General features: G+C 40.1%; 1 protein-coding gene and 1 long non-coding RNA gene across 10 annotated transcripts; one reads left to right on the top strand and one right to left on the bottom strand.

Moving 5' to 3' along the window:
• Positions 1 to 34,411: 34,411 nt before the first annotated feature.
• On the bottom strand, positions 34,412 to 43,675 carry LOC142172811 (uncharacterized). The gene is made up of 2 exons (XR_012701783.1): positions 43,220 to 43,675; positions 34,412 to 35,185 (listed from the first exon to the last, which is right to left on the bottom strand). It is a non-coding gene; the product is annotated as an uncharacterized LOC142172811 (long non-coding RNA).
• An 8,401-nt stretch (positions 43,676 to 52,076) lies between these two features.
• Positions 52,077 to 58,509, top strand: LOC107775161 (replication protein A 70 kDa DNA-binding subunit B). 9 transcript variants are annotated; one of them, XM_016594852.2, is made up of 8 exons: positions 52,085 to 52,530; positions 52,848 to 52,920; positions 54,037 to 54,189; positions 55,433 to 55,709; positions 55,826 to 55,916; positions 57,054 to 57,178; positions 57,258 to 57,336; positions 58,255 to 58,509. In XM_016594852.2, the coding sequence occupies exons 2-8, from the start codon at positions 52,861 to 52,863 to the stop codon at positions 58,370 to 58,372; spliced, it is 903 nt and encodes a 300-aa protein (XP_016450338.1). In that variant the 5' UTR covers positions 52,085 to 52,530; positions 52,848 to 52,860; the 3' UTR covers positions 58,373 to 58,509. The 9 variants fall into 9 exon arrangements, with proteins under 9 accessions (XP_016450343.1, XP_016450341.1, XP_016450338.1 ...); XM_016594851.2 differs by having other exon boundaries at positions 52,094 to 52,329; positions 55,433 to 55,727; XM_016594850.2 differs by having other exon boundaries at positions 52,094 to 52,530; positions 55,433 to 55,727.
• Positions 58,510 to 72,089: the final 13,580 nt, after the last annotated feature.

Raw genomic sequence — 72,089 nt, 5'->3', positions numbered from 1 at the left:
GTTCACTTCCTCTTCCTGAGTCTGTGCGGTTAGAACAAGTGAGAAATAACTTCAAAATTTTCCACCAGCTGTCCAATTGCACAAAACGGGGTCTGGCTAACACATCAAAATGTCATAAGTCAGAAAAGAACAACAAGCGCATTGAGCTGGTAATAATCAACATGCTTTGGGATCCTTGTGAAATACAAAGGCTTGGTACATATCAATTCATGAACAATACAACAAGATGGAGGGTGTTAGGTGAACGAATCAAAGGTATTTTCGGTGAAACACAAAGGTTTGGTACATATCAATTCATGGACAATGCAACAGATGGAGGGTGTTAGGCGAATAGATTAAAGGTATTTTCTGTGATAAGATTGACAGAGAAAGTGGTTAACCAGTGACAAGCAAGGTCTTCCAAGCAGAAATCAAAGTTGTCGTGGCAAGTGAAGGAGCAATAGACCTTAAGGCCAAGGCTAGTGGTTTAAGCAAGAAAGAACAACATACGTACTGAGTGGGTGGCAATTGGCGCACTTTGGGATTCATGTGAGACACAAAGGTTTGGTAAATGTCAGTTCATGAGCAATGCAACAGATAGAGGGTATTGGGTCTGAACAGAGAAGAGGTATTTTCTGTGATAAGGATGACAGAGAAAGTGGTTAGCAAGGTCTTTGAGTGGAAATCAAAGTTATCATGGCAAGTGAAGGAGCAATAGACCTCAAGGCCAATGCTAGTGGGTTAAGTCAGGAAAGAACATCATGCACATTGAGTGGACTGTAATTGACGTGCTTTGGGATTCATGTAAAACACAAAGGTTGGTAAATGTCAGTTCATGAGCAATGCAACAGATAAAGGGAATTGGGTCTGAACGGAGAAGGGGTATTTTCTATGATAAGGATGACAGAGAAAGTGGTTAGTCCATAAGCAAGCAAGGTCCTCGAGCGGAAATCAGTTATCATGGGAAGTGAAGGAGCAATCACCCTCAAAGTCAAGTCCACAAACTAACCACCATATTTTAAACTGACGAGATTTTTCTTTGATTTGAAACAGGGGCAGGAAATTTCGTTTGTTTCGAAGAAACCCACCGCAAGGAAAGGCAAGCACCAGACAGGTTTGACCGTAAACTCTTAGGACCCACCTGGATAATAGGATTTAACTTGAAGTTTTCAGGACCCTCCTGGAAAATGGGACCTAGTTTAAAAATTGAAACAATTATATGTAGCAAAATCTAGCATAAATGTACCCCAAGGAATATAAGTTAGTTTCAAAGTTTGCATGTTTGAGATATGATTACATTAGGAGTTTTCAGGACCCTCCTGAATAATGGGACCTAGCTTTAAGATTTCCATTGGATAACAAGGTTTAGCATAAGTTATGTTGTAGGGTAATATAATTTAGCCAAAAAATTTGTCACTCTTAAGATAAGACTTGATTTTTGATTGTCAGGACCCTCATGGATAATGAGAGTAGTTTAAGACCTTCTTAGATAACAAGATTTAGCGGAAGTCATGCCTTTAAAAGATATAGCTTAGATTTAAAATTGTCGTTTAGTTAAGAGTTGCCAGGACCCCCCTGGATAATGGGACCTAGCTGTCAAATTCTTAGTAATATGATTCAGGTTAACACTCACATATGTGCCCAGCTACCAAACTGGGGCAGAAAATATTCTTTGTTTTGTCTATTTTTTGTTGAAATCAGGTACCCACTTGGAGAATAAGGAGAAGCAAATTCAAGTATAGCAGTCAGGAGCCCACCTGGAGAACAAGGAATACATTCAAGTCAGTAGTCAGGAGCCCGCTTGGAGAGCAGAGAATACATTCCAAGTCAGCAGTCAGGAGCCCGCCTGGAGAGCAGGGAATACATTCAAGTCTAGCAGTCAGGAGCTCGTCTAGAGAGCAGGGAATACATTCAAGTCAGCAGTCAGGAGTCCGCCTGGAGAACAGGGAATACATTTCAAGTTCAGCAGTCAGGAGCCCTCCTGAAGAGCAGGGAATGCATTTCAAGTCAGCAATCAGGAGCCCGCCTGGAGAACAAGGGAGTACAATTCAAGTTTTAGCTTTCAAGTTCTTATTGATATTTGGTAATATTATCCGTTTTACACTTACATGTGTGCCCAGATACCCAAACGGGGGCAGAAAAGTTTCTTTGTTTTGTCTATTTTGTTGAAGTCAGGAGCCCGCCTGGAGAGCAGGGAATACATTTCAAGTTCAGCAGTCAGGAGCCCGCTTAGAGAGCAGGGAATACATTCAAGTTTAGCAATCAGGAGCCCACTTGGAAAGCATGGGAATATAATTCAAGCTCAGCAGTCAGGAGCCCACCTAGAGAGCAGGGAGTACATTCGAGTTCAGCAGTCAGGAGCCTGACTGAAGAGCAGGGAATACATTTCAAGTTAGCAGTCAGAAGCCTGCCTGAAGAGCAGGGAATACATTTCAAGTCAGCAGTCAGGAGCCTGCCTGAAGAGCAGGGAATACATTTCAAGTCAGCAATCAGGAGCCCACTTGGAGAACAAGGGAGTATAACTCAAGTTTTAGCTTTCAAGTTCTTATTGATATTTGGTAATATGGTTCGTTTTACACTTACATATGTGTCCAGATACCCAAACTAGGGCAGAAAAATTTTCTTTGTTTTGTCTATTTTATTGAAGTCAGGCGCCCACCTGGAGAGCAAGGGAATACAATTCAAGTTCATGCAATCAGGCGTACACCTGGAGAGCAAGGGAATACGTTTAAGTTCAACAGTTAGGAGCCCATCTGGAGAGCAGAGAAATACAGTTCAACTTCAGCAGTCAAGCATCCACTTGGAGAAAAGGAAAGCATCTCAAAGTACAATTCGAGTTCAGCAATCAGGTATCCACCTCGAGAAAGGGAAAGCAACTCAAATTACAATTCAACTCAGCAACAAAAGGAGCTTGCGGCAAAAATGCGAGTCAACAGTCCGAGGGGATCAACAGAAGCTAGTCACAATAAAGAAAAAGGAGAAGGGCAAGAAGTTAATCCAAATGTAGAAATTGATGGAGGATGTGAACTGCTTAAGACATGATGGAAGTCACAAGCACTACAGGTTTGGTCTTGATCCAAAAAGCTGAAGAAGAACGAGCTAGCACCTGCAGCTAACAAGCGCCAAGGTTCAAATCTAAAGTCTGCATGAAGAACCATTCAAGACTCAAGATCAAGCTTCAGAAGACTTATAGATAGGAATCTTGTAACTCGTAGTTGAAAGGCCTAGTTAGTCTTTTTCATTTGATTTTTGATGTAATAACAGGAACCGCGGACCGGAACCTCGGCGGAATGGCACCTCGACTGGCTCTCCACCTCGGTACTCCATCATCTCACTCACCTCTAAACTACACGTGGCCTGATTCCTTTATAACCAAGGATATGTAGGCAGATCAGATACCAGGGCTCGGTCACATTCCCCTTTTCTTAGTTTTAGTCCCTCCAAATAAGGGTCGGGTCAAAAAACCTGTCTAGTCATTCTTTATCTGAAAACTCTTCGCGTTTCCAGTCAAAGAGGGGCAGCTGTAGATATGTGATTTTTGACCCTCCCCAAGATTTTTATATTTTATCGTAAAATATTTAATTTAGGCCTAATATAGCTATTTCAACTCATTTTTACTCTTTTACCTTATTTTATTACAAGAAAATAAAAATTACAAAAAATATTTTAGTATGTACCTTTCAAAAAAAAATACAAAAATAGAACCATATTTTCATCTTTATATAATTTTGAAAATAAGAAAATATATAATAGTTTCATGTTAGCTTTTGCATGGGGTAGTATTTTTATTTTACTTTAAAATGAGTCAATTAAGGTGTTGGATCATAATTTTAAGAGTTTTAGAACCCAATTCTTGGCCCAATTAGGATTAGTCCATTAAGCCTAGGGACCCTTCTAGACTCTTCTTTGGAACAAAAACAAATAAAGAAGACCCTAAGGACTTAACACAAAAGACCTAGGGACTAATGGGCAAAATACACAAAAATACACCTAAACCTAAACTCTACCTATAAATTAATGCTTAAAAAATCAAAAAAAGTGGAAAGGGGAATGCTAAAAAGAACTGGAAAAAGGCTGCGCCAAAAGGAACGACCCCCCCATCTCCGTCTTCTCCAAACGACCCCCGGCATTGCATCAGCTTCTTCAACATTAGAAGCACCAGGTGACCCCTTTTTCGACCTAACCTTGAAGCCTAAGACACTAAAAAATCAAGTAGCTGAACAACAGGACCCCTCCCCCTTCGGATCGTCTTCTTCGACCCCCTCGTTTGTTCATTTTCTTCAGCAACAAGGACCGAAAAATAGAGACCCATTTGGTTGTTCTACTTCTTCAACCTATAGAGAACTATAATGCCTGGACCTAGACAGAATCAGTCAAGCTTCATCACCTTTAGCCGTGCTTCATCACCTTCAACCGTCTCCCTGGAAAAAAACCAAGCATCTACATCTTCCTTAAGCAACGACCACGTACAGGACCTAGCGGAAAACGGATAAGACGAAGACGAAAATAGGGATACAACTTCACCCCTCCAAATCCCTTTCGCTCATTCGTCTTTTCCGCCTCACCTCTGTCTCCGACAAGCCCCGCAGGAAGCCGGTTAGTTTGCCATCTGTCGTTCGAGTCTGTCGATTCCAATCGAGGTTCCGCTCGTCGTTCTTTATTCGTTTCCGGGTCTGTTCGTGTCCAACTGAGCCAATCTTTTGTAAGTTATTCGAATATAACTGTTACATCTACTTCTTTCATTGTTGTCTATGTCATTTTTAGACCTTGCATCAGGTGTATGATATTATAACGATTGGTTAGGCTGCCTGTTTGTTGAAAATGAGAGTCATGGATGATTGTTGCATTTTGAAATTTCAAAGGATACCTTGTCTTCATAATACGTATTTGAACTCTTTGAAAGTAAAAGGCTTGAAATAATAAAGACTTACTACTTAATTCAAAGGCGTCACCTGTCACCCGTTTTTTTTAAAAGTAATTGTGCTTATGCCAGTAACTAGGAGAATTTTGTATTATCGTTGGATATTCAAGGCTGGAAGCTAGTGAGTTTTGGAGTGTCATTGATTAATTTGGTGATATGATCCCGTTGTTTGTGTAGTTATTTTTCATAGTTTCAAATTTGCTCATTTAGTTATCTATTCATATGCTTGCTCGAATTGGTTATAGTTGAACATGATTTTGTCACGGTACGGAAATTGGGTTGCTAATCATGAACTGAACTACATCAAATTAGATAAAAGGGCTCGGGTGCGCATTTATGTGACCCAAATCCAAATCTCAACAATGTTAAAATATGTCAAAGACCACGGGTGCATTTATGTGATGTGGTTCAAGATGTGTTTTAATAATGTTGTCATCTTCCTAAAAATGAATAAAAGCGGTTAAGGTTGAAAATGCACATAGGTTTGAACATGTACTAAAATCAGATAATTAAGCTGAATATAACAGTTGAGCGACCGTGCTAAAACCACAGAACTCGGGAATGCCTAACACCTTCTCCCGGGTTAACAGAATTCCTTACTCAGATTTCTGGTTCGCGGACTGTAATACAGAATCAATCTTTTCCTCGATTCGGGATTTGAACTGGTGACTTGGGACACCGTAAATTATCCCAAGTGACGACTCTGAATTTTTAATAAATAATTCCGTTTCGATTGTCACTTTAAGTTGGAAAAAAAACTCCCTCATATACCCTTACGAGGGTATAGGTCAAAAGGAGGTGTGCCATCAATCTCTAAAATATGGAATATCATAAGATTTCAAATCAAATACGCGACTTAACATTCGTACGGGACAAACCAAGTCTCAATCCCCAATGGTGCACGACTCTAGGTATGCATTTTTGTTATAGACATTATGGGTATGTCGGGGCCCTGTTCTGGCTATGTTGCAGCACTTATGTTCCTTTAGAGGCTCATAGACAGGTGTCGACTCATGTATAGTTTGGTATGCCTTATATAGTCTTCATGGTAGCGTGGTATATCATACCTTATATATAGTTTCTTGATTGTCTGGTCATCCCATATTATATATGTTCATGCCATCAGTTTTTATTGCTGGTTGTCCATGATCCAGGTCTACCATTTATATTGATCTCGTCAGCCCTAAAAGATAATAATGAAGGTTAGATGAAATGTACGTTGGTGCTCGGCAAGTGTGGTCGGGTGCTAGTCATGGCCCTCCAGTTTGGGTCGTGACAAACTTGGTATCAGAGCAAGTCTGTCCTAGGGGTTGTCTATGAGCCGTGTCTAGTAGAGTCTTGATTATGGATGTGTAGCGCGCCACATTTATAATCAGGAGGCTACATGACATCTAGGGTTGTTACCTTCTTCCTGAATCTAGATCGTGCGTAGAGTTGAGTCGTAAGTGTTTGTCTCTAATATTCACCTTGTTTTCTTTCAGCGATGCCTTCGACTAGGAAGCAAACAATTAGTAGACGGCTTGATACAACTGCGGGAGAGGGTACCAGTCAGGTTCCCCAAGCCAGAGCAGGTCAAAGTGAGGCTTAGAGTGAGATGTCGTCTCATACCTCATCTACCCCGTCTCCTCCAGAGGATATTAGGAGACACCCAGCACCTCTAGTTCTTCTGTCTGGCACTACAGACCAGGATATGCGGAGTGCTTTGCAGTTATTGACTAGCTTGGTAGCTGCTCAGGCTCAGAGGCAGAATACAGGTGCTGTTGAGAAACCAGTTAGTACGAGAGTTCGTGATTTTATTAATTTAGACCCTCTAGTGTTTACCGGATCAGACCCCAAGGAGGACCCACAGACTTTTATTGACCAGGTTTATCGTATACTTCAGGTTATGCATGTTAGTGATACAGAGGCAGTAGAGTTGGCTTCTTATCGGTTACGGGATTTAGCGGTTCTCTGGTATGATAGTTGGGAGAGATCCAGGGGTCCGAACCCTCCTCCAGCTGTGTGGAAGGAATTTTCTTAGGCCTTTCTTCGTCACTACTTGCCAGTTGAGATACGACGAGCTAGAGCTGATAAGTTCTTGAACCTTAGACAAGGTAATATGAGTGTGCGAGAGTACAGTATGCAGTTTGATTCTTTGGCAAGGTATGCTCCCCATATGGTGGCCGAGATGAGTTATAGGGTGCATTTGTTCGTGAATAGTTTGGGACCGCATCTGATAAATGAGTGTACGACAGCCTCCTTGGTGGAGGGAATGGATATTTCCCGCATTCAATATTATGCCCAGACCCTAGAGGATTGTAAGCGCCAGCAGAGGGCAGTTAGGGAGCAGGATAGGGGCCAGCATAAGAGGGCGAGATTTGCAGGGTATTCTGATGACTTCAGAGGCAGCGTCAGGCCACAGTTTTTGAGGAGTTCAGCGCCACCTGTAGCTAGTGATCCTCCACAGTTTCAGAGGCCTCGATATGATCGATCCTATTCTAGTCCAGGTCAGAGTTCGCGGGCATCTGGCTCGCAACATCACAGGGATACTAGTCAGATGATACCCACAACACCAGATTGTGATCATTGCGGCAAAGCCCACTTTGGACTGTGCCGTCGAGGTTCTGATGCATGTTATTCTTGCGGACAGCCTGGTCATATGATGCGGGATTGTCCTAACAGGGAAGGTGATGGTATGGCTCAGCCGATTGGATCTGTGTCTGCTTCTTCCTCATCAGTTCGACCTCCAGCACAGGGTTTCCAGCAGTCGACAGGTCATGGTAGAGGTAGAGGTACAGTGCCGCGTTTGAGGGGTGGTCAAAATCGAACCTATGCTCTAGTAGGTCGACAGGATCTCGAGTCGTCTCCAGATGTTGTTACAGGTATTTTATCTATGTTTTCTTATGATGTATATGCGCTGATTGATCCGGGATCTACATTATCATATGTTACACCCTTTGTGGCTAATAAGTTTGGCATTGAACCTGAATTGATAAGTAAACCCCTTGCGGTATCTACTCCGATAGGAGATTCTGTGATTGCTAGAAGGGTATATAGAGGTTGCACTGTGATGATTTGTAGTCATCAAACCTCGGCAAATTTATTTGAGTTAGAAATGGTTGATTTTGATGTGATAATGGGAATGGACTGGTTGGCCTCATGCTATGCAAATGTTGACTGTCGTACGAAGATGGTTAGGTTCCAATTTCCGGGTGAACCCATCATTGAATGGAAAGGGAACATTGCTACGCCGAAAAGTAGGTTTATTTCCTATCTTAAGGCAAGGAAAATGATCTCAAAAGGTTACATTTATCATTTCATTCGCGTTAGGGATGCGGAGGCGAAACCGCCTACTTTACAATCAATCCCCGTGGTTAACAAATTTCCAGATGTTTTCCCAGATGAACTCCCAGGCCTTCCTCCTGAAAGGGAGATTGAGTTTAGCATTGATGTGTTGCCTGACACTCAACCGATCTCTATCCCTCCATAAAAATGGCCCCGGTAGAGTTGCGAGAGTTGAAGGTGCAGTTGAAGGACTTGCTGGATAAGGGCTTCATTAGGCCTAGCACTTCACCTTGGGGTGCGCCAGTCCTATTCGTGCGGAAGAAAGATGAGTCGTTACGGATGTGTATCGACTATCGACAGTTGAATAAGTCTACTATAAAGAACAAGTATCCACTTCCAAGAATTGATGACCTGTTTGACCAACTCCAGGGTGCCAAGTATTTCTCCAAGATTGATTTACGTTCAGGGTATCATCAGGTGAGGGTTAAGGAGAAGGATATTCCAAAGACGGCCTTCCGGACAAGATATGGGCACTTTGAGTTCTTGGTGATGTCGTTCGGGCTAACAAATGTCTCAACAGCTTTTATGGATCTCATGAATACTATATTCAGGCCCTATCTTGATGTGTTCGTGATTGTATTCATTAATGACATTCTAGTGTATTCTCGTTCGGAGGCGGAACATGCGGGCCACATGCGGATAGTATTACAGACGCTTCAGGATCGTAAGTTATATGCTAAGCTCTCCAAAAGTGAATTTTGGCTGAACTCAATAGCGTTCCTTGGCCATGTGATATCTGACGAGGGTATTAGTGTCGACACTCAGAAGATCGATGCAGTAAAGAATTGGCTGAGACCTACAATACCATCAGAAGTCCGTAGCTTCCTGGGGCTAGCAGGATATTATAGGCGGTTTATAGAAGAGTTTTCCTCTATATCATCACCATTGACTAAGTTAACACAGAAAGCTACCAAATTCCAGTGGTCTGACACTTGTGAACGTAGTTTTGAGGAACTGAAAAATCGATTGACATCCGCACCAGTGCTCACTCTCTCCGAAGGAATAGAAGGTTATGTGGTATATTATGATGCCTTAGGTATAGGTTTGGGGTGCGTATTGATGCAGCGTGGGAAGGTGATTGCTTATGCATCAAGACAATTGAAGAAGCATGAAAAGAATTATCCAACCCATGATTTGGAATTGGCTGCAGTAATATATGCTTTGAAGATATGGCAGCACTACTTATACGTCATCCACGTTGACATCTACACAGATCACAAGAGTTTACAATACATCTTCAAGCAGAAAGAGTTGAATTTGAGGTAGCGTAGGTGGCTTGAATTACTGAAAGACTACGACGTCGAGATATTGTATCATCCCGGTAAAGCCAATATTGTGGCAGATGCTCTCAGCCGTAAATCAATGGGAAGCTTAGTACATATTGAGGCAGGTAGATGGGGGTTGACTAAAGAGCTTCATCAGCTAGCCAATATGAGAATCAGATTGTTAGACTCTGATGACAGAGGTGTTACTGTACAGAATACATCAGAATCATCTTTGGTAGACGAGGTAAAAGCACGGAAATATGAAGATCCTATCTTAGTACGATTAAGAGAGAGCATTCAGCAGTGTAAAAGTATGGCTTTTGAGATCGGAAGAGATGGGGCACTGAGATACCAGTGCCGATTATGTGTGCCTAATGTGGCAGGGTTGCGAGAGAAGATTATGAATGAGATTCATCAATCCCGATATTCCATCCATCCCGGCTCGACAAAGATGTATCATGATGTCAAGGAGCAGTATTGGTGGGATAACATGAAGAAGACTATTGCAGAATTTGTAGCCTAGTGTCCCAATTGTCAACAAGTAAAGATAGAACATCAGAAACCCGATGGATTGCTTCAGAATATAGAGATTCCGACCTGGAAATGGGAGGTGATTAATATGGACTTCATTATTGGATTACCTCGCTCTTATCATAAGTTTGACTCCATTTGGGTGATAATTGACCGACTTACAAAATGTGCCCATTTTCTGCCAGTGAAGACAACTTACACGGCTGAAGATTATGCGAAGTTGTATATCAAGGAGATTGTTAGGCTTTATGGTGTGCCGGTATCTATTATATCAGACCGAGGAGCTCAATTTACAGCTAACTTTTGGAGGTCTTTTCAGAAGGGTTTAGGCACACAAGTGAATCTCAGTACTGCATTTCATCTGCAGACTGACGGACAGGCTGAACGTACCATTCAGACACTGGAAGATATGCTACGAGCATGTGTTCTAGATTTTAAGGGGAATTGGGATGATCATCTTCCACTCATAGAATTCACCTACAATAATAGCTACCATTCCAGTATTAAAATGGCCCCATACGAGGTACTATACGGGAGAAGATGTAGATCACCAGTTGGATGGTTCGAAGTCGGTGAAATAGAATTATATGGGCCAGATTTGATTCACCAAGCTATTGAGAAGGTGAAAATGATACAGGAGTGATTGAGGACGGCACAAAGCAGGCAAAAATCTTATTCCGATGTCCGACGTCGTGATCTGGAGTTTGAGGTTGGTGATTGGGTTTTCCTGAGGATCTCACCAATGAAGGGTATTATGCGTTTTGGGAAGAAAAGTAAGCTGAGTCCAAGGTATATCGGGCCATATAAAATTCTTCGATGGATTGGACAGGTTGCTTATGAGTTAGAATTGCCATCCGAATTGGAATTTGTCCACCCGGTATTCCATGTATCTATGTTGAGGAAATGTATTGGAGACCCTTCTTGAGTCGTCCCTATCAAAGATTTACAAGTTACAGAGGACATATAATATGAAGAAGTGCCAGTGGCGATATTAGATCGACAAGTCCGTAAGCTGAGAACAAAAGATGTAGCTTCCGTCAAAGTATTGTGGAGGAACAAAAATATGGAAGAAATGACATGGGAAGCAGAAGAGGAGATGAAGTCTAAATACCCTTACCTATTCCAGAATGAAGATAACAAGGATGTTTGTGGAAGACATGATACATTGGAAGGTGAAATGACTCTATGAGGTTAGCAATAATTTAAGAATACTCCTCCTTAATATAAAATGGTGATATGTAGATAATGTAAATATGCATAATGCTTTGTGTAGCCTTGTGAAGCCATATGTTGGGCTTAATTGCTTGCAAGTTTTGCTAGTGACCATTTTATAGGGGAAAATTGATCGGAAATTTCCATTGGAATCCACGATGATTTAAACTCCCCATGAACCCTTACATTCGAGGACGAATGTTCCTAAGGGGGGAGGGTGTTACAACCCATATCCACATGTGTTAGTTCATGCCATATATTAGTTAACATAAATCCAAGAAGGAATTATCTTTGAGATGATAAGAAGTCAATCCTATTGGTCTTAAGTGATACAAGAGTGTATAAGGGTGATTAACAAGTATTAGAAGTTAAATGAATCAAGGATGTTGTAACTCGTATTTTTAGGTAAATCTAGTGGTGCTTAATACACTCAAGAGGCCATGTATTAAGGTATTTTAATCATATAATATTTGTATCATAAGTCTTGAAGTCAAACAAGTTATGAAACAAAAGTCGACAAAAGTTGTCGCAACTTAGGTTCATAATTTTACTTAAACATTAGGTCAAATGTTTCTAATATTTTCTCCTAACTTACAAGGAATTACGGGGTTATCTACCAACTAAATTAAATATCTATGAGTCTAGTTTCCAACTCATTAAACCGTTCATCGATACGATCTCGGAGTAGAGAGATATTCGCATTTTCGCGAGCCTGCGCCAAGCACCTCTCTATGGGGCCCACTAAGGCGGTTTAAGATATTTGGACCTATATAGGATGCCTCCAACCCGTTTTAAGTCATTTATTCTCACTAGTTTCAGACCTTATAACCATAGGAACATCCTCTCAAGGTTCTCTCAAGATTCAAGACCCAAAAAAAGGGCAAACAACACAAATCAAGTGTCGGGAATTCCGTGGCGCTAGTAAGTCTCTTGTTCTTCTTGTTGTTGCTCATTTTTGTGTCGTTCCAGCTCGTGTGGGAGGTTGTTTTAAAGGGTTTATGTTCTGTAAATACTCTCTCATGTTCTTAATATCAATCCTAAGTGATTTCAAGCCTTCTAAAGTGATTCTAGTGCCGAAAAACACTAATTGATCGCTAGTTTCGCTTTTTTGTTGTTGTGGCAGCATTGGAGGGATATTTCATGGAAATTTAAGGTCAAATTGGAGTTCTTATTTCTGTATAAAGTTAATTAAACTCTTACTCTATATGTATTTAAGATTATCCAAGTTGCGGCTAAGCCATTGAAGCTAGAACTTGTGAAATATATATCGAAAGGCTTGGTAGTAATGTTATTGTTTTATGGACTGTATTGCGTTGCTGTTGGGCTGCGTATTTTACTACTGTTTTGTTGAGTTTTGGAGGAGGAATGGTATGGAGAAACACCATATATATGTAGGGTTGTGGGATGATAGTTATTCGTAACATTTCCGGGTCGTTTGACACGACTACGGTGGTCGTCGTATGTATGGAGTGATTAGGCTGTGCGTGGACTATTTTGGGAGGCTCAATATGTTTATTATTGATGTTGTTTGGGCTGTTTGGTGACTGTTTTGAATGGTGTGAAGTCATATATATAGGGGAGGTGTTGTCCGTTTCATCGTAAAATAGGTTGTGGTCGATACATAATAGTTATGATGCTTAAATGATAACGATAATATCGTTTCTCTTATTGTAGACTAAGGTGTTTTGACAATTGCATAGATTGAGATTAGGGCAGTATATACAAGGTATGTGAGGCTATCCTTTTCCTTCTTTTGCACGACTCCGATTGTACATAATGTAATGAACGAGCTTCCAAGATACTCTACTCTTAGAAGCTAGCAGTACTTACATTGTTTTCCCTCTTATGGAACGATTGATGTTAATGTTGCTTCTCTTATTCTTATGTTATCAATGTTGTTGGTACTTCCTGATTCTTATAAGGTTCATAGTGAAGAGTTAGTCCTAATAATGTGTACAGAGGATACCGACCTTACGTCACTCCGAAAGGTTTAGAATGTGATTCCATGAGTCGAGCATGCATTATATATATGTATCTATTTTACTCTACCGAGCCACGCTATAGTTGGTCGGGTACGACACCTATTGTGCAACCACTGATCAGTTGGGTTTTACCGAGCTCCACGTGGCCGGGTACGATTCTACCGAGCCTTATGATGGTCGGGTACATTTTTTACCGAGCCTATTATGGCCGGGTACGATATGATGATGATGATGCCCACAAAAGCGAATGTTTTAAAGGTTTATGTATTTATACATATGTATCATGCATTTCATGTCAGTAGCCCTCAGAGGTACTAAGATGTTACAGGTTTTATATTCTCTATCCTTGCTTACATTACTGATCGTATTTATGGTTCCCTGCCTTACATACTCAGTGCTTTATTCGTACTGACGTCCTTTTTTTTGTGGATGTTGCATGTCGTGCTACAGGTCCTGATAGACAGGCAGGTGCAGCTCCCCCACCACAGTAGGTTGTCCAGTTCAGCGGTGATTGGCGAGATCCCTTCTCCCGACTTGCCTTGGTCTTGGTATGCATTTTTGTTATAGAAATTATGGGTATGTCGGGGCCCTGTTCTGGCTATGTTGCAGCACTTATGTTCCTTTAGAGGCTCATAGACAGGTGTCGACTCATGTATAGTTTTGTATGCCTTGTCGGCTAGTTTTTGTTGTATAGTCTTTTATGGTAGCGTGGTAGCTCATACCTTATATATGGTTTCTTGATTGTCTAGTCATCCCATATTATATATGTTCATGCCATCAGTTTTTATTGCTGGTTGTCCATGATCCAGGTCTACCATTTATATTGATCTCGTCAGCCCTAAAAGATAATAATGAAGGTTAGATGAAATGTACGTTGGTGCTCGGCAAGTGTGGTCGGGTGCTAGTCATGGCCCTCCAGTTTGGGTCGTGACAAAAATCCTCGTTTACTCACGAGTGTGCCCATATCAAATTTGTCAAAATCCGATCTCAATTGCCCATTCAAATCCCCAAAAGAAATCTCAAACTTTTCTTCCATTTTCCCCCAATTTTCACTCTAATTTCTCAAATTAAATGATGAAATTCAAGACCAAATCATGAAATTAAAACAAATATGAGTGAAGAATACTTACCCCAATAGCTCCACTGAAAATCTCCTCAGATTCCACCTTCTCCCGAGCTCTCTAATGGTTTTTATGAAATTGGACTTAAACCCCCTCGATTTAAAAATATAAACTATCTGCCCAAACATTTCTTCATCGCGAACGCGGCATAGCCCTCGCGTTCGCTAAGCACACTGCCTCACTGACGGGAATCACTTCTACGTGAACGTGATGCACAACACACTCAACACCTCGCGATCGCGACCCCAACTACGCGAACGCGTAGAACAAATGTACTAAGGACCCAGCTATCCTTCTTCCTCTATGCGAACGCGACTTGAACCTCGCGAACGCGATGACCAAAGACCTCACACCTTCACGATCGCGGAACTCCACAGCCTCGCACCTTAAACCTTCGCGAACGCGGGACATGCATCGCGAACGCGAAGGTCAAAAACCTGCAACACCAACAGCAGAAATTCTGCAATTTTTTTTTACAACATGAAATGGTCCGATTGACCACCCTAAACTCACCCAAGGCCCTCGGGACCTCAACCAAATATTCCAAAATATCCCATTACATCATTCAAACTTGTTCCAACATTCGGAACGCTCAAAACAATATTAAAACACCAAAATCACATCGGATTCAAGCCTAAGAATCTCAAAAACTTCCAAATTATGCTTTTGATCAAAAACCCAACCAAACCACGTCCGAATGACCTGAAATTTTGCACACATGTCACAAATGACAAAATGAATCTACTGCAACTTCCAAAATTCCATTCTGACCCCTATATCAAAATTTCGCCAATCAACCGGAAAATGCCAAAATCTCAATTTCGCCAATTCAAGCCTAAACCTTCCACGGACTTCCAAAATGCATTCCGATCACGCTCCTAAGTCCCAAATCACCTAACGGTGCTAACCAAATCATAAAAATACCGATCCGAGATCATGTACTAACAAGTCAAAACTTGATCAAACCTTTGAAATTTCAAGCTTCAAATTGAGAACTGTTCTTCCAAATTCATTCCGATTACACTGAAAACCAGAACCAACGATTTACATAAGTCATAATACATCACACGGGGCAAGTCATGCCCAAGAACTGGCAAGCAAAGTGCAAAAGCTCAAAACGACCGGTCGGGTAATTACATCCTCCCCCACTTAAATATGCGTTCGTCCCCGAACGTGCCTAGAGTTGTTCCAAAAGCCAACCAATCGCTGAATAACCTTACCATGCATATACCCAGGGGTGATCCAACGTCACCCTATCTCATATAGGTCCGATAACACAATATAACTGAAATTTCACAATCCATTATAGCCCATAAACCTTAGAACCACATTTCCACCACTGAAATCATCCACAATATCAAAATCTCACATCTATACTCTGAATAGGCCCGAACAAGCTGTAATAACCCATACCTACAACCATCAGGTGCAATTACATGACATACCACATAACTCAAACACTTGCAGTGATAACTTCTAATCACAGTAGCTGCACACAACAACCGAATATCGATAGAAAACCTCTTATCAACTAAAGTCTCATTTCAACACTTTCATATACTGCCAATGATAAATAAAACACGCAGTAAGCCATAACCATTTCTCATATTAACTATTCATGAAACCATTTCTCCTTTGGCAAAGACCATAGCAAATTTCTGAGCCGAACCTCGATATTATCCTTCCAATATGCAGAAATTGAATCCGTTTGTACTCATCTAGATCCCGACGATCTCGTCTAATCCAACATAACTACTCTGGTGACATTGACACATCAATACAGACTAAATACACGATTTGTGCAATTCGTGCACCAATAAGCCACAATCCAAACTTACTCAAATCATGAAAATGATTCAAATGCATGAAATAGTTGTACCGCAAGTTCACTAGTAAAACCACAACGCAAGGCTGAGAACCCGTCTTACATCATAGAAACAGAACACACAAATCTAACCCGCAGGATCATACCTCCACATAGCTTCGCTCTAATGCCGACCTCATCCAAACACTTGTCCACGTGAAAACACCTTAAGTTACTATGCTCAAAATTGACAACCGTGCACAATATGATGTCTAAAACCAAAGCAATCATCGTAACCACCGCGAGGAAATTACATAACACCACACAACTCGAAAGGACATAACTGATACGCTATCCACCGAGCAATACCCAGTGCTCTTCCCGCTCGAATTCCATTGAGAGGCCCTAATAATACGGCACCATATGTGCCTATAATCAACAAATCCTAGCGGCTTGCAACACGGAAAGGTAACTCATAAATCCCCCTGATTACTAATAGCTCAATAACAACCGGATCAATATATCCCTCACCAATAGCAACTCGAAGTCAACAAAGCCGTCTCGATGCCAAACATATATCCATATAGGTCTACCAATGAACCATACATCAACTCTAGTTACCTACAACAGATAGATAATCCTCCGAAGGTTCACAATGACTGAATCATAGCGCATACTATCATCTAACTAACCTACCCACATCTTTGTCGTCCACAACCACGAGTTAACCTATATGTGAGAACTTCCAACCTCCAAGTTCATAAAACGCACGAATTACCATACTTGATCCCAATTTCGTCGCTCGAATATACAACACACCTCTATACTCGATCATCCCATGAGAGGTACACCTATAATTCTTCTACGCCACTGACAAACTCGAATATTATCAGTCAATCAGACAAGATAGTCCTGTTATACCAATAAAGCATCCATAACTCAAACACATCGCCCTTTCTAAAATATACACCCTCATCAAGCCACACCGATCAGTGATCTCATTTATGTAGTCACCTAAAGATGCCTATGCTATCTAATAATTTATGACCTTTCTTTCAAAACTGAACCGTGACTTACACATGCAAATCTCAACCCCACACAACATACCGCATATATTATACCACCCAAATGAAAATTATGGGAACTTCGCAATCCACTCCGAGCTACAAGCAACTACTTACTCAACCAGCCAAGAACTTTTCTATTCGCTCCCATCTGGGAGAAGATCATTATACATCCCATGCTCCTCATGCCAATAGGAAAAATATACCTCTCTAACTGTGGTGAAAACCATCTAGAACTCTCCGAGTTTCATTTGCACAACACTAAACCGTTAGGACTGAATCTTTCTAACTTAACCGAGTTATGCAGGTCACTAGAACCCAAAAGAATTGCCACAAAACACTTGTAGAAACTTATTACCTCGTAATCATCCCAAAGGACTAATCATATCTTTACCATGCCGATCCTGCCTACTGCCAAGCTATCTTGTTGATCCTAGTTCATTATACTCTATCTTCAAATTGATGCTTCTCCTTGCCGTAACACCACAATTCCTCAACCCAGACTCACCACATGAGGCCCAAGCGTAAAACCACCCCATCCTACGGTCCATAAGCCGCTGAATACTCTTTAGTTATTCCCAACAGCACCATGTTCAAAATGCTTACCATGAAGAGACTTTCTACGAATCCAAAGCCATTACCTTCACCTTACTGATATTGATATATAGAATCCCATAATTAATATAGAAATACCATAAGTCTTGACATCTTCCAACGAAAACTCAGTTTCTAGACACATATACAACTTGAAAATACCCAACTGTTACATGTAAAATCTTGAACACATTAGAACCATTCTCAAAAGTCATTCACTCTACTCAAACTACAATTAGCCTGATCAAACAAACATAACCACCCGTGCCTCGAAAGCACTCCGACACCACAGAGTGTAACCTCATCCTAGAACAACCAAGCAACTTCCTGCTCTATGCACCGAGCATCCATTACCAACAACAACTCAAGACATTCTGTGATTCTCATACACCTATAAAGCATAACATAACCTTTGTCAAAATTTTCCTTTACTCGAGCCATCCTCGGTCTAAATCTCCGTAAGCCATAATTGATTCACCAGTACGCCTCACACTGGAACCAACATAGCACATAACTATGCAATCAACTCATCAATAGCAGACTCCCCCACTTAGCTCGAATCCATAGACCAAAACATACACAATAACTCATAACACATATACTTTATTGCTTGCATAATGACATAGTGAGATTAAACTCAATCCTTCATAAGCTCGTGGAACACAGATCATCTGGTACTTTATATCTTTTGCAAATCTTGCATTCACTCTCGTAGTAGTCAAGCCTACTCTCTTGAGCAAAACAAATTCAAATCGTAAAACATATATTTCCCTGGTAACAGAGATCTTCCAATAAATGACACAAGGAATTACGCAAACTTCAGAACAATCCGCAGGAGATAACCCCACCTGCTTTACCTCAAACTTACATTTCTATATACCTTCCACCGTCATAAACTTTACACAGTCACTTAGTCTTCCTGAGTCTGAACTCATACCGCAACATGAAATTTACTTCACTCCCAACTAGGAAACATGAAAAGATTCTTCATACGCCCATAACTCGAGGATATACCTTAAATCGAGATGAAAATCAAGTACATAATAGTTCTTCTATCCTCCAGCAGACCCTTCTTGTCGCTTCCAAATTATATGGATATATCTCGCAGCCATAACATACTCATTACATAACCATTCAGCCATCACTTCTACTAATAGCGCACTACCGAATGTATAAGTTCAAAAACACTTGCTCATACAATCAACACCTCAGTGCTCAAGCTATAGGCAAAAATCTAGCCTCGAGTCCTCCAGACTTGCCCAACATCAACACACAGAGATCACATCTCGCCCCTCGATTAGGAAATCACAAGCCATCGATGCACATCTGATACTAAGCGTTTATGCGTGCATACGAACACGTGGAAGGAATTCCAAGAGTTACTTTTCAAGCTAAATCAAGGACGCACGATAAGAATTCAAGAATGTGAAGATTTTCCTAAAGGTTTTGTAGCCTCCTGAGGATAAGTACAGACGTCTCCGTACCGATCCGCGAGGCTCTACTAAACCTGCTCATGACTCGTGAGACCTATGTAACCTGGCTCTGATACCAACTTGTCACGACCCCAAACCGGACCCGATCGTGATGGTGCCTCTCGTATAGATAAGGTCAGCCGACATAATTCCCAAATTCAGTTTTAACAGTTTAATAAGTCAATCTAAGTCATTTATAAGGATGAACCCCCAACAAGTATAGATTTAGCGAAATAAAACAAGTGCGAAAGTAAATACAACCCGACATCGGGGTGTCACTAGTCATAAGTATCTACCAAGGTCTGAATACAACAAGAGTTTAAAAATGTACTAAATACAATAATGAAAATAAGAGGAAGGAAAGTAGTGCTGCGAACGTCGTGCAACCACTTTGCCAACTCCGATGACTCCGCCTCTGAACAATCAACACCCGCTACCGGGTTCCGAAATACCTGAAACTACACACGAGGTGCAAGGAGTAATGTAAGTACTCCAACCTAGTAAGTAATAAGTGTAAATAAAGATTGAGTAGTAGGAAACAATGAATCCACATTTATGATAAACTCAATAAGGATAACAGGCTTTCAAATCAGAATACGAGTCAATTGTCTCATTTAAAATCTAGCTTTTGGAAAAAATCATTTGAAAATGCTTTCCAACAGTTTCAGTAGGGGTGAAATACCATTTATAATAAAAGAGATGAAAACCATAATCTGCCCCTCGGGCAAAACATAGTTCGTATACAGCCCCTCGGGCAAAATAGAAATTTATACCCATTTCATAACTTAAAAACTTCAGTTTGAATGAAAATTGTTTAAAGCGTTTGCTCAACATTTTCAATAGAGGCTCGATCTAAAGATGAGTGAAAGCAGTAATTAAATCAACATATTCGATAAAAACTCACTTTAAGGAGGAGTGAAAAACAGTAAGTTCATAAACAGGCCCCTCAGGCAAAGCACCACTCATGTACATGTAAATCTATAGCCCCTCGGGCAAGCCCCTCAGTCGCTCGAGACTCAACTCTCATCAATCAGCGCTCACACTCAGCACTCACACTTAATAAGTACCATATAGTAACCGCTGCAGCATGCAGCTCGATCCATATATATAGTTGACTGCGCTCACTAGAGGTGTGTAGACTCCGGAGGAGCTCCTACAGCCCAAGCGTTATATCGCTGCGGCATGCAGCCTGATCCATATACATACATACATAAATACATATATATACAGATTTAAACAATAAACAAGTAAAACATGACTGAGAATATACTTTCAAAACAAATAGAGTGAGGAAAAATAGTGAAAATGCCCCTAAGGGTCTCAACAGGTCGGCACAAGGCCCCAAACATGGCATACAACCCAAAATATAATATCAATCTCTAAAATATGGAATATCATAAGATTTCAAATCAAATACGCGACTTAACAGTCGTACGGGACGGACCAAGTCACAATCCCCAATGGTGCACGACTCCACGCTTATCATCTAGCGTGTGCGTCACCTCAAGTAGCACAACGATGTGAAATACGGGGTTTCAAACCCTCAAGACAGCATTTACAATCATTACTTACCTCGATCCGGTCCAAACTCTAGCCCCCGATGCCTTTGCCCTCACGAATCAACCTCCGGATGCTCCAAATCTAGCCACAATCAGTACATAACTATTAAAATATGTTAAGGGAATAAAGCCAACTCGAAAATATCCAATTTACATTAAAAATTCTAAAATTGCTCAAACCCGACCCCCGGGCCCACGTCTCGGAATCCGATAAAAATTACATCAATAAAATCCTCGTTTACTCACGAGTCTACCCATATCAAATTAGTCAAAATCCGATCTCAATTGCCCATTCAAATCCCCAAAAGAAATCTCAAACATTGTTTCCATTTTCCCCCAATTTTCACTCTAATTTCTCAAATTAAATGATGAAATTCAAGACCAAATCATGGAATTAAACCAAATATGAGTGAAGAATACTTACCCCAATATCTCCACCGAAAATCTCCTCAAATTTCACCTTCTCCCGAGCTCTCCAATGGTTTTTATGAAATTAGACTTAAACCCTCGATTTATAAAAATATAAACTGTCTGCCTAGACATTTCTTCATCGCGAACGCGGCATAGCGCTTGCGTTCGTGGAGTACACTGCTTCACTGATTGGAATCTCTTCTATGCGAACGCGCGAAAGTTCTCGCAAACACGAGGCACAACACACTCAACACCTCGCGATCGCGACCCCAACTACGCGAACGCGTAGAACAAATATAATGAGGACCCAGCTATCCTTCTTCCTCTATGCGAACGTGACCTGAACCTCGCGAACGCGATGACCAAAGACCTCACACTTCGCGATCGCAGAACCATCTTCGCGAACGCGAAGGCCAACTCCACAACCTTGTATCTTAACCCTTCACGAATGCAGGACATTCATCGCGAACGCGAAGATCAAAAACCTACAATACCAACAACAGAAATTCTGCAAAATTTTACAACATGAAATGGTCCGATTGATCACCCTAAACTCACCCGAGGCCCTCGAACCTCAACCAAACATGCCAACATATCTCATAACATCATTCAAACTTGTTCCAACCTTAGGAATGCTCAAAATAACATTAAAACACCAAAATCACATCGGATTCAAGCCTAAGAATTTCAAAAACTTCCAAATTACGCTTTTGATAAACAAAACCGAACCAAACCACGTCCGAATGACCTAAAATTTTGTGCACTCGTCACAAATGACACAATGAAGCTACTGCAACTTCCGGAATTTCATTTCGACCCCTATATCAAAATCTCACCTATCAACCAGAAAACGCCAAAATCTCAATTTCGCCAATTCAAGCCTAAACCTTCCACAAACTTCCAAAATACATTCCGATCATGCTCCTAAGTCCCAAATAACCTAATGGAGCTAACCAAATCATAAAAATTTCGATCCAATATCATATACTAACAAGTCAAAACTTGGTCAAACCTTTCAAATTTCAAGCTTCAAACTGAGAACTGTTCTTCCAAATTCATTCTGATTACCCTGAAAACCAGAACCAACAATTTATATAAGTTATAATACATCACACGGGACAAGTCATGCCCGAGAACTGCAAAAACTCAAAACGACCGGTTGGGTCGTTACACTATTCCACTTTCTACAAATTAATGATAAATAAAGAAACTTAGAAAAGAATCATTCAAGCCAGAGGTGCATGTTATCTTCAGTCCTCACTACCACGAAACACTCCAATAGGTTATAATTTATCTTGATAGCATTTGATTCAAACTTTAATTTATCCATTATATGTCTGATAGATCTAATTGCATGCTTCTATTGGGTAAATTAATTTATATTAAATGATTGCATGATAGCATGACACACGGAATCAGAGGCAGACGGAAGATGAATCGAGTGAAAATCAAGACCGAGGACAACAACTTTGGTTGGTATAGGATAGATCCTGAAGGGAACGCAGTCAACGGAGGCAAACGAATGCTTGTCACCATATGTTATTTAATAAATAATATTCCTCAGTATTAAATAGGCAGCCATTGCATATAATTTTGGCATTCATGGTTTTCCATTACATATTTATCAATGATCCCAATTATTATCATTTAAAAGGAGCTTGATCCTAGGATCTTGTTTCCTAGGTATAGATATAAATAGAGACTTCAACAACCACTGTGAGGGACATGAAATCCCTGGCAAAACTTATGCAATACTTTATTTTCGAGCTAAAGAATACAACTTTAATTTATGTGTGATTGATGATGTGACGACCCGGCCAGTCGTCTCATGAGTTACCACTCCGTTTTCCCTATTTCTGCTTCTTATTGCTTTGTTTATCGGTTTTACATGTGATCGGATTGGTTGGCTCGGGTTCAAAAAGGTTTTGAGAAGGTTTGAGACACTTAGTCTCTTTTGAGGAAGCTAAAGTTGGAAAAGTCAACCGAATATTGACTTATGTGTTAGAGGGGTCGAATGTGAGTTTCAATGATTCAGATAGCTTCGGAAAATAATTTGGGACTTAAGAGCGTGATCGGAATGTATTTTGGAGGTCCGGAGTAGATTTAGGCTTGAATTAGCGAAATTGGATTTTTGGCGTTTTCCGGTTAATAGGTGAGATTTTGATATAGGGGTCGGAATGGAACTCCGGGAGTTGCAGTAGTTCCGTTGGGTCATTTGGGATGCGCGTGCAAAATTTCAGGTCATTCGGACGTGGTTTGGTATACTTTTTGATAAAAAATGTAATTCAGAAGGTTTTGGAAACTTAGGCTTGAATCCGATGTGTTTTGGTTGATTCGAAGTCGTTTGAGGTGTTTTGAAGATTGGTACAAGTTTGAATAGTGGTATATGATATGTTGGTGCTTTTGGTTGAGGTCCTGGGGGCCTCAGGGTGATTACGGATGGTTGACAGAAAAAATGGAAGTTTGAATGGCAGTTGAAGTTGGAATCTACTGTCATAACCGCATCTGCGGTTGGGAGGCCGCAGGTGCGACCGCCACAGATGTGTAAAAGAGTCACAGAAGCGGAAGATGGTGAAGTTGGCAGGAACCGCATAAGCGGTAGAAGAACATCGCAGGTGCGGGTTAGGCATCGCAGATGCAGAGTCTGAGTGGTTTAAATGAAAACCGCAGAATCGGTTCAAGGACCGAAAATACGGTACCGCAGAAGCGGGACTTTGGCTGCAGATGCGAAATTCCTGGGCCAGAAGGTATAAATTATTTCCTTCGTGATTTTTGAGCTATTCCACTATTTCTAAGTTGGTTTTCGGAGCTTTAAGGCGATTTGAAGGAGGATTTCATTGAGGTAAGGATTTTGGACCTAAAACTCGTTTCTATGGTATTATTGCACGGATTAGAGCTGTAATTAATGGAATTAAGGGCTAAAAATTGGGAATTAGGACTTGAGATTAAGAGACCTTAAAAAGGAAATTTAAGGGGTTATTTGGACTACGATTTCAGTGTTCTTGGTATGTATGAACTCATGGGAGGATAAGGATTCCGTTGATGTGAATTGTATCGAATTTTGAGATGTGGGCCCGGGGTCGGGTTTGGCCAATTTCGGAATTTTAAGTATAATTTGATTAATTTCGCATGGGCTTCATCCCTTTAGCCTATTCTAATGTTATGATTCTGATTTTGGGTAGATTCGGCTCGAGTTGAGGCCGAGGCAAGAGGAAAAGGCATCGTAGAGTAGTATTTTCATCCGATTTGAGGTAAGTAACCATTGTAAATCTGGAACTAAGGGTACAAATCTCCATATTTCAAATTGTTTTGATAAATAAGGTGACGCACATGCTAGGTGACAAGCGTATGGGCGTGCACCGGTAGGGATTGTGACTTGGTCCATCCCGTAGCGACTATTAAGCTGCGTATTTTATTTGAAAACTTATAATATTCCGTATTTTAGATGTTCACACTGTATTATGGGTTGTATCCCATGTTTGGGGCCTTGTGCCGAACTATTGAGACCCTTAGAGGTATTTTTATTGTTTTTCCTCACTCTATTTGTATGAAAGCATATCCTCAGTCATGTTTTACCTATTTATTGTTTAAAACTGGTTTTATCACGGTACTTCTTAAAATGTGAGAACTGTTCGGACTGAGTTCCCTGATTTCTAATGTTATGCCTGAGTGGCTGTGAGGTTAATGACTGAAAGAGGTTGAGGACCTAATGGTGAGGATATATATATATATATATATATATATATATATATATATATATATATATATATATTATATATATATATATATATATATATATATATTATGGATCGGGTTGCACGCCGCAGCGATATACATATGGATCGGGCAGCACGCCACAATGATATATATTGGATCGGGCTGCGTGCCGCAGCGATATGACGCTTGGGCTGTAGGAGCCCCTCCGGAGTCTATACACCCCCAGTGAGCGTAGTCGACTATAAACTATGGATCGGGCTGCACGCCACAATGGTTACTATGATTATTACTATTATGAGATATTATTGAGCCTGAGTGCTGAGAGTGAATATTGAGTGACGAGAGCTGAGTCACGAGTGACTGAGAGGCTGTCCGAGAGGCCATATTCTGAGTGATACCTTGCCCGAGGGGCCCATTTATGATACTTTCACTAATTTCACTCTTCTTTTAAAATAAGCCTCTGTTGAAAAATTGCTAAGTAAATGATTTCAAGTATTCCAATTGAAACTGAAGATTTTATGACGAGACTGGTTTTTAAACTGTGGAGTTTGATCTGTTATTCTGATGTGTACTCCTTTATATGATTTTAACTGCTCGTCTACTTACTGAGTTGGCGTATTCATGTTACTCCTTGCACCTTGTGTGTAGATCTAGGTGCCCGAGCGGCAGAGTGAGGGTCCTCAGCATTATCAGAGTTTGCCGGAGACTGCAAGGTAGTTGCATGGCATCCGCAACCCTGCTTTCCTCCTTCCTATCTTGTTCTTTTCTGCATTTTAGACTTATGATGTATTAGACAGTCGATTGTATATTTAGAGGCTCTAGACTCGTGACACCAGATGTTTGGGCTGTGTTGGTTTACTGTTTTATTTATTTCTGCACATTTTTAGCTATTTTATACATTTCTTATGAAAACTGAGGTTTAAACCTGTGTTAGAAAATGGTTTTATAAAAGAAATTCGCTGTGATTATATTTGGGTTGGCTTGCCTAGTGATGTGATAGACGCCATCACGACCGGGTATTTGGGGTCGTGACAAGTTGGTATTAGAGTCTAGGTTACATAGGTCTCGCGAGTCATGAGCTGGTTTAGTAGAGTTTCGTGGATTGGTACGGAGACGTCTGTACTTATCCTCGGGAGGCTACAGAATCTTTAGGAAATACTTCATATTCTTGAAATTCTTGTCGTGCGAATCTGTTGATCCTAGTACTAAGCTTTTGTTATCCCATTCTCTCACAGATGGTGAGGACACGTGCTACCGGCCAGGATGGATGACCACCAGTACCACTGGCTGGGGCCACTAGAGGCCGAGGATACGGTTGAGGTCATGGCAGGGGAAGGGGTGTAGCTCGCACAGCAGCTAGGGCAGCACCTGCAGATCCACCAGCTACCCCGGTTCAGGATCAGGTCCCAATTGTAGACGCTACAGTAGCACCAGCTCAGGCACCAACTGTGCCTATTGTGATTCCAGGTCTTTAGGAGGCTTTAGCTCAGATTTTATTAGTGTGTAACGGTTTGGCTCAGGCTGTCTCAGTTACTACGGCCGCAGCTACTTCTCAGGCCGGAGGAGGTACCCAGACTCCCATTGCTCGCACACCTGAGCAGGTTGTGTAGGGACTTCAGACACCGGGGGCACCTCCAACCCAGTCGGTTGCACCAGTTCAGGAGTATGTGGTACCAGTTATGCCGGGCAATGAGCAACGTCGATTAGAGAGGTTGGCTTCAACCTCCGGCTTTCAGTGGTGCAGAGGGACAGGATGCCCAGGGTTTCTTGGATAAGTACTAGAGGATGCTTCGTACAACGGGTATTCTAGAGACCAGTGGTGTAGAATTTACTACATTTTAGTTTTTTGGAGCTACCTTTACTTGGTGGGAGGCTTATAAGAGGCGTAGGCCTGTTGGTGCAGCGCCCCTTACCTAGCAGTAGTTCTCTGTTCTCTTTCTGGAGAAGTATGTGCCATAGTCTCACCGAGAAGAGCTGCATAGGCAGTTCGAGCAGTTACGTCAGGGAGAGATGACTATGACAAAGTATGAGATACAGTTCTCTGAGTTAGCTCGTCATGTGGTGTGGTTGGTTCCCACAGATCGCAAGAGGATCAAGAGGTTTGTTGATGGCCTCACATACTAGCTTCGGATTCTCATGACTAGGGAGCGGGTGTCATGTGCTACTTTTGAGGAGGTTGTTGACATCGCACGTGAGATTGAGTCGGTTCATCGTCGGGAGCAAGAGGAGAGGGAGGCCAAGAGGCCTCGGCAATCTGGTAGCTTTAGTAGTGCTCCTTCGAGGGGTTAGTTTTAGCACGGCAGGGGCCGTCTATACAGGCAGGCTCAGTCAGCTCACCCAGGTTATCGTGGGGCATCATCGGGTCATGGTTCTCACAATTCTCATCAGGTCCATTCATCACTCAGTGCCCTTCTAGCCCAGCGTTTGTCCCGTGCTCCATTAGTTCAGGGTTCTTCCATGCCAGGTCCTTCTACTAGTCATTCCGGTGCCAGGGTTCCCTTCAGTCCCCATCTCCAGCACCGGGGAGTTGTTACGAGTGTGGAGAGTTTGGGCATATGAGGAGACAATGTCCTCGTCTTCTTGATGGTCCATCTCAGTAGAGGAGTCAGCCATCGACTTCAACTCTAGTTACTTCACCACATGCCCAGTCAGCTAGGGGTGGGGGCAGTCAACTAGGGGTCGCCCTAGAGGGGAGGTCGATCAGGTGGTAGTCAAGCTTGTTTCTATGCCCTCCCAGGTAGACTAGATATTGCTGCTTCAGATGCCGTGATTTCAGGTATTGTTTCAGTTTGCCACAGAGATGCCTCTGTATCATTTGATACTGGTTCCACCTTTTCTTATGTGTCATCATACTTTGCCCATTATTTAGATATGCCATGTGAGTCTCTTATTTCACCTGTTCATGTATCTACTCCGGTGGGCGATACTATTGTTGTAAACCGTGTGTACCGGTCGTGTGTGGTGACTATTAGGGGTCTGAAGACCTGAGTGGATTTTTATTATTATGTATGGTGGATTTAGATGTTATTTTGGGCATAAATTGGCTATCTCCGTGTCGTGTTATTCTGGACTGTCATGCCAAGAAAATCACATTGGCTATACCGGGTGCGCCACGGATTTAGTGGCAAGGTTTGACTGATTATGTTCCTAGTAGAGTGATCTCATTCTTGAAGGCCCAACGTATGGTTGGGAAGAGTTGCCTTTAGTATCTAGCCTTTGTGAGGTATGTCGGTGTAGAGGCTCCCAATATTGATTCTGTTCCAATTATGAGGGATTTTCCCGATGTGTTTCCTGCAGACTTCTCGGGAATGCCACCAGATAGGGTTATTGATATTGGTATTGACCTGGTGCTGGCACTCAGCCCATTTCTATTCTGCTGTATCGTATGGCACTAGCAGAGTTGAATGAGTTAAAGGAGCAGCTTCAGGAACTCATTGATATGGGTTCATTCGGCCTAGTATGTCACCTTGGGGTGCGCCGGTTCTATTTGTGAAGAAGAAGAAGGATGACACTATGAGGATGTGCATTGATTATAGGCAATTAAACAAAGTCACAATTAAGAACAAATATCCCTTGCCTTGTATTGATGATTTATTCGACCAGCTTCAGGGAGCGAGAATGTTATCCAAGATTGATCTCCGTTCAGGTTATCACCAGTTAAATATCAGGGACTCGGATATTCTTAAGACAGCTTTCACGACTCGATATGGTCATTATGAGTTCTTGGTGATGTCTTTTGGGTTGACCAATGCCCCAGCAGCATTTATGCATCTGATGAACATCGTGTTCCGGCCTTATCTCGACTCATTTGTCATAGTCTTCATTGATGATATTCTGGTGTATTCGCGCAGTCAGGAGGAGCACGCAGAGTTGTGTTGCAGAGATTGAGGGAGGAGAAGCTTTATGCAAAATTCTCCAAGTGTGAGTTTTGGCTCAGTTCAGTTGCTTTATTGGGGCACGTGGTGTCCAGCGAGGGTATTCAGGTTGATCCAAAGAAGATTGAGTCGATTCAGAGTTGGCCCAGACTGTTCTCAACCACAGAGATTTGCAGCTTTCTTAGTTTGGCTTATTATCGTCGGTTTGTTCGGGGATTTTTATCTATCACATCGCCCTTGACCAAGTTGACTCAAAAGGGTGCTTCATTTGAATGGTCAGATGAGTGTGAGGAGAGCTTTCAGAAGCTTAAGACAGCCTTGACCACAGCTCCAGTGTTAGTTTTGCCATCAGCTTCAGGTTCATATACCATGTATTGTGATGCTTCGAGAGTTGGTATTGGGTGTGTATTGATGTAGGAGGGTAGATTTATTGCTTATGCTTCTCTTCAGTTGAAGCCCATGAGAAGAACTACCCCGTTCATGATTTGGAGTTGGCTGCTGTTGCGACCAAAACACTCACGCAAGTGCACGCGATCGACAAGTAATATAGTAGTAAGTAGAGTATCGTTCCCACGAGGAATTGTGATCAACTTATCGACTGATGTAGACTCAAACAACTATCAATTCAAGCTAAATTATCACAAAATATATAAAGAACCAATTTATAATTTACTTAATAATTAAACAACAATTCACCACAAAATTATTACACCAATTTATATGTTTATAACAATTTGGATAAATATATTCCCGGGTCATGGACTTGCTAGAGATCATGCTACTATTTTAGCTTAAGATTGATTTATTGAATTATCCGGGTTATTGATTATAGGGTTAATAATATTCATAAGAATCTTTCGAGTTCTTATGCATCTATTCAAGTTAAGTTAATACCTATATGTCTATGGTATTAATATTAACTCAAATGCATTTACAAATCCTATTTCTCAACCAAGCAAGGCAATTAAGTATAGTTCTATCTTAATTGCGAATCTTTCACTCGATGACCAGGATCCGGATCTTGCTCTATTTGATTCTATAAGCAATCAAGAATTTCCTTTTTCAAGTTTAACTCAAGATCCGTAAATAATATTTCACTGTTAGCTACGCAGTAAAATAACTAGAAGCAGAATCAAATAAACAACCCATAACGATAGATTCAAGATCTTCAATCTAAGCTTCAAACAACGAGATCATATAACATCCATGACCCAAGAATACTAGAGTTTTTAGCTACTCATAATCATACAAAAATCAACAATAAAAGTCTTAAACATAATATAAACAAACAAATAGAAGAAAGTTTAGAAGAACTCTTTGAATCCTTGCTCCAAGATGTTGTTCTTCTTCTCCTTTCTTAGCTCCAAGATAAGCTCCTCAAAAAGTTCCTCTCTCTAAAACTCTTTCTCTAAAATCTGATCTTCTATCAATAATGGAGCTTTTGCTTTATGTATATTGAGTGGGATTAATAAGGAATTCCAATTTTACCCCTAAATAATGTTTTTCCGGGTTGGTAGGGCGCGAACTATTGCACGAACTACATAGTTCGCGCACTACTTCGCGCAGTATTCTGCCTCTGTTCCTTATACGCGCGAACTACCGCACGAACTTTGTAGTTCGCGCGTTTTGCACCCTGTTCCGTTTCGAATTGGGAAAAACGTAAAACATGAAAGTTGTAGCCCTTTGAGTTAGCTTTCCAACCATATATTTTGAAGCCCAAATGGATTCCTGAGAAAAACGTTATGTGTATTTGACTAGACAGTGTGCAGTATGCCTGCTCGATTCTTCGTTTGCTCTAACTATCATCCGTTGACCCCCAAACGCGATCCCGGCTTAATTCCTTGAGCTTTTACACAGATTTCAAAGCTCCAAATCACTTGAATTCATTCCATAACATCTATATAGCTCGGAATCACTCCTACAAGGCATAAAATACACAGTTAGTGCAAGACACTAGCGATTAAAGCGCAAACTCAACTAAAGTGCAGTAAATTAGAGTGTAATAATCGACTAAAATATGCAATTATAGCCTATCATCAACACCCCACACTTAAACCATTGCTCGTCCTCGAGCAATCAAAAATTTACTCTATCTATGAGAATCCTTCACTCAACCATTTCCCTTAAAGCATTACACCTAGAACAATGTACATATATTACGCCTAGCAGTGAACAATCCTAGCCTCAAAGTCAACTCTCAAGTGCCATGCAATATTTACACTTCCTCATAGTACTCTACACAGAAATCAAGACTTGCTTCTCTGTCACGATTCTTATGCCCTCACAATTACATCAACAAAGACTGAGTTCAATCCCCCACATTCAATTCATATATTCATATATATCAAGGAAATCACTCACTCTCATAAAAGAAGTCACATGCATGCAATTGGTACCATAAGCTTGCCCTTAATGTAAATCTCTACTAATGTAGGCTAGCTCAATCTAAAATCAATTAGGACTTTTTCATGATTGTAATGTGGGCTAAGGGACGGGTAGGATGTATTTAGGAATAGTGACTCAACCCCTAAGCACTTTAACACATCACACGAGCAATTTTCAGCATAAATTCTTCAACCCACTTCTCATTTATACACAATATCATCCCAAAAATACGCCCTTCTTCTTTAAGCACTCTATTAATTCATTCCCACTAGCTAGAGCAAAACACAATGTAATTTTTCTTGTCACTCAATTTCTGCTAGTGGTGTATTCGTTTACAACATAAGTGCCCCTTTCATCCTTTTATTGGTTCCACTCAAAAGCCACCCCACACTTATTTCCTTCTTACTTCTTTTAGCTCTTCTCTCATAATTAACGTGCTTTAAGAGGTAAAAGGATCAAGAAAATGTCAATTAAGAACAAAAGGGTATAGACTTGTAATGCGGGTGCCAAACAAAAGTCTAAAGGCTCAAAAGGGTTAACTAGAGACAAATTTTATTTGTGATAAGCAATTAAGCTCAAAAAAGGTCAAAGAAAGCCTAACATAATTTTTCAAACCAAGCATCACCTCAAATTTCGCTTCAACTCACATACCGGGCAAGTTCTAGACACAAGTACAATACATGGACTACACAAATACTCACCACACATGGCATATGACTCATTCCAGATCAGCTCATCAAGACACTCCATTACGAGCATTCAATTCAGTACAAACATACAAATTAAGGCACTTTCAGTGAGATTCAACAATTAAGACTAAGCGCGTTACACTCTAGGGTCTATTGTGTTCAGGTGTGTCAACGCTATGGGTTCACTTTTCTATAGCTTATAACTCCTTATTTTAGTCTACCTATCAAAAAAAAGGAAAACAGAAATTAAAAACTACATATGCCCGGTTCAAGATAAACCCTTGGAAAAGAACCGCGGCTTAAAGAAAAACCAAGGGGGAATTGCTACACTACCCTAAAAAATAAAAAAAAAATAAAAAAAATCTTTTTTTTTTTCGTTTTCTTTAGACTCACTTCCCTCAAGAATATTCGTCTAAAAGATCCGTCGTAGGGAAAAGTCTAATTTTTCTACCATTTTTTTTCACATAAAAAAAATAATCTTCTAAAATACTACACAACTACGAAGAAAAGAAATAAGAAGCTAAAATACTAAAAAGCTAATTATCAAAAGGAATTCTCCCACCCCACACTTAAAAGAGTGCAACCCCAATGCACAAATAAAGCAAAAATAACAAGGGTGGACAAGAAACTCCCTGAAAGGCCAAAGACCGAAGCACTGGCAACTCACGCCTCACGGGGTACTCAGACTTCTCCCAAGGATGGTCCTTGTGCGGTTACCTCACACTAGTTCCAACCAGCTGCCTCGCATTTGCACACTTTCAGTGGCTTTTCTTCTATGCCCATAATCCTACAACAAAGGCTACAAAGGTAGAAAACTAAAATAAACAAAAATAAATAAAAATAAAAAAAAACAGTAAAGCTGGGTTGCCTCCCAACAAGCGCCTTATTTTACGTCGCGGCACGACGTGAATCACTTTTTTGCCTCCACCTTGAACTTATAAATTGAGCCCCCAACAAGGCATCAAGTTTGTCGCTATGCTTCTTTGGTGGGGCTACAAAGATAACCAGGCCAAGTAATAAATTTTTCACTCGACACTTCTCGGCCTTTGGATGAGGAATGTAATTTTTGCTTTTTGGCACAATAAATTCAAGAATATAGACACTTTCATCCTCACTCTTTGACTTCCCCATAGGGTCAGATGGCTCGATTACTATCTTACTATCTAAACACAATGTGGAAAAATGATTGGAATGAGGTCTAATGCGCCAAAACTCATGAATTTTACTACTATTTACATCCCCATTTATACAAACACTCAATTTTTCTAAAGTAGTGTTATCTACTCCCTCACATGACTCTAGAGCACTCTTCTTAATATTGGCATCCTCAAGAAAAATAGGGTCTAGTGATTGGTATTCTCGTTTTAGCTCCTCAATTTGGTCTAGAAGGTTTTTTTTAGCTTCACATAACTCATTATTAAATTGTTGGGCGTTACACGCATCAACCTTTGCACTCAAATCTGCATCTAAGTTATGCACAACCAAGCCAAAATTATCACTTTTTTGTGCAAGCTCATCTCTCTCCTTAGACCAATCTTTCATCACCGTTGTTAGTAAACAACGTCGTTTCGCAGAATCCACTAATTGAGAATATCCATCCCAATACCAACCCTTACTCCCATATTCAAATTCAGATGTACAAGAGGTGAGGTCATGACTAGCCCAAAAATACGGGCCATAAACCTTACCTCTGTATATTTCATCTTCAGATGTCATCCTGAGAGAACTAGAAACATACTAAGAGAAAAATCAAATAGTTATAAAAATAATATATTTACAAAAAGAAAAGAAAATAAACTTGTAAAGATAATCATAAAAGTCTAACCCAGAAGAATAGTTAATGTCTAATTCCCCGGCAGCGGCGCCAAAAACTTGTTGCGACCAAAACACTCGCGCAAGTGCACGCGATCGACAAGTAATATAGTAGTAAGTAGAGTATCGTTCCCACGAGGAATTGTGATCAACTTATCGACTGATGTAGACTCAAACAACTATCAATTCAAGCTAAATTATCACAAAATATATAAAGAACCAATTTATAATTTACTTAATAATTAAACAACAATTCACCACAAAATTATTACACCAATTTATATGTTTATAACAATTTGGATAAATATATTCCCGGGTCATGGACTTGCTAGAGATCATGCTACTATTTTAGCTTAAGATTGATTTATTGAATTATCCGGGTTATTGATTATAGGGTTAATAATATTCATAAGAATCTTTCGAGTTCTTATGCATCTATTCAAGTTAAGTTAATACCTATATGTCTATGGTATTAATATTAACTCAAATGCATTTACAAATCCTATTTCTCAACCAAGCAAGGCAATTAAGTATAGTTCTATCTTAATTGCGAATCTTTCACCCGATGACCAGGATCCAGATCTTGCTCTATTTGATTCTATATGCAATCAAGAATTTCCTTTTTCAAGTTTAACTCAAGATCCGTAAATAATATTTCACTGTTAGCTACGCAGTAAAATAATTAGAAGTAGAATCAAATAAACAACCCATAACGATAGATTCAAGATCTTCAATCTAAGCTTCAAACAACAAGATCATCTAACATCCATGACCCAAGAATACTAGAGTTTTTAGCTACTCATAATCATACAAAAATCAACAATAAAAGTCTTAAACATAATATAAACAAACAAATAGAAGAAAGTTTAGAAGAACTCTTTGAATCCTTGCTCCAAGATGTTGTTCTTCTTCTCCTTTCTTAGCTCCAAGATGAAGCTCCTCAAAAAGTTCCTCTCTCTAAAACTCTTTCTCTAAAATTTGATCTTCTATCAATAATGGAGCTTTTGCTTTATGTATATTGAGTGGGATTAATAAGGAATTCCAATTTTAGTTTTTCCGGGTTGGTAGCGCGCGAACTATTGCGCGAACTACATAGTTCGCGCACTACTTCGCGCAGTATTCTGCCTCTGTTCCTTATACGCGCGAACTACCGCGCGAACTTTGTAGTTCGCGCGTTTTCACCCTGTTCCGTTTCGCATTGGGAAAAACGTAAAACATGAAAGTTGTAGCCCTTTGAGTTAGCGTTCCAACCATATATTGTGAATCCCAAATGGATTCCTGAGCAAAATGTTATGTGTATTTTACTAGACAGTGCGCAGTATGCCTGCTCGATTCTTCGTTTGCTCTAACTATCATCCGTTGACCCCCAAACGCGATCCCGACTTAATTTCTTGAGCTTTTACACAGATTTCAAAGCTCCAAATCACTTGAATTCATTCCATAACATCTATATAGCTCGAAATCACTCCTACAAAGCATAAAATACACAGTTAGTGCAAGACACTAGCGATTAAAGCGCAAACTCAACTAAAGTGCAGTAAATTAGAGTGTAATAATCGACTAAAATACGCAATTATAGCCTATCATCAGCTGCCATTGTTCATGTGTTAAGATTTGGATGCATTATTTGTATGGTGTGTCGTGTGAGGTGTTTACTGATCACCGTAGCCTCAAACATTTGTTCAAACAGAAGGATCTCAATTTGAGGCACGAAGATGGTTGGAGTTGCTAAAGGATTATGATATTAATATTTTGTACCATCCGGGAAGGACAATGTGGTGGCCGATGCTTTGAGCCGGAAGGCGGTGAGCATGGGGAGTTTGGCATATATTCCAGTTGGGGAGAGACCTCTTGCAGTTGAGGTTCAGGCCTTGGCCAATTGGTTCGTGAGATTAGATATTTCGGAGCCCGTCAGGTATTGGCTTGCGTGATTTCTCGGTCTTCCATATATGATCGCATCAGAGAGCACTCGTATGATGATCCTCATTTGCTTATCCTCAAGGACAGGGTTCAGTACGATGATGTCAGGGATGTGACTATTGGTGATGATTGGGTGTTGAGGATGCAGGGACGGATATGTGTGCCCAATGTGGATGGGCTTCGGGAGTTGATTCTGGAGGAGGCCCATAGCTCGCGGTATTCCATTCATCCGGGTGCCGCGAAGATGCATCAGGATTTGAGACAGAATTATTTGTGGAGGAGAATGAAGAAAGACATTGTGGGATTTGTGGCTCGGTGTCTCAATTGTCAGCAGGTGAAATATGAGCATCAGAGACCGGGTGGCCTGCTTCAGCGGATGGATATTCCAGAGTGGAAGTGGCAGCGGATCACCATGGACTTTGTAGTTGGTCTCCCACGGACTTTGAAGAAGTTCGATGCTATTTGGGTGATTGTGGATCGGTTGACCAAGTCCGCGCACTTCATTTCTGTGTGTACTACCTATTCTTCAGAGCGGTTGACAGAGATCTATATCCGGGAGATTGTTCATTTGCATGGTGTCCCAGTTTCCATCATTTCAGATAGGGGCACTCAGTTTACTTTGTAGTTTTGGAGGTTTGTGCAGCGAGAGTTGGGTACTTAGGTTGAGTTGAGCACAACTTTTCAGCCTCAGACGGACGGGCAATCCGAGCGCATTATTCAGATATTGAAGGACATGTTGCGTGCTTGTGTCATCGATTTTGGAGGGTCGTGGGATCAGTTTCTACCGCTTGTAGAGTTTGCTTATAACAACAGCTACCAGTCGAGTATTTAGATGGCTCCGTATGAGGCTTTATATGAGAGGCGGTGTAGATCTCCAGTGGGTTGGTTTGAGCCGGGTGAGGCTAGGTTATTGGGTACAAAATTGGTGCAGGATGCTTTAGACAAGGTGAAGGTGATTCAGGAGAGACTTCGTGCAGTGCAGTCGAGACAGAAGAGTTATGCTGACAGGAAGGTTCGGGATGTGTCCTACATGGTTGGCGAGAAGGTTCTGTTGAAGGTTTCACCCATGAAGGGTGTTATGAGATTTGGGAAGAAAGGGAAATTGAGTCCTCGGTTCATTGGGCCTTTTGAGGTGCTTCAGAGGATTGGGGAGATGGCTTATAAGCTTGCTTTGCCACCCAGCTTATCGAGTGTGCATTCGGTATTTCATGTTTTTATACTCCAGAAGTATATTGGGGATCCATCTCATATTTTGGATTTTAACACGGTTCAGTTGGATGGTGATTTGACTTATGATGTGGAGCCAACATCTATTTTGGAGCGTCACGTTCGAAAATTGAGATCATATAGCTTCATTGAAAGTGCAGTTAAGAGGTCAGCCCGTGGAGGAGGCTACCTGGGAGACGTAGCGGGAGATGCAGAGCAGATATCCTCACCTATTTAAGGCTTAGGTATGTTTCTTGACTCGTTCGAGGACGAATGTTTGTTTAAGAGGGGGAGGATGTGACAAACCGGCCAGTTGTCTCATGAGTTACCCCTCCGTTTTCCCCATTTCTGCTTCTTATTACTTTGTTTATCGGTTCTATATATGATCGGGTTGGTTAGCTCAGGTTCGGAAAGGTTTTGATAAGGTTTGAGACACTTAGTCTCTTTTGAGGAAATTTAAGTTGGAAAAGTCAACCGGATGTTGTCTTGTGTGTTAGAGGGCTCGAGTGTGAGTTCTGATGGTTCGGATAGCTTCGGGAAGTGATTTCGGACTTAGGAGTGTGATCAGAATGTGTTTTGGAGGTCTGGAGTAGATTTAGGCTTAAATTTGCGGAATTGGCTTTTTGGCATTTTCCGGTTGATAGGTGAGATTTTGATATAGGGGTTGGAATGGAATTCCGGGAGTTGCAGTAGTTCCGTTGGGTCATTTGGGATATGCATGCAAAATTTTAGGTCATTCAGATGTGGTTTGGTATACTTTTTTATCAAAAGCGTTATTCAGAAGGTTTTGAAAACTTAGGCTTGAATCTGATGTGTTTTGGTTGATTCGAAGTCGTTTGAGGTGTTTTGAAGATTGGTACAAGTTTGAGTAGTGGAATATGATATGTTGGTGCTTTTGGTTGAGGTCCAGGGGGCCTCGGGGTGATTTCGGATGGTTGATGGAAAGAATGGAAGTTTTAATGGCAGTAGAAGTTGGAATCTACTATCATAACCGCATCTGCAGTTGGAGGGACGCAGGTGCGACCCCCACAGATGCGGAAAAGAGTCACAAAAGTGGAAGATGGTGAAGTTGGCAGGAACCGTAGAAGCGGTAGAAGAACCGCAACTGCGATGGCGCAAGTGCGGGTGAGACATCGTAGATGCGGAGTCTGAATGGTTTAAGTGAAAACCGCAGAAGCAGTTCAAGGACCGCAAATGCGGTACCGCAGAAGCAGGATTTTGGCCGCAGAGGCGAAATCCCTGGGCCAGAAGGTATCAATTATTTCCTTCGCGATTTTTGAGCTATTCCACCATTTCTAAATCGCTTTTTGGATCTTTTTGGACGATTTGAAGGAGGATTACAAGGGGGTTTCATTGAGGTAAGGATTTTGGACCTAAAACTCGTTTCTATGGTATTATTGCACGGATTAGAGCTGTAATTAATGGAATTAAGGGCAAAAAATTGGGAATTCGGACTTGAGATTAAGAGACCTTAAAATGGGAATTAAAGGGGTCATTTGGACTTCGATTTTAATGTTCTTGGTATGTATGAACTCGTGGGAGGATAAGGATTCTGTTGATGTAAATTGTATCAAATTTCAAGATGTGGGCTCGGGGGTCGGGTTTGTCCAATTTCGGGATTTTTGGTATAATTTGATTAATTTTGCATGGGCTTCGTCCCTTTAGCCTATTCTAATGTTGTGATTCTGATTTTGGGTAGATTCGGCTCGAGTTGAGGCTGCGGTGAGAGGAAAAAGAATCGCGGAGTAGTATTTTCATCCGGTTTGAGGTAAGTAATCATTATAAATCTGGAACTAAGGGTACAAACCCCGGTATTTCGAATTGTTTTGATAAATGAGGTGACGCACATGCTAGGTGACGAGCGTGTAGGCGTGCACGGTTGGGATTGTGACTTGGTCCGTCTCGTAGCAACTACTAAGCCGTGTATTTGATTTGAAATCTTATAATATTCTGTATTTTAGACATTCACATTGTATTATGGGTTGTATGCCATGTTTGGGGCCTTGTGCCGACCTGTTGAGACCCTTAGGGGCATTTTGATTGTTTTTCCTCACTCTATTTGTTTGAAAGCATATCCTTAGTCATGTTTTACCTGTTTATTGTTTAAAACTAGTTTTATCACTGTACTTCTTAAAATATGAGAACTGTTCGAACTGAGTTCCCTAATTTCTATTGTTATGCCCGAGTGGCTGTGAGGTAAATGACTGAGAGAGGTTGAGGACCTAATGGTGAAGATATATATATATATATATATATATATATATATATATATATATATATATATATATATATATTATGGATCGGGCTACACGCTGCAGCGATACTTATATGGATCGGGGGTTGCACTCCGCAGCGATATATATATTGGATCGGGTTGCGCGCCGCAGAGATATGACGTTTTGGCTGTAGGAGCTCCTCCGGAGTCTGTACACCCCTAGTGAGCGTAGTCGACTATAAACTATGAATCGAGCTGCACGCCGCAACAGTTACTATGATTATTACTATTATGAGATATTATTGATCCTGAGTGCTGAGAGTGGTACTGAGTGACGAGAGCTGAGTCACGAGTGACTGAGAGGCTGCTCGAGAGGCCATATTATGAGTGATACCTTGCCCGAGGGGCCCATTTATGATATTTTCACTGATTTAACTCTTCTTTTAAATAAGCCTATGTTGAAAAATTGCTAAGTAAATGATTTCAAGTATTCCAATTGAAACTGAAGATTTTATGACGAGACTGGTTTTTAAACTGTGGAGTTTGATCTATTATTCTACTGTTTACTCCTTTATATGATTTTAACTACTCGTCACTGCTTTCAGACCTTATTTACTTCAGTTACTTACTGAGCTGGCATACTCATGTTACTCTCTGCACCTTGTGTGCAGATCCAGGTACCCGAACGGCAGAGTTAGGGTCCTCAGCATTATCAGAGTTTGCTGGAGACTGCAAGGTAGTTGCATGACGTTCGCAGCCCTGCTTTCCTCCTTCCTATCTTGTTCTTTTCTGCATTTTAAACTTATGATGTATTAGGCAGTCGGTTGTATATTTAGAGGCTCTAGACCCGTGACACCAGATGTTTGGGCTGTGTTGGTTTACTGTTTTATTGATTTCCGCACATTTTTAGCTGTTTTATACATTTCTTATGAAAACTGAGGTTTAAACCTGTGTTAGAAACTAGTTTTATAAAAGAGATTCGATGTAATTATGTTTGGGTTGGCTTGCCTAGTAATGTGATAGGCACATTTCATGATCGGGTATTTGGGGTCATGACAGATGATAGGCTATAATTATATATTTTTAGTCAATTATTACACTCTAATTTACAGCACTTTAGTTGAGTTTGTGCTTTAATCGCTAGTGTCTTGCACTAATTGTGTGTTTTATGTCTTGTAGGAGAGATTACGAGCTATGTAGATATTATGGAATGAATTCAAGTGATTTGGAGCTTTGAAGCCTGAGTAAAAGCCCAAGGAATTAAGCCAAAATCGTATTCAGGGATCAACGGATGATAGTTAGAACGAACGAAGAATCGAGTAGGCATATTGTGCACTTTCTAGTAAAATGGACATAAAGTTTTTCTTAGAACTCCATTTGGTCTCCACAATACATGGTTGGAAAGTTAACTCATAGCGCTACAACTTTATATTTTACATTTTTCCAAACCACTAATAGAATAGGGTGAAAAGTGCACGTCAAGAGCGTGGCCGCGCTCGTCAGGCAGAATCAAAGTGGATATACGTGGTCTGAGCACGGTCCAAGCGCGGCCGCGCACGTCCTATCCGAAAAATGTGTCCTTTTTCGCATAGGAGAAGGTGTAATTGTTTGGTCCCAACCCTACTTGGTATATATACATGGAAAAACAGTATTTTGAGAGGTTGGACAGATTTGAGACACAGATTCGACCTAAAGAGGCAAGGACACAATAGGAGCAAGGCGGGGAATTCTTCTACGAGTTTTTCCTTCCTCTTCCTATTTTTCATTGCTGGTTATGACTTATAGTATTGTAGTTTTACATACTATTATGAATAGCAAATTTGTTATCTAGGGTTTTGATGGAACCTTTTGCATGATAAATTCTTGTTATGTTTTTATATAATTGAGCCATAGTATTTTCTCTATTTGTTCAACTATATTATTCTTGTGGTTGATTGAAGGGCCCTCAATTAGCTGTACGTATTTAGTATGTATTAATCGGGAGAGAGTGCATATTTAGGTAGTTGTTGAACAACGTCACTTCCGATGTATGTGAGAAATCAATAACCAAGGGATTAAAGGTGGGATTAGGGATAACGAAAACTTGAGTGCGATCTAAGTGAGTTGTAATTAAAGCCAACTAGCGTAACTCGGGAGAGTATGTCTAGTAAATTATCGTAATTACTCAGGAGAGAATTACAACACGTAGAGCAGTCATGATTGGTAGAGAATACTTAGACGAAATTATAGAAGACATAGCGGGAAGGATTCCGACAATTGGAAAAATCATAACTCTAGACCTCCTTAATATTTTCTCCAACGTGTAGTATCTTTAGTGTTAATTTATTATTTTAATTTGTTAGTTAGTTAGTTAAACACAAGAATCTTAATATCTATAAGTTAGGAATTGTTCAAGCTTGTATTCTTGGTGATAGTGAACAATTGTATCTAAGCCTTAGTTCTCTGTGGGATTCGACTCCGGACTTGTAAACCGGATTTTATTTGCAATGACCGCTTTACCCTTTTTATAAGGCATAGTTGGGAGTGATCAAATTTTGGCATTGTTACCGGGGAACTAACAATGTAGCTGTAGGTGTACAGATTTCTAGGTTGCAAGTTTGAACTGTTATGTTTGTTTTCGTGTATTTGATTATTTATTTATTTTTAGTTTTTTTTTTTATTTTTGATCTGAGAGACATGGAATCTTGGAATTATGAGAGTTTTGATGTTGATAATTCTACTTTTGATCCTTGTTATGCATATTTTGGAGGAAACCACGCAAGGCAAAATTATCAAATTATTCCCGAGAGCGAGTTATGTGCACCAACTCAATTTTATGTGTGGAATGTGTGTGATATGTGTCACACCTCTTTTTCCTACCCCGAAAGAGATATAGGGAAGTTTTTTCAATTAAAGTGACAATAATCGAAACGGGATTATTTATATCAAATTCAGAGTCGCCACTTGGAATATTTATGGTATCTCAAGTCACCGGTATATTTTAAATCTCAAATCGAGGAAGGTTTGACTCTTATTTATGGTCCGCAAACACAGAAGACCGGGTAAGAAATTTTGTTAACGGGGGAGAAGGTGTGGGGCACTCTCGAATTCCGTGGTTTTAGCACGGTCACTCAACTATAAATAATTGGCCTAATTATCTTATTTAATACATGTTTTAAAACCTATTGTGCATTTCTAACTTTTTAACCGCTTTTAATTATTTACGGAATTTGTTTGAACAAGTCGCGATATCGTGTACTCGTTTGTTTTTGTACACATTGCGAATCGCGTCACGGGAACCGTACCCATGATCTACAACATATGTATCTTATTATTATTTGAAGTTATGATCGAGTCACGTGAAACTCACACTCGAATGGATTTACGTATCGTGATCATGCCACGTGAACCGTACTCATAGCCATGATGATTTAAAATTAATCGCGCCTAAAGCAAGCTACGATGTTTCTGATTATTTCTTTCTAAATTTGAGATTATTGGGAATTTAGGACTTAAGGAATTTTTATTTGTAGGAAAGAACATGTAAAGTTCCCGTTAACAATTGCTAGACACTAGTTAATACATTCAATGAACACATGATGAATTCTTGTTGCGATTCTATTTCCAGCAGATGAAACACATAGAGGCGAGCTTTTGCTATTTCTTAACGATTTTAAAAGAATCCGGTCTTTGCAATTGAAGCTGTAGCAATACTGTAATTCACACAAAAAGAAAAGCTTAACCAAAGTGCAATCTCTATAGCTAACTTACAAATTTTTAGCCGTGGGTATTTGCATTTACCTAGTATTTGTTAAGCATTTATGTTTGTCGAAAAGGGCAAATTGTAGATTCTGAAATCTATTTGATTACGGAAATAGGTACCAGAAGAAGATAATAATGTCACATGTTGAAGCAATGATTAGAAGCCCATAGCACTTCAATTACGACGTCAAAAAACATGAATAAGAAGATTAGCCATAGCAAGAGAGGAAATTGGTTGCAGCACCTCGCGCTGTCCAACAAAATGCCCAATAAAAATGGTAAAAAAATACAAGTAACTACCATGTATTATTCCACAACAAACTTATCACAAATTCAGAATATCGCAAACTCATGCAAATTTATCACTGAAATATCATATGGACGAAATCAAGAAATAAAAAGGATAAGGCAGGAATGGACCTTGTGAGCAAATCATTTCCATTAAACAGAAGCTAAAATTTGTACAGCAACCATGGATGAATTGCAAAAGACAATCACCAACGGAATTTGAACCCAAAATGAAAACCGCGCAACGGCCTCGACGAACCCCGACCCCAAATCGATGAGATAACACTCAAGACGACAAGCTTAACTTCCACTTCACACTTCCTTCAAGCAATTTCGGACCCCAATTTCACAATAATTTGTTTGTCTATGGATATATGGAAGCAGCGAAAAGGAAAAACTTTATGTTGCCTTAAGCTTTGGCCAAAATGAGACCCCCTGTACCTAATTCCTTTGTGTGCGTGTGTGTTCGTTCTCTGTTTTTGAGTATAGGAGACGATGGTCTCCTCTTCTTTTGGAATCTCGCCGTTTTTTCTGTAGTCTTGGGTCTAGACTTGATTTAGGAATTAGGTATTCTTTTTAAGGGGTAGGGATTTGGTTACGTCTTAGGTCAAATGGGAAATTGGTACAGGCTCAATATTTTGAGCTATTCGAAATTGGGTCTTTTTTAGTTAAGACCAAACAAAATTAGCCTCAAATTTCATACTTTTTTTTCTAAAACAAGACCAAAAATACTACACCATTTACTAATTAATCCTACTCAAGTAAAATAATTATTAAAATAAAAGTAACCGTTAAAACAAACCTATTTTTGGTATTTTTCAAATATCATACTAAAAGATAAAAAATGAAAAAATCATTATAAAATAATATTCTTGAAAACAAAGTGGAGCTATTTTTTTTGTATTTTTGAATTTTATGTAAGGTAGATAAATTAGAAGTAACTAGATAAAATATTAACTAACTAAATAAAAGAAAATATTTTTTTATAATTTTTATTTTTTGTGATAAAAATAAAGTAAAAGAGTCAACACTATTTAGAATAGCGATACTAAACCTAAACTAAATATTTTACGCTAAAATGTGTAAAATCTTGGGGAGGGTCAAAAATTACATGTCTACAATATGTGTGGCGGTCAAGATGGTCACTTTCATGGTTGTGCTTACATTTCTTATCTTCCCCCAACCCCTTACTTTGATGGTTTTTCTTTTTCTTGTGAAGTTAATAGGAACAAAGAACTCAGGTATGAGGACCTGAAAGAGATCGAGGATATGTTAAAGTGTCTTATGGAACAATATGATTAGATACAATTGCGAGTACAAAGGCAAGGGGCAACTATTCACAACTTGGAGGCTCAAGCGAATAAATTAATTGAACCTTGTAAAGCGCAACAAGTTGACATTGTGGATAGTAGCCAGTATGAGTATGAATTGGCTGCAGAAATTGCCATTATACTGGAGGATTTAAAAATATACGAGGATGAGCTAGAGGAGAAGGCCAGAGTAGAACACCAACAATTAATCGAGCTATATTTGGAGGATGTCAATGTCGTAAAAGAGATACTAGAGTCAACCAAGGATATTAAGGATACATATTTAGTTGACTCTAGTGTCATTAGTGTTAACGATGTTGACAATCCCAATGTTTGTGTAGTTGAGCGCATTGGTCCATTCTCCAAGTATTTTCCACATTGTGTATGGATGATGATATGAAAATAGAGTCGTCCGAGCCACTTGAGGAGTCAAGGAGTAAGGAACAAGATGCCTACATTCTGGAATTCTTCGTGCTAGAAAGTCGGGAATACACATCTCATCCAAAGGCCAAGAAGTGCAGAATACTACATTATTTTATTAGGCTAGTCAAATTCGTTCTACCATCCCAGGAGCATGATCACAGAGCATAATCAAAACTTGGGATCCAATTCATAAGTTCGAAGTGGAGGCAAAATATGATTCACGTCGTGCCGCGACGTTAAATCAAGCGTTTGTTGGGAGGCAACCCAGCTTTACTTTCTTTTTTATTTTTTTATTATTGTATTATTCTTGTAGTGTCGATTTTTTATTTTTAGGAGCATGGAACGCAAAGCCATTGGAAAGATGCAACATCAAACAAGATGGTTGGAACTAAGTGTGAGGTACCCGCACGAAGGACCAAGTTTGGAAGAAGTCTGAGTACCCCATGACCTGTTAGTGCTTCGGCCTTTGGCCTACTAGGGAGTCTCTTTTACCCTTTTATTAGTTATGGTGTGCATTGGAGACAATACACAATTTTAAGTGTGGGGTGAGGAGATTGTCTGGGTGACTTTCTATGTTATTTTAGTTGTGTTAGTTAAATTGAATATTTATTTTTATTTTTTTAGAAAAAAGGAAAAAAATAAAGATTGGACTTTTCCTGACGATGGATATATTAGACAATTTTCTTGAGGGATTTAACTCTAAAGAAAAAGACAAAAAGATTTTCTTTTTAGGTAGTGTAATAATTCCCCCTTAGTTTTTCTTTGTGCCGCGGTTCTTTTTCAAGGGTTTTATTTTAAACAGGTGTAGTTAGTTTTATTTTTTTTAAGAAATAGGAGCCAATGTGTTGTATTTTGAAATGAAGCAATATCTCTTAACTTTGTATTCCTTGAGAATAGTGAGTACTTTGGTTGCGACGCTTAGGCTCAGTTTTTGACTCTTGTATAAGTATCTTAAATTGTATGATTTTAACTTTGCTTAACAGCTTTGACTAGAGTGTGTTGATGAATCCAAACGTGAGTGAGTTATGTGCCATGTGTGTGTGAGGTTTCGGTGTTACTCTGTGCATTGCATTTGATGCCTAGAACTTGCCCCGCGTGTTTGCAAAGCGAAATAGTAGTTTTGTTCAGTCTTGGAAGTGATATAGGCGTTTTTTTGTTGAGCAAGATATGTATATTTTACCGGCCTAATTGTTATGTATCATAGTTAACCCCTTTTAGCATGTAATCATGTTTCTTTGGCAACCACACTACAAGCCTTACCAATTTGTTTGAATTAACCATCTATTTGAACCCTCTAACCTTTCATGAGCACTTGAATTGTTATGAACTTTGTAAAAGTTAAAGTGTGGGGTGGTTAGTTTGGCTTTTGAGTGGAACTAATGAAATAGGAGAAATGTGCATTGTTTTGAAAGAGTAAGAGCCACTTGAATTGAAAAAGAAAGAAAAGCAAAAAAAAAGTTGTATTGCTGTGAAAAAATATTCCTTGATAAGTGGTGAGTCTTGATGTAATTGTATTTAAAGATGTATGGGGTAATATACATTGAGGTGAAGGTGGAGTTTGGTTTGACATAAGTATGGAGTTTGAATGCTAAAGTATATGTATTAAAGTGCTTAGGGAGGTGTAGTCACTCTTATATCTAAATGTATCCTACCCGTCCTGCAGCCTACATTACAATCAAATAAAGTCCTACTTGATCCTAGACTGAATGAACTCGATTAGTAGAGTAATACACTACGGGCAAGCCTATGGTGTATCTTTTGTGGCATATGAATGTTATTTCTGAGACTGGGTGAATTTTTTCTATCTTGAGTTCCTAAGTGCTCTTAAATTTTATTGTGTGGAACTACTCTCTTTTGTTGTGTGAGGGCACTTGATTCATGAAGGAAAGGTAATGTCCGTGATCTCTATATTAAAGTAAGTGGGTGAGTTATGAATAATGCGTGATACTTGTGAGTCAAATCTTGAGGTAAAGATGTTACGCTTTTGTGATTAGTCTATTTTAAATATTCTTGGTGTGATGAGTTATGAGAATTGTTTAAAAAAGGTCGTGTCTATATAAAGTGTAGTTTGATTACTTGAGGACGAGCAATGGTTTGAGTGTGGGGTGTTGATGATAGGCTATAATCTCATGTTTTAGTCGATTATTACATTCCAATTTACTGCACTTTAGTTGAGTTTGAGCTTTAATCGCTAGTGTTTTGCACTAATTGTGTGTTTTATGCCTTGTAGGAGTGATTTCGAGCTATGTAGATGTTATGGAATGAATTCAAGTGATTTAGAGCTTTGAAGTCTGAGTAAAAGCCCAAGGAATTAAGCTAGGATCGTGTTCGGAGATCAACGGATGATAATTAGAACGAACGAAGAATCGAGTAGGCATATTGCGCACTTTCTAGCAAAATAGACATAATTTTTTTGCTCAGAACTCCATTTGGGCTCCACAATAAATGCTGGAAATATAACTCAAAGGGCTACAACTTTCATGTTTTACGTTTTACCAAATTCTTAACAGAAGAGGGTAAAAAGTGTGCGTCAAGAGCGCGGTCGCGCTCGTCAAGCAGAATCAAAGTGGATATGCGTGGTCTAAGCGCGGCCGCACACGTCTTGTCCAGAAAATGTGTCTTTTTTCACGTAGGAGAAGGTGTAATTGTTTGGGCCCAACCCTACTTGGTATATATACATGGAAAAATAATATTTTGAGAGGTTGGACAGATTTGAGACACAGATTCGACCTAAGGAGGCAGAGACACAATAGGAGCAAGGCGGAGAATTCTTCTACGAGTTTTCCTTCCTCTTCCTATTTTTTCATTGTTGGTTATGACTTTTAGTATTGTAGTTTTACATACTATTATGAATAGTTAATTTGTTTTCTAGGGTTATTGATGGAACCTTTTGTATGATAAATTCTTGTTTTGTTTTTATATAATTGAGCTGTAATATTTTCTCTATTTGTTCAACTATATTATTCTTGTGGTTGATTGAAGGGCCCTCAATTAGCTGTACTTGTTTAGTATGTATTACTAGGGAGAGAGTACATATTTAGGTAGTTGTTGAACAACATCATTCCCGACGTATGTGAGAAATCAATAACCATGGGTTTAAAGGTGGGATTAGGGATAACGAAACTTTGGGTGTGATCTAAGTGAGTTGTAAAGCCAGCTAGCGTAACTCGGGAGACTATGTCTAGTATATTATCGTAATTACTCGGGAGAGAATTACAACATGCAGAGCGCTCATGATCGGTAGAGAATACTTAGGCAAAATTATAGAAGACATAGAGGGAAGGATTCTGATAATTGGGGAAATCATAACTCTAGACCTCCTTAATCTTTTCTCCAACCTGTAGTATCTTTAGTGTTAATTTATTATTTTAATTTATTAGTTAGTTAGTTAAACACAAGAATCTTAATATCTATAAGTTAGGAATTGTTCAAGCTTGCATTCTTGGTGATAGTGAGCAATTGTATCTAAGCCTTAGTTCTCTGTGGGATTCGACTCCGGACTTATAAACTAGATTATATTTGCAACGATCGCTTTGTCCTTTTTATAAGGCATAGTTGGGCGTGATCAGTAATATTGCTCTTACTGCTATCCTCGGAAGCATTGCTCTCAGAGCAAAACTTGCTATTTCTTTTGATTTTAACGTTAAGTCTCACTTTTAATTTAATTTATGTATCATTTTTTATCAAACCAATTCGCTTGTCTATAAACCATGCAATAAATTTAACTGTACCATTTTATGGATAAACAGTTTGGCACCCACCGTGCGACTTAGGCAATTGCGTAATTGAGTTAATCCTTGCATCTATCACTAACTTGTTTGATTCTTTGTTTCATAGCAAAAAAATGATAGCTAACGATGTCAACATCGCGCACGGCGCTAAGGCACCCAAAAATCTGCCTCAACATAAGGATTCAATCAATGACACTTGTAACGAGAGGGACGTTGCAACTCCAGTCCATGGTGGACAATATCCCCGACATATGAGCAAAATGACTCCTGATGAAGTGAAGGACGATCATGTTGCGGAAACAACAAGGATCTTGAGAGACTAACAAAAATCCATCATGGGCCATCTCTCAAGGCAGGACTAAATCATGACAGAATTAAAGCAGGCATTATCAGGCGCTTCCAACAATGCAAACGGAAGAGGCCCAGCTCCTCCTGGTGTTCCTGCAAATCAGGCGGCTCAAAGAGTTGATAATAACACCCCGAGGGTTGAGGTCGACTTCAATGGAGCTGGGAGGGACCGGTAGCGGATCCAGTAATGACAATGATAAAGATCGCTTCAAAACCGAACTCATGAGATTCATCAGAGAAATGAACGAGCGGATGGATAGGAACACGAAAGGGTTCCACACTTGAATGGACCAAATTTCGGATGCACCACTAGTGTTGAAGGCCCGGACTTGAAGAAGTACACCCAATTTTCATTTAAACCGAGCGCAACACCAGAATTGATTCTGAAACGATTCAAAATGTCGGCCATACCGAAGTACGTGGGACTTCAAACCCTTAGAAGCACATCACAACTTATACAACGACAGTGAAAGGAAACGACTTGGCCCAACATGAGATTAAGTCTGTCCTGCTGAAGAAATTCAGAGAAACCCTCACGAAAGAGGCCTTGACATGGTATTCGCTTTTACCCGAACATTCAATTGATTCTTTTGAAATGCTCGCAGATTCTTTCATTAAAGCCCATGCCGGAGACATGAAGGTCCAGGCCCGTAGGCAAACGTATCTTTGGCACTAACAAATTTGACTCAACGGGTGGTGAAAGAGAAGGGATAGAGAGAGTAAGATACTTAGAAAACTTGGTGGAGGTGAAAGTAAAATTTTGATTTAACCAAAGAGCCTATATTTATAGATTTACGATGACGGTTCGGCGGTGCTAGTGGTTGATCGCCACTTGCAAGCATTAATGGTTTAGGGAACTGTACCTAGGAGTGTCAATGGTTCGGTTCGGCCGGTTATTTTATAAAATTTGTATCATACCAATTTTTCGGTTATTCTATTATGTATAACCAAAATTAGACTTTTCGAAACCGTCCCAATCATGTCGGTTTCTCTTCGGTATCGGTACGGTTCGGTTAATTTTCAGTATTTTTTTAATATTATATAAAATTCACTAGTAGAAGTAGAATTGCAATAACATACGTTCTTTTATAGGACTTAGCAAAACTCTCTAGACATTTTTAATGTTTAAAGGGTGATGAATTAAAAAAAATGGCTAGAGTATAGATCCATCAACTATTCTACAACAGCGTAAAAGAATTAAACAAAGGCAAAGAAAATATTAATCACATGAGTTGAAAGATATACCAAGCTGGGACTCAAGAATAAAGTCAATCGAAGATTAAATATTCAAAAAGATAAATCTAAATTATATGAAAGAAAACATATTCAATACATTGTAGTTTGCTACTCATAATCGCTAGAATACTTTGTGTCTTGCTAATAAAGATACTTGAAATAACTTAGTTTAAGTAGAAGTAGCATAATAGGTTTTAGGAATTAGTATTTTGAGTTTAATTACTTGTTGGCTTGTAATAGTTTTCAAAATTCCAAGGCTCAAGGAAAATTTAATGCATTATTATTTTTAAACTTACTAAATAAATATAATTTCTACATGTAAAATTTATTCGGTACGGTTCGGTATTTTTTCGGTTTATTTTTATAAAATAAATAACCTACCCTAATTATCGGTGTGGTTATATATTTATATAAAAACCTACGGTTTCTTACAAAGAAACCTAAAAAATCGGTTCGGTGCGGTACGGTTCGGTCGGTTTAGTCGGTTTTCGAATATCTATTGACACCCCTAACTGTACCGATGTGACGTTTCGGTAACCTCAATTGCTCACATCACGAGGATGATGTCATAATTGATTGATGAACGAAATCGAAGACTCAGTTCATTCTTTTCATTACACTCTAAGAAACGAGGGTATGTATACGGGTAAAATCGGGCTTGCCCGATTTTGTCATTATTTCGAGATTAGAGGACTTCCTCAAGGGTCTGCCTCGTAAGGGATCAGACTTGAACACGGAGACAAAGCACCTAGTTGGAGATCGAGGCACCCGTCGAGATCGGATATGACCGGCTTCGAGCGAAACACAATAATGGAAAGGCGAACTATCCGTAACCGGTCGGAGATCATGGTGAAAATCTCGAAAAGGATCAAATCAAGGGCGGTTATTTGTATCAATCATGAGATTTACTTATGTAATTAGAATTGTACCTCAATTAGGATTCCTCTAGTATATAAAGAGGGATCCTCATCATTTGTAAGGACCCTCACAGTGATACAAATCAAGGCAATATAATATTTCTTTCTTCTGCTCATCAGCTTACTGCTCTTTAATTATTGTTCTTCAATTAGTGTTCTTTGACTGTTCCCGCTTTATCGTTCTCGAGGGTTCACCAAGCTCGAGGATGCTGTCCAAACGTCGGTTTGTTCTATATTCTTATCAATTTCATCACGTATCTCTAAATTAACCAATTGGTATTAAGTGAAATCATGTATCATTGAAATCACATTACAAGTTTAATTGTTACTCGATTTTTAGGTTAAACACTACCCTTAATATTAATTGTTCTTGAAGGTTACAAATACCTTAATTATGTTTAAGTACTAAATGAAGAGAGATTATATCCTAAGACATAAAAAAGAGTAAAATACTCAAAAATATTTCCTATTTAATATTTTTTAAAGGTGTATAAAAGAGAAACAGATAGATAATTTGAGATGGATGGAGTAGGAAAGAAAAAAGAATTTTGCAAAAACAAATTTAAAAAACTACTAAAATTAGCATGAACTCACGATTTACTACTTTTGAGGTAGGGGGAATAATATCTATAAACAACTGTATCCGTGCGTCATTTGAGGGATTAGTTGAGGAAACAGAGTGTTTACGTTATATAGTTAAGGAATTAGTGCCAAACATTTGCTAAAGGTTTTAAAAAGGTATATAGTTATGTAAAGAACCCTCTTTTTTTTTTACTAATAAGTGACTTTATGTTATAAAAAATTGTATATTGACTATTAATGATACTGTAAAAACCCAAAAAACTTTAGAAGACATTAGGCCCATGAGTTGTCCGCCGAGAAAGGACTTTAGCCTAGCAACAAATGATATATATTTTATATATTCCTATTATTTAGAAGCGAGAATAAGCAGCTTTTCGTCGTCTAGGGGTATTTTAGTCTTTTCAGCATCATCTAGACAGACTGTAAGCCTACAATTTTCTTTACGGCATATTTTATTTTACACTTTTCCGTTCACAGTGTCTTTCTCTCTCTCTCTCTACATACGCAGGCTCTTTCTCCTCTCAGACGTGTAACATCAACATCCTCTTGCTTTTGGTGCTTTGAGTTGTTTTGTTACCTTGCAAACACCTGTGTTTCACAGAGACCAACAATATATTTTTGGGGTTAAACATTATCTCTTCAGGTTTTCATGGGGATTAGCAATATATTTTGGGGGTTAAACATTATCTCTTCAGGTTAGATTACTTCGATGCCCTTGTTTCTGGCAAATCTGATGTTTACTTTTAAGGTTATATTGGACAGTTTATAGAAGTGTTTAGCTATGATAGTTGAATAAATTCTGGATTACGCTCTGTTCTGCTTGGGTTTTCTGTCGATGTTTCTCGCTTCGCTTCTCCACTGTTCAGCTTTTCGTCTCTGTGCTCGTTTCCTGACAGGTTATTACTTTATCTGATCCTTAATTTTAAGATTAGACTAGATAACTTGTTGAATTTTTCAGTTGTCTGATGTTTATTAATTACCAGTTACAAAAGTTAAAGGGATAAAAATTATCGTGTTAACTGAAGGTGACTTTCTGATGAGCAAAGTCAATGGATTACGAAGAAACAAAGATAATAGTTGTATTTATATAATTAGAAGAACCCTATATGGTAGACCGAAACTTATACAGTAGAGTATAAATAATGTGTTGACCATTTTATTATACTAACGATTGTTGATTTTTGTAGAATTAACTTCTTATTTTGTGAAGCAGCTGTTACCTTTCAATGGATCTTGACACACTGAAGCTGAATCCTCTTGGATTAACATATGCTTTTTCAATTTATGTATGTGCTCTGGAGCTTTGTGCGAATGTTTGTGTGATTTATGAGCTGAAAATAGCTTATTGTAGCTCTTTCATACAATCTTTAATGTGCTGACTAAATTACCCTCCTACTGATATGCGATCATCAGGCCAGACCCACTTTTCCAACCCAACCACCTTACTTTCTTCTTTCTGTTGTCATTAATTGATATAGTGTTGATTTAAGATTATATAAAGCAAAAACCTCAGCTTGCATACTCTTCTTTTAGGCTAATAAATTAAATTTAACCAAGGTTGCTCCTTAATTATATTATTTTATTCTCTTGATTTTTTGGGTTCCGCTTTCCTGCTACTTTTTCCTCTCTGCTTGTTCGCTATAGGTTATTATTTTACGTTTCATATTTCATCTCCTTCTTCATATTTATGTGCCTGAGTTAACTGAAAAAGTTTCTTTATTAGAAGTACTTATTATCTTTTTCTGATAGAAATATATAAAGGACTACATAACCAAGTTGCTCTGTTTTTCCTCGGTGGATTTAATAACAACAAGAAAATCAGAGTTACTCAAGTCCGGAACTTGTTAATGGGAAAGACTTTTAGTCTTCCCTTGGTCTACTTGTTTTTCGATTCTTCGGTCTAAGAAAACAATCTTCCCTTGATCAAATTGTGAACTATTTTACTGTTACAGCTATATTTTAACTTGTTGTAGTCTCATGGGAATTTCTTTCTAAATGAACACTCACACTGCTATATTATTTTTTTCTTATACTTCGGTTCGTAGTAGATAAAGCTTATTTGATTCTCAGTAAGGAATTGAAATAATCTTTCGAACGGACTCCATATGCTTCCAAAGGGAACTAATATATAAAACAATCAGGGAAAACTTTTACTGATGTATCAGCTGTCTAAACTTATCTTTTCACTAAAACTTACTATTTTACCTACGTACTTGTCATGTTAATATGACACGGATAGCGTAAGAAGGAGAGAGATGACTTTTTCGACGAATTTCTCTCTATATATTTGCATATACTTCTGAACTTGTCGTGCTTTTGTGCGGTTTTGACTTTACCACAAAATATCTTTCAACAAATGATGATTTATTATTTTTTGTTCTTCTTCTTCTTTTCCACTGCAGAGAGAATATATGGAGTATAGATTAACCATTGATAAGATCACTCCACAAACAAAAGAGTGGACCTCAAAGGTACATCTCATTAAGAAACCTCGGCCAAGGAAAAGTAAAGATGGAAAGACCCGATTCCAGATTGTTGTTGTCCAAGACGAAAATGTAATTTTCTGTGTACCGTGCTACTACTTCTTTTACTGTTTGAAATATAATTGCAATCACCATTATTTTTTAATTTAAACAAAAGAAAGAAACTTATCAGCTTAAGTTATCATATAGTTAATTATTTCTTCTGGCGTAGCCTATGTTAAAAAGTAAATATTACAAGAGCTCTCTAAAGTCGGATTGTACGCATTTACCATTCGCTCCTGATTCATATTTTCTTGCCCAGCCTCTTTGAATTAAAAGTTTAGTACCAAACTTTTGTGTTTCTGTTTTGGATTAATTACTTCCTCCCTTTTAACCCTTGGTTTGTCTAAAAGGATATTTTGGCATTAGTTTTTGCTCTTGCCCTGTTCGAAAGTTGCCTTCATTGACATATCATTTTTTTCCAGCTACTAATAGGACTAACCAGCTGTGCTGGATTTTATTCGTTCTAGGAGCTATCAGTTTGGATTTTAGGAAGCCTTTTTGAAAATAATTACTGCATGTGCCATCAGAACATTTGAATTTTATGCATGCTTAGCACTTTTTACATGTGTTTCTTTTTCATCTCTCTGTATATTGGTATAAACAATATAGTTAGGCACTTTGCACCAATTAATATATCGACCGAAAATGTAGATCTAAAGAAATATAATTATAATATCCATATCATTATAGCTATCTTACGTCTGTATGCTCATTTGTTTCATTATGTTATAACTACAAAATATATTGAACAACTATTGTCTTTTCTGGTACTTATTTTGATTTGCAGTATCATTGTACAAATATTGGCTCGGTTCTGAAAACATAAACTTTTTTTGTGCAGAAAACTAGAAAGTAGCAGATGAGTATATGTGATTGGCACACATATATATTTTCACAACTGATAAAGTTTTGATGTCAGTTTCAAATCCAAAGAAACACTAATTAAACAAATATCTGTTAATTAAAGAAATAACTGACTCATGATTCTCAATTGGGGCACAATCATTATTAATGTGACCAAATATTCATGTTGTTGTAGCTATTTGGCATATACCATTATCTTTACATATTCTTGATATATTGTGTTGCTACAATGCTCTACAAATAACTTCTCTACAGACTTGTCATGTATTTAATGAGTTTAAGGCAACGAGTACTGCACTTGTTGACTATTTGAATATTTCAATACTCTATATTTATATGTCTCTATAAGTTTATATCTACACACTTCTGTAGAGGCTGGTAACTAAATCATGACAATATCAAAATACAGGAAGACAAAGTAGCTGCTGTTTTGTACGGAGAAGACATAGAAAAGGATGCACACAAGCTAACTCCGTTTTCCACTTACTTGATATCTACTGCAAAAGTGAGGATTCCTCTACCCTACAGAGTACCTACGAACCGTTTTGAATGGGTTATCGATAGATTTACTGTTGTCGAAGAGGTGAAAGATGACAACATACAAGACCCACCGCTCCCACCTCCGACAAGGTTGAACACTATACATTTTGCATATCTGCAGGAGCAACAACAAAATAAGGAATTTGGTAACCATAATTTTACGCGTACTACTCTTTCACAGTTAAAGTTATTTGTATGCTTACATTCTGGGACTGTGTACATTCGTCTAAATTATAAGCCACTTACAATGTCCATTAAACAGACATAATTGCTGTCGTGGTGAACTGTGGGTCGATAAAGTATGATGGCGCTAACAGTAACAAATGTCGTGAAATCATCATAATGGATACCGGGTAAGTGGGCTAGCATTCTATTTATCTTTTTACTTTCACTACAGGTTCCAAAAAAAATTGGGTACAAATATATTGCCAGATACTATATCACGATGTCATCTTACTTGATTACTTTGGTCAGACTCATTTATTGCACCTTCAGCTTGATCCATGCCGCTTACCTTACCGTTTTGCTTAACAAATTTAATCTTTGTATGAATAGAACAAAGCATAAGATCCCCAAAAGGAAACTGTATCAGCTTTCAGACATAATCCAATTTTCTCTTTATCTTGACATTTTGAGCTACAATATTTCAGTGATCACCATGCTTTAGTACAAATTTTTATTTTTACCTTGCCCCAGATAAAATCCAGCATTGCTCATGAGAAAAGAAATGCGAAGAAGTTTGAAATGTGTCTAATACTGCTTCTTTTAATGTAAATATTGACTGCTATTATTTGAAACATCTTACTCACGAAGACTTCATTAGCCAATGGGAGATCGAAACTCCCCATTTTCTATTGTCCATGTCATTTCTGTAGCTAAGCATGATTCACATATAATATCAGTTAAGAAGTTTTATTACTCATTCCAGAAGATCATCCGTTCAAAAAGATTTATTATTTTCAAATGTGAAGGTACCTTTAATATATTAGATAGACGTGTCTCATTTCTCCAAATGATCTCTTACTTCCTCAAAAAATATTAGACAACTTCTTAAGTTCCTATATAGGCAAAAAAAATCTCTTCTCAATCTTTATACCTGGCAATTTACTTGGTAATTTATTTGTTCTATTTTTTGTGCCCTAAAATATAAATTTTTATTATGTATTCAGTACGTAGCTTTTAGAAAATGCAGTGATAAACTACATACTCCAGTAGTCATTAGTTCCAAACTGAAAAAACCTATATGAGTCATGCTGTATTTGTTTGCTTAGACACGCAAGATGCACCATTTAAAAACCTTTTCTGCCAACTTTCAATCTCCTGCTCCAACGTGTCAGTTAATTCTTATAGCATTGTTTGAATTACGATTTTACCAAATTGTCTCTGTTATATTTATATTTACATTCTTTTCTTTGTTACTCTTACTGACATTATTACAATTGTATTTTGTTTTGGATAGTGTCATTTATTGTCCATTCCTTTTACTGTAGTATGAACTCTTTTATCCTTATGCTGTGGGAAGACTTCGACGACGTTGATGGAAGCATCCTAGCTGCACAGGTTGCTAAATATCCAGTAATTGTAGCAAAGCGAATTACTCGAACCACCTATGGCGGTATGGAAAAAAATTACCCTTTTTTTCCTATTGCAAGAGATCTGTTCTGAATTCTTTACTAATATAATGTGTCATATAGGATTATCATTGTCGACAAGGTACAACTCAGTCATACTGATAAATCCACCATATCCTCAGGTTGGAAGGCTTCAAAACTGGTATGGAACAAATATTGATGTAATTGAATTTTATACTTCGCTATTTATTTCATGCAAACTGAACATGTGTAGGTAAAACTAGATGGACTAGCATATGCAATTCGTCGTCGTACCACCATGTTTTCCTGCTTACCAAAAAAAAGGGACATGCTTAGCAGGCTATTAGTTCAAAATTTCTCTATCAGTTAATTACAAGTTTATTACAATTTGGTATCTATGTATCTTCATTTAATTAGTTTTGAACTACATTGCATCTCATTGTACAATATAAATTTATGAGTTTAAAATCTTACAGCTTACACGCAAACTTTTTCACCAAAATAATTTACCGAATAGTTCTTGAGGATGTGTGACGTTGTCCTTACATTCAGTGACTATTTTGGTACGCTATATGTAACATTGCTAAGAGCAACCAACACTTCTATGCGCTTCCAATATATACTTCTATTCCTTTGATTATCTATGAAATAGTACTGCACCACGTTGGTTGTTGCGATAGTTGATCTACAATCAGACAAATAAGGTAATATTGTCATTCAACAGTGACTAAATTTCTACAAAATGAACTTATTCTTCAAACAGGAACTGTCGCTGTCACTTGAGCTAATAACCAGAGTTTCTTATCTGTATCCTCAGAAAATGGCTACGCTATATGTCAACATAACACATATATGTACTATATGTTGGAGTTGTGGTCGGGTGAAAATTATGTTATCTGTATTATAGTTATGGTCAATTGAAAGATGCAGTTTTTTTGGGTACTTTCTGTTAATTTCCCGTGCTTCTACGTAATAATTTCTCATTGAAACAACATATTCCTACTTTTTCCTACGTCTTTAAAGCTTATCACAACCTTTTAGTGTCATTTAAAATGTACCTGACATTTTGTTGGCAATGAAATGCTCTATACATGTACAGGGTCGCAGACAACCGACCAAGATTGATGAGATACAGTCAGCAAAATTCTTCGAGGGCTGCTTTGTCACTTGTGATGGCGCCAGAAGATAATGATATTGTACCAATTGCTAATATTTAGTCACAACCTCTTGTATGTGTATTTCCTGCTTGCTAATATGTATACATCTAAGGTACTTTACTATTTTAACCCCAACTGAATTAATCTACTTCTATCCCCTTCTTTCACAAATACAACTCTTTTATGTGGAAGGTAAATTATCATTGCCGACTAATGACCAAGATTTCTATGAGTTACTATGTTCACACTGTGGGCAGCAGTACAGAACTCATTCGCCGAAAATTATTCGTTGTGCGAGCTGCAACCAAAGTGTGATGTTAACACCCAGGTATTGTGGCTTACTGTCCGAGCTTAATAAAATATCTTCGCTCAACATCTTCAAACAAAAAAAAAGTATGTTCTGTCATTGGCTTGAAAATACTAATGTTTATTCGTATATTTCTTTTCTATGTCAAATAATGGGAAGCAAATATGGATATTCCACAAAGCAAACTTGGATCAAAGTTCAATTGTAAAAATATTTATTTAATTGATTCATGTACGACACATACAATATTCAAAGAGAAGAAATATTTCTCTCATTTAAATATGTGTAAGGCAAATGTTACTATAATTTCTGGTAGTAGTAAATTAATTGAAGGCTCTGTGTGACGACCCAAGGGGTCATCACCGTAATTTTTCCTTGTTCCGTGCTCCCGAGGCCTTGAAAACCTCGCTTTTAGTTGCCTCGATTAGCGTGCGCAGTTCGGGCGCGTAGCCGGAAAGTTTTTATGTTAGAATATGTGAATTATGTGAAACATTTGATGAATTTTGGTATTAATATGCATAATATTGACTTCGGTCAATATTTTGGGTAAACGGACCCGGACCTGTGATTCGACAGTCCCGGAGGGTTCGTAGAATAATATGGGACTTAGGCGTGTGCCCAGAATCAAATTCTGAGGTCCCAAGCCCGAGAAATGAATTTTTGAAAGAAATTGTTTTTCTGAAATTTGATATGAAAATTTGAAATGAAAAGGAGTTAGAAAATATAGGTATCGGGCTCGTATTTTGGTTCCGATGCCCGGTACAAGTCTTAAATATGTGTTAAGCACTATCTGTAAAGTTTGGCTAAAACCGGACGTCATATGACGTGTTTCGGACTAAAAATGGAGAATTTGAGTTATGAAAGTTGAAGAAAAGAAAATCATGTGTTTGAGGCTTGATCCTATGTATATAATGTTATTTTGGCGATTTGATCGCACGAGTAAGTCCGTAAGATGTTTTTAAGGTTGTGTGCATGTTTGGTTTGGAGCCCTGAGGGCTCGGGTGAGTTTTGAATGGGGCCCGGGAGGTCTTGAACTTAAGAAAATGCAGGTTCAGGTGTTGCAGACACCAGCGCGGCCGCGGTCATTTCCGCGCGGTCCGCGCTGGAGCCGCACGGCCGCGATGCATTTTTGTGCGGTTCGCGTGGCTGAGTCTGAGGGCTAGGGTTTTAGGTTAGCCAGCGCGGCCGCGCACCAAAACAGTGCGGTCCACGCTGGAAGGGTTCAGAGAAGCCCCACTTTTCTCCCACTCGGCGCGGCCGCAACACATTTTTGTGCGGTCCGTGCCAGGTCCTCAGAAAGGTATACAAGTTCGGAAATCTCAGTCATTTTTCAATTTTCAAAAAAAAAAACAAAACCTAAGAGGCGATTTTCCAAATAACTTTTCTTCTCCAAAATGATTGGTAAGTGATCTCTAACTTAATTTCTTTATCCCTTAACATCTTTTAATATAATTTCAACTTCAAATCAAAGATTTTCATGGGGAAAATTGGGTGTTTTGGGTAGAATCTAGGTTTTCTACAAATTGAGAAGTTGGACCTCAATTTGGGGTCCGATTTAAAAACAAATTATATATTTGGATTCGTGGGAGAATGGGTAACCGGGTTTTGGTCCGAACCTCGAGTTTCGACCACGTGGGTCCGGGGTATTTTTGACCTTTTTGGGAAAAATCTTGAAAAATCTATTTTCATGCATTGGGGATGATTCATTTAGTAATTATTAATGTGATTAAGTAACTTATGACTAGATCCGAGCGGATTGGTGGTGGAATCAAGAGGTAAAGCTATACTAGAAGCGTGAGTTGAGTTTGGAGCATTTGAGGTAAGTGTTTGTTCTAACTTTGGCTTGAGGGAATAGGATTAGGATGTTATTTGCTACTTGCTAATGTGGAGTACGGTGTATAGGCATGGTAACGGTTATCTATGCACCGGAGTCTAGCATGACCGTGGGTCTTAATTGCTTTTAATTCGAATAATGTGACACAATCTCCTTGTTTACTTGATGAGTTTCATATAATGTGAACGATTGAGGTAGAATTGTGATTGGTGTACTTTAGGAGCGTTAGCTCGAACATGAATGTGTTAGTTGAGGAAGAAGTGATTTAAAAAGGGAATGTGTTGTGAGTACTCCCTTGCCGGGATGTGTAGACTGATATATGTACTCTCCCTTGTTGGGATATTTTGGGCTGTTAGCTGTACCCTTGCCGGGTTAAAGGTATTGAGTTGTTATTCTCCCCTGAAGGGGTCTACTATATGAAGTCAGATATTACGATCGATATTATGGGATCGTGTGGCACGCCGTCCACTTATATATGATATTATGGGATCGTGTGGCACGCCGTCCACTTATATATGATATTATGGGATCGTGTGGCACGCCGTCCACTTATATATGATATTATGGGATCGTGTGGCACGCCGTCCACTTATATATGATATTATGGGATCGTGTGGCACGCCGTCCACTTATATATGATATTATGGGATCGTGTGGCACGCCGTCCACTTATATATGATATTATGGGATCGTGTGGCACGCCGTCCACTTATATATGACATTATGGGATCGTGTAGCACGCCGTCCACTATATATATATATATCATGGAAACCGGAGTTTCTTCTATTTATTTCCGATATTTCATTTTTATCTGTTACTCCCCGATAGCATGTCCCCTCCCAGTTTTACTTTGTATTATCTTGTTATTGTTTTCTTGCACTTGTTGTATATATATCTGTACAGGTTAATTGTGGTAGGTACTGTCTAGCCTCGTCACTACTTCGTCGGGGTTAGGCCAGGCACTTACCAGCACATGGGGTCGGTTGTGCTGATGCTACACTCTGTGCATTTTTGGTGCACAGATCAGGGAGCAGCTTACGGACTGCAACAGTAGGACTTCTGGGAGCTATCTTCAGTCCAGGGACTCTCGAGGTAGCCTAGCTGGCGTTCGCAGGCCGAAGTCCCTTTCCATGTTTTTTGTTTGTTTATTTTGTATCAGACAAACATGATGTATTTTCCCTTCAGACATTGATTGTAGTATTCTGTAGTAGTCCCGCACTTTTGGTTTTCAGTTGCTTTAGATTTAAGTCTTTCGCTTAGATTTTGTCTCGTTTATTATATTGTTTGAAAGAAAGCAGCAAAGGTGTTTTAAATATTTGGCTTGCCTAGCTCCGATAGTAGGCGCCATCACGACACCCGATGGTGGGAAATCCGGGTCGTGACAAATTGGTATCAGAGCTCTAGGTTACTTAGGTCTCACAACTCACGGACAAGCTCAGTAGAGTCTGAGGGATCGGTACGGAGACGTCTGTATTTATCCCGCAGAGGCTACCGAGTTAGGAAAACTTCACCTTGTTCATTCTTGTCGTGCGATTCTATTTCTCAAGTACTGATTGTCTTTCCACTTTGTTCTTTCGTAGATAGCGAGGACACGTGCTTCCTCTTCTACCGCGCAACAGCCTGATCCTCCAGCAGCAGCCCCTATTAGGGGCAGAGGGCGAGGCCGAGGCCGGGGCAGAGCTCAGCCCCGAGCAGCATTTCCAGCGACGAAGCCTTAGGTCGATTTTGAGGAGGAGGTTCCGGCCCCAGCTATTCTAGTGGGCCCAGCTCAGGTCCCAGAGGGTTTCATAGCCACTCCAGTGCTTTAGGACGCTTTGGTCCGACTGGTAGGCTTTATGGAGGGCATTTCTAGAGCCGGGTTTGCTTCCCGCAGCTCCAGCCACATCTCAGGCTGGGTTCAGACTCCCGATACTCGTACTCCAGAGCCGGTAGCTCCTCAGGCTCAGGTTCCAGCAGTTCAGCCAGCTGTGGCAGCCCAGCCAGGTATTGCGGCTCAGTCCAGTGATGGTGCGGCTATGTCCGCGGATGCTTTGTGGAGGCTTGATCGTTTCACCAAGCTCTTCACTACTACATATAGTGGCACTCCCTCAGAGGATGCTCAGGATTTCATATTCAGCTGTCATGAGGTTCTACGGACTATGGGCATTGTAGAGACCAATGGGGTCGACTTCGCCACTTTTCGCCTGGCAGGATCTGCCAAGACTTGGTGGAGGGATTTCTGTTTAGCCAGGCCAGCAGGGTCGCCATCATTGACCTGGGATCAGTTTTCAGAGTTATTTCTGGGGAAGTTTCTCCTAGTTACTCAGCGAGATGCTCTTCGCAGGCAGTTTGAGCGTCTCCAGCAGGGTCTTATGACGGTCACCCAGTATGAGACCCGGTTCATTGATCTTGCTCGTCATGCCATTGTGATACTCCCCACCGATAGGGAGAGGGTGTGGATGTTTATTGATGGGTTGGCCCAGTCGATCCGTGTTCAGATGGCCATGAGTACCGGTAGCGAGATTTCATTTCAGGAGGCGGCAGATGGTGCCCGCCGGATAGAGATGGCACTTGCTCAGGAAGGTGGTCATGGGTCTGATAAGAGGCCCCGTCATTCTGGTAGATTCAGTGGTACCTCGTCTGGAGGTAGGGATTCTTATGGTAGAGGCCATCCTTCGAGGCCCTTTCAGTCAGCTCTCCAGGTTTCTCATGGTACACCAGGTGGTCGTGGTTCTCAGCCGCAGTATTCTGACCAGCAGCTCTTCAGTTCACCATCAGCACCTATCAGTGCACCACCACTTCGTTATTCTCAGCAGCCGAGGGCTTGTTATACTTGCGGCGATGTGAGTTACATTGCTAGATATTGCCCTCGAGTTTCTAGCAGCTCGCAGCAGCAGGGTTCTTGCCCGATGATCCAGGCACCAGTTGCCCCACAGCCTGTCCAGCCAGCTAGAGGCGGGGGTAGAGGACATAGAGGTGGAGGTAGAGGTTTTAGAGGTGGAGCTCAGACCGCTAGAGGTAGGGGTCAACCAGCAGCAGATCGTCCCAGGGATATGATTCAGGGAGGTGGGGCCCAGCCCCGTTGTTATGCTTTGCCAGCCAGGCTAGAGGCTGAGTCATCAAATGCTGTGATTACAGGTACTATTCCGGTCTGTGATAGGGATGCTTCTATGCTATTTGATCCCGGATCTACATATTCATATCTGTCGTCCTATTTTGCACCCTTTTTGGTTATGCCTAGTGACTCGTTGAGTATTCCTGTTTATGTGTCAACACCGGTGGGTGATTCTATTGTGGTCGACCAAGTTCATCGTTCTTGTATCGTAGTGATTGGGGGTCTTGAGACCCGTGTTGATTTGTTGCTTTTGGACATGGTCGACTTTGATGTTATATTGGGGATGGATTGGTTATCCCCGTACCATGCTATCTTGGATTGCCATGCCAAGACCGTGACCTTAGCCTTACCGGATTTACCCCGTTTAGAGTGGAGGGGGACTTCTGGTCATTGTACCCGCAGTGTTATCTCGTATGTGAAAGCTCGGCGTATGGTCGAGAAGGGATGTTTGGCCTACTTGGCATATGTTCGCGATTCTAGCGCCGAGGCCCCTTCTATTGATTCTGTGCCTATTGTTCGGGAGTTTCCTGAGGTTTTCCCTTCAGACTTGCCGGGTATGCCGCCCGACAGGGATATCGACTTTTGTATTTATTTGGCCCCGGGCACTCAGCCCATTTCTATCCCGCCATATTGTATGACCCCGCCGGAGTTGAAAGAGTTAAAGGAACAACTGCAGGACTTGCTTGAGAAAGGTTTCATTACACCCAGTGTTTCGCCTTGGGGTGCGCCGGTGTTGTTTGTTAAGAAAAAGGATGGTTCGATGAGAATGTGCATCGATTACCGGCAATTGAACAAGGTTACAATTAAGAATAAGTATCCACTGCCGAGGGTCGACGATTTATTCGACCAGCTTCAGGGTGTGAGGGTGTTTTCAAAGATAGATTTGAGATTTGGCTACCACCAGCTGAGGATTAGGGCGTCTGATGTCCCTAAGACAGCATTTTGCACTCGGTATGGGCACTATGAGTTTTTAGTCATGTCATTTGGATTGACTAATGCCCCAACAGCGTTCATGGAGTTGATGAACCGAGTGTTCAGACCTTATTTGGACTTGTTCGTGATAGTCTTCATTGACGATATTCTTATATACTCCCGCAGTCAGGAGGAGCATGAGCAGCACCTCAGAGTGGTCCTTCAGACCCTAAAGGATAGTCAGTTGTATGCTAAGTTCTCAAAGTGCGAGTTTTGGTTGAGTTCGGTCGCATTCCTGGGTCATGTCGTATCAGCAGCAGGTATTCAGGTAGACCCGAAGAAGATAGAGGCAGTCAAGAACTGGCCTCGACCAGCTTCAGCTACGGATATTCGGAGTTTCCTGGGGTTAGCAGGTTACTACTGTCGGTTCGTGGAGGGGTTTTCATCCATTGCAGCCCCTATGACCAGATTGACCCAGAAGGGTGTCCAGTTCAGGTGGTCGGACGAGTGTGAGGCGAGCTTTCAGAAGCTCAAGACGGCTCTGACTACGACACCGGTATTGGTTTTGCCCACAGGTTCAGGGCCATATATGGTCTATTGTGATGCGTCTCGTATTGGACTTGGTGCAGCATTGATGCAGGAAGGCAAGGTCATTGCTTATGCTTCGAGGCAGTTGAAGATCTACGAGAAGAATTATCCGGTTCATGATCTCGAGTTGGCAGCCATTGTTCATGCCTTGAAAATCTGGAGGCATTACTTATATGGCGTGACGTGTGAGGTTTACACTGATCACAAGAGTCTTCAGTATCTGTTCAAGCAGAAAGAGTTGAATTTGAGGCAGAGGAGGTGGTTAGAGTTGCTAAAGGATTATGATGTTACTATCTTATACCACCCAGGGAAGGCCAATGTGGTGGCCGATGCATTGAGCAGGAAGTCCGCCAGCATGGGTAGTCTTGCTTATATTCCAGTCAGCCAGAGATCGCTTGCTTTGGTTGTTCAGGCCTTGGCCAATCGTCTTGTGAGGTTGGATATTTCTGAGCCTAGCAGAGTGTTAGCTTGCACGGTTGCTCGTTCCTCACTATTAGAGCGTATCCGCGAGCGGCAGTTTGAGGATCCCCATTTGTGTGTCTTGAGAGACACGGTGCAGCGTGGAGGTGCCAAGAAAGTAACCTTAGATGATGATGGTGTATTGAGATTGCAGGGGCGAGTTTGTGTGCCCAATGTTGATGGGATTCGAGAGTTGATCTTAGCGGAGGCCCACATTTCTCAGTATTCTATTCACCCGGGCACTGCGAAGATGTATCAGGATCTGAGGCAGCACTATTAGTGACGTAAGATGAAGAAAAACACCGTTGCGCACGTGGCTCGATGTTTGAATTGTCAGCAGGTTAAGTACGAGCATCAAAGACCTGGTGGTCTATCTCAGAGGATTGCACTTCCTGAGTGGAAGTGGGAGAGAATTACAATGGATTTCGTTACTGGACTTCCGATGACTCGGAAAAAGTTTGATGCAGTTTGGGTCATTGTTGATAGGCTGACCAAGTCAGCGCATTTTGTTCCTGTTGCAGCCACCTATTCGTCCAAAAGGTTAGCTGAGATTTATATCAGGGAGATTGTTCGCCTTCATGGGGTGCCGCTATCTATCATTTCGGATCGGGGTACGCAGTTTACCTCGCATTTCTGGAGAGCGGTTCAGCGAGAGTTGGGCACCCAGGTTGAGTTGAGTATAGCATTCCATCCCCAGACGGACGGTCAGTCTGAGAGGACTATTCAGGTTCTTGAGGACATGCTCCGAGCCCGTGTCATTGATTTTGGAGGCTCGTGGGACTAGTTTTTGCCTTTAGCAGAGTTCGCCTACAACAACAGCTACCAGTCCAGCATTCAGATGGCTCCGTATGAGGCGCTGTATGGTAGGCGATGTCGGTCTCCAGTTGGATGGTTTGAGCCGGGAGAGGCTCGATTATTGGGTACGGATCTGGTTCAGGAAGCCTTGGACAAGGTCAGAATTATTCAGGATAGACTTCGCACAGCTCAGTCCAGACAGAAGAGTTACGCAGACCGCAAGTTCAGAGATGTTGCCTTCATGGTTGGTGAGCGGGTATTGCTCCGTGTATCACCTATGAAGGGCGTGACGAGATTTGGGAAGAAGGGCAAGCTCAGCCCTAGGTTCATCGGTCCATTTGAGATTCTTGATCGTGTGGGAGATGTGGCTTATAGACTTGCCTTGCCACCTAGCTTGTCAGTTGTGCATCCCGTGTTTCATGTGTCTATGCTCCGAAAGTATCGCGGAGATCCATCGCACGTGTTAGATTTCAGCACTGTCCAATTAGACAAGGATCTGTCATATGAGGAGGAGCCGGTGGCTATTCTAGACCGGCAGGTTCGACAGTTGAGGTCGAAGAGTTTTCCTTCAGTGCATGTTCAGTGGAGAGGTCAGCCTCCTGAGGCATCGACCTGGGAGTCCGAGTCCGATATGCGGAGCCGTTATCCTCATTTATTTCCCGACACAGGTACTTCTTTCTTTTGTCCGTTCAAGGACGAACGGTTGTTTTAGAGGTGGAGAATGTGACGACCCAAGGGGTCATCACCGTAATTCTTCCTTGTTCTATGCTCCCGAGGCCTTGAAAACCTCGCTTTTAGTTGCCTCGATTGGCGTGCGTAGTTCGGGCGCGTAGCCGGAAAGTTTTTATGTTAGAATATGTGAATTATGTGAAACATTTGATGAATTTTGGTATTAATATGCATAATGTTGACTTCGATCAACATTTTGGGTAAACGGACCCGGACCTGTGATTCGATGGTCCTGGAGGGTTCGTAGAAAAATATGGGACTTGGGCGTGTGCCCGGAATCAAATTCTGAGGTCCCAAGCCCGAGAAATAAATTTTTGAAAGAAATTGTTTTTCTGAAATTTGATATGAAAATTTGAAATGAAAAGGAGTTAGAAAATATAGGTATCGGGATCGTATTTTGGTTCCGACGCCCAGTACAAGTCTTAAATATGTGTTAAGCACTATCTGTAAAGTTTGGCTAAAAACGGACGTCATATGACGTGTTTCGGACTAAAAATGGAGAATTTGAGTTATGAAAGTTGAAGAAAAGAAAATCATGTGTTTGAGGCTTGATCCTATGTATATAATGTTATTTTGGCGATTTGATCGCACGAGTAAGTCCGTAAGATGTTTTTAAGGTTGTGTGCCTGTTTGGTTTGGAGCCCCGAGGGCTCGGGTGAGTTTTGAATGGGGCCCGGGAGGTCTTGGACTTAAGAAAATGCAGGTTCAGGTATTGCAGACACCAGCGCGGCCGCGGTCATTTCCGCGCGGTTCGCGCTGGAGCCGCGCGGCCGAGATGCATTTTTGTGCGGTCTGCGTGGCTGAGTCTGAGGGCTAGGGTTTCAGGTTGGCCAGCGCGGCCGCGCACCAAAACAGTGCGGTCCGCGCTAGAAGGGTTCAGAGAAGCCTCACTTTTCTCCCACTCGGCGCGGCCGCAACACATTTTTGTGCGGTCCGCGCCAGGTCCTCAGAAAGGTATACAAGTTCGGAAATCTCAGTCATTTTTTAATTTTCAAAAAAAAAAACCAAAACCTAAGAGGCGATTTTCCAAACAACTTTTCTTCTCCAAAACGATTGGTAAGTGATCTCTAACTTAATTTCTTTATCCCTTAACATCTTTTAATATAATTTCAACTTCAAATCAAAGATTTTCATGGGGAAAAATTGGGTGTTTTGTGTAGAATCTAGGTTTTCTACAAATTGAGAAGTTGGGCCTCAATTTGGGGTCCGATTTAAAAACAAATCATATATTTGGATTCGTGGGGGAATGGGTAACCGGGTTTTGGTCCGAACCTCGAGTTTCGACCACGTGGGTCCGGGGGTATTTTTGACCTTTTTGGGAAAAACCTTGAAAAATCTATTTTCATGCATTGGGGATGATTCATTTAGTAATTATTAATGTGATTAAGTAACTTATGACTAGATCCGAGCGGATTGGTGGTGGAAAAAAGAGGTAAAGCTATACTAGAAGCGTGAGTTGAGTTTGGAGCATTTGAGGTAAGTGTTTATTCTAACTTTGACTTGAGGGAATAGGATTAGGATGTTAGTTGCTACTTGCTAATGTGGAGTACGGTGTATAGGCATGGTGACGGTTATTTATGCACCGGAGTCTAGCATGACCGTGGGTCTTAATTGCTTTTAATTCGAATAATGTGACACAATCTCCTTGTTTACTTGATGAGTTTCATATAATGTGAACGATTGAGGTAGAATTGTGATTGGTGTACTTTTGGAGCGTTAGCTCGAACATGAATGTGTTAGTTGAGGAAGAAGTGATTTAAAAAGGGAATGTGTTGTGAGTACTCCCTTGCCGGGATGTGTAGACTGATATATGTACTCTCCCTTGTCGGGATATTTTGAGCTGTTAGCTGTACCCTTGCCGAGTTAAAGGTATTGAGTTGTTATTCTCCCCTGAAGGGGTCTACTATATGAAGTCATATATTACGATCGATATTATGGGATCGTGTGGCACGCCGTCCACTTATATATAATATTATGGGATCGTGTGGCACGCCGTCCACTTATATATGATATTATGGGATCGTGTGGCACGTCGTCCACTTATATATGATATTATGGGATCGTGTGGCACGCCGTCCACTTATATATGATATTATGGGATCGTGTGGCACGCCGTCCACTTATATATGATATTATGGGATCGTGTGGCACGCCGTCCACTTATATATGATATTATGGGATCGTGTGGCACGCCGTCCACTTATATATGATATTATGGGATCGTGTGGCACGCCGTCCACTTATATATGATATTATGGGATCGTGTGGCACGCTGTCCACTTATATATGATATTATGGGATCGTGTGGCACGCCGTCCACTTATATATGATATTATGGGATCGTGTGGCACGCCGTCCACTTATATATGATATTATGGGATCGTGTGGCACGCCGTCCACTTATATATGATATTATGGGATCGTGTGGCACGCCGTCCACTTATATATGATATTATGGGATCGTGTGGCATCCCCGATAGCATGTCCCCTCCCAGTTTTACTTTGTATTATCTTGTTATTATTTTCTTGCACTTGTTGCAAATATATTTGTACAGGTTAATTATGGTAGGTACTGTCTAGCCTCGTCACTACTTCGCCGGGGTTAGGCCAGGCACTTACCAGCACATGGGGTCGGTTGTGCTGATGCTACACTCTGTGCATTTTTGGTGCACAGATCAGGGAGCAGCTTACGGACCGCAACAGTAGGACTTCTGGGAGCTATCTTCAGTCTAGGGACTCTCGAGGTAGCCTAGCTGGCGTTCGCAGGCCGAAGTCCCTGTCCATGTTTTTTGTTTGTTTATCTTGTATCAGACAAACATGATGTATTTTCCCTTCAGACATTGATTGTAGTATTCTGTAGTAGTCCGTGAGCTAGTGACACCAGACTCTGGGTAGCATTTTGGTTCAAACTTCCGCACTTTTGGTTTTCAGTTGCTTTAGATTTAAGTCTTCCGCTTAGATTTTGTCTCGTTTATTATATTGTTTGAAAGAAAGTAGGAAAGGTGTTTTAAATATTTGGCTTGCCTAGCTCCGATAGTAGGCGCCATCACGACACCCGATGGTGGGAAATCCGGGTCGTGACACTCTGGAAGAGCTATTATAACTCTGCCTAAGGGAACAATACTTATCATAGAGAATGCAATGTTCTCCTCCAAGTCTAAGAGGAACTTGTTGAGTTTTAAAAATATCCGTCGAAATGGATATCATATTGAGAGAATAGATGAGAATAATCTTGAATATCTCATCATTACCAAGAATGTCTCTGGCCAAAAGTGGGTTATTGAGAAGTTCCCATCTTTATCTTGTGGCATGTATTGGACAAGAATTAGTGCAATTGAGCCATATTCTATTGTAAATCAAAAGGTTACGGATTCCAATACTTTTGTACTTTGGCATGATCGATTATGATGAGACGAATTATAGAAAACTCAAATGAGCATCCATTAAAGAATTTAAAGATTCTTTTAAATGATGAATTTTCTTGCACTTCTTGTCATCAAGGCAAGTTAATTATTAGACCATCACCAACAAAGGTTGGAATTGAGTCCCCTGCGTTTTTGAAACGTATACAAGGGGACATTTGTGGACCTATTCACCCACCTAGTGGGTCGTTTAGATATTTTATGGTCTTAATAAATGCATCTTCTAGATGGTCCCATGTGTGCCTATTGTCATCTCGCAACCTCGCGTTTGCAAAATTAATGACACAAATAATTCGATTACGAGCACAATTTCCCGATAATCCAATTAAGTCTATTAGACTTGATAATGCTGCTGAGTTTTCATCCCAAACATTTAATGATTATTGCTTATCAATTGGGATAAAAGTGAAACATCATGTAGCTCATGTTCACACTCAAAATGGTCTTGCAGAGTCTTTAATTAAACGTCTGCAATTGATAGCAAGACCGTTACTCATGATAACGAGGCTGCCCACTTCTGTTTGGGGTCATGTCATTTTGCATGCAGCAATGCTAGTTCGTCTCAGACCGACAAATTATCATAAATATTCCCCGTTGCAACTAGTTTTGGGTCATGAACCTAATATATCCCATTTAAAATTTTTTGGATGCGCAGTGTATGTGCCTGTAGAACCGCCATATCGCACCAAAATGAGTCCGGAAAGAAGGTTAGGAATATATGTAGGGTTTGAATCGCCCTCCATCATTCGATACCTAGAAACATTGACGGGGGATTTGTTTACTGCACGATTTGCAGACTGTCGATTCGATGAGCCACTTTTCTCAAAATTAGGGGGAGAAGTTGGTGAAACCAAACGGGAAATTTTGTGGAAAAATCCATCGTTATCTCATCTTGATCCATGTGCCTCTATTTGTGAAAAAGAGGTGCAAAAGATTATCCATTTGCAAAGAATCGCAAATCAATTGCCAGACGCATTTACAGATTTGAAAAGGATAACAAAATCACATATCCCTGCAGAGAATGTTCCAATCCGTATTGATGTCCCTATTGGACAATCTTCTAGTGTCATAGCTAATGAGTCAAAAGTACGCCTAAACATGGCAGACTATTAGGTTCCAAAGATCGAAATCCTAGAAAAAGGAAAACAAATGATCAAAATGACACTACGAAAGAACCTCATGAAGAAATCCACGATTTAATAAATTCTGAGATTCATGAGGAATCCACTAAGCCTGAGGCTCAAGAAAATAAGGAACTATCAATAAATCCAATCGATATTGAGATAAATTTGAATCGAGTAGATATAGTGGTGGATTATGTCTTTGCATATAATGTTGCATCTAGCATTATGCAAGAAAGTGAGGATCTTGAACCTCAATCTATTGGAGAATGTCGACAAAAACTTGATTGGCCAAAATGGCAAAAAGCAATCCAATCAGAGTTGAACTCACTTGCAAAACATGAAGTTTTTGGGCCTGTAGTCCAAACACCTAATGGTGTTAAGTGTGTTGTCTATAAATGGGTCTTTGTACGCAAGAGAAATGAGAAAAACGAGGTACAAAGATATAAGGCACGCCTTGTTGTACAAGGATTTTCACAAAGGCCTGGTGTCGATTATGAAGAGACATATTCACT

Source organism: Nicotiana tabacum, chromosome 18, assembly GCF_000715075.1.
Source record: "Nicotiana tabacum cultivar K326 chromosome 18, ASM71507v2, whole genome shotgun sequence".
Lineage (NCBI taxonomy): Eukaryota > Viridiplantae > Streptophyta > Magnoliopsida > Solanales > Solanaceae > Nicotiana > Nicotiana tabacum.
This window is presented reverse-complemented; position numbering and strand designations above follow the sequence as displayed.

Excerpts from the sequence above, each read along its gene's own strand:
- LOC107775161 (XM_016594851.2), top strand. The coding sequence starts at position 52,861 with ATGGATCTTGACACACTGAAGCTGAATCCTCTTGGATTAACATATGCT. Across the intron at positions 55,728-55,825 it reads TGGTAACCATAATTTTACGC|ACATAATTGCTGTCGTGGTG; the intron begins GTACTACTCTTT and ends TCCATTAAACAG. Across the intron at positions 57,337-58,254 it reads GTTGGAAGGCTTCAAAACTG|GGTCGCAGACAACCGACCAA; the intron begins GTATGGAACAAA and ends ATACATGTACAG.